The sequence below is a fragment of the Dromaius novaehollandiae genome, chromosome 4 (genome assembly GCF_036370855.1).
Source record: "Dromaius novaehollandiae isolate bDroNov1 chromosome 4, bDroNov1.hap1, whole genome shotgun sequence".
Taxonomy (NCBI): domain Eukaryota; kingdom Metazoa; phylum Chordata; class Aves; order Casuariiformes; family Dromaiidae; genus Dromaius; species Dromaius novaehollandiae.
The window spans coordinates 13,546,416-13,613,060 of record NC_088101.1 but is presented as its reverse complement, the minus strand read 5'-3'; the positions used below and the strand labels follow the sequence as shown (position 1 = coordinate 13,613,060).

Sequence of the window (66,645 nt, the reverse complement as noted above, 5' to 3'; positions counted from 1 at the left end):
GTTGTTCTAGTTTCTGGGTGGTTCTTGGAGCTGCTTTGTGCTGTTTTTCCTGCTCCTGTTCTTGGCTGCCTCTTTTATTTCTGTTTAAGTTTTGGGTTTTCCTCTGCTTTCCTCTTCCTCAATGTTAATTTATCTCTTTATGTAGACTTTCAGTTTGGATGTGCTACCCTATTTTTTTCAGGGTTTTGGTGGCTGTGTGTGTCACAGTATTTTTGTGGTGTGAAAGTTTTTTTTGAGGTGTTTGCTCCTTTTTCTGCAGCATCTAACCTATTTTTTTTACTTAGTCATGTAGACCTTTGATCAAGTGTGGTGAAATATAGAGTTGTTAACTGAGTTGTGAGGGCTTTTTCTCTTCACTCTTTCTGAGTAGCCTGAGGGAGGTTGGGAGTGTTCCTGTTCTCAGACTTTAGTTATCCGTTGCTGAATTCTTTCATGTCCCTGAAGCAGTTTGGAGGCCTTGGGGAAATGCCCCAGCTAAGAGCTTGGGTGCTCATATACTCTCTCCCAGGAATGGTTGGTAAGCTACTATTTACTTGTGTACCTGAAACAGTATGAAAGCCTTGGTTGAACTGAAATAAATGTTATGTAAAAACTGTGTGGGCTTAGCCATTGTAACAGGATCTGACCCTAGAGTCCTGCTGGGAAGTTCAAAGCCAAGTCAGAGGGAAAATGAACATATTGAATAACACATGTGCATCATTTCCAGCTGGAGCTGGGTGCTGCTGAAGAGGGACCCTGAACAAAGAAATCCCTGGGCAATTGTAACTCTTCAATCTAAGCTCTCCACCCCTTGTGTGGTAGTTGAGACCACAGCAACATTCAGGTGGGGGGTCTTCCTGTTCCTTGTGGGTCCCATTGGTGTCCCTAGGCAGGCTGTTTCTTTCCTTCTCTCTACTGCTGTGACCTCTGCTGAGGGATGTGCCTTTGTTCCTTGTGGGGTCCTGCCCTTGTCTCCCAAGGTCCTGAGGAGGAGGTGGTAATTCCAGACCACAGCAACTAACCCTGCCCCAGCAGAGAGAGGAGGCCTTGTTTCTCAAGGTCCTGGTGCCCTGCACTGGCCTTATTTCAAAGTCCTGACATCCTCCCTTTCAGAGTGTGAGGCACAGGAGTGCAGACTGCTTGTGACTTCCTTCTCTTTCCAGCTTGAACCAGCTCTGGGGCCCTCTTTCACCTAACATGATGAGTGACCTGAGTGTGGCTTAAGGCTTCAGCAAATCTAGCTGCTCATGCTAAGCAAGTCTCTTAAAAGTTGTGCTAAGCAGCTACCCCTAGACAGCCCCAGTCCAGTGCTCTTTAACAGGAAATACTTTAGGTGTTGAAGTGTCAGATAGTGGGTTGTACCACTTGACCACTGAGGACAAACCAAACAGTCTTTCCATGCTCTTCTGTTTATGCAACAGTTTGTCACTTTCCCTTGATGCATGTTCTTGAAAACTGAAGAGTGATACTTCTAAGCAGGCAACCTGGGCCTGTTGCAAACAGGGCATGTCAGAGCCTTCCAGCGCTGAGGCTTCTGACTCCCTTCAGGGCTTTTTGCATGTCTCAAGAAGAGCACTGGAAAGAAAAGAAATCTTTATTTCTTGCTTCTATGGAAGAAGAGCAAGCATCCAAGCAAAACTAAAAAGGTGTTGCATGTGTTTGCTGCTTAGACTAGCTTTATGGGTATGTAGAGTGAAGTACTGTTTTGAAACTCCAATGTATGGTTTCCCCAGAAAGAACAAATGGAGCTGCTTGTTGTGTCTGAGGTGTCCCTGGCAGAGCTGATAATTAATTGAACAGGATTATTTGGGAAGAGATGCTTGGTTTGTTTAAAACTCTCTTAAAGCAAGGTTTCATTTAATGCCCAGTGCTGCTGGTGCACACAACGCTGTTGTGTCCTTGTCAGGAATTGCTTCTGAGTCCCTTGGAGTGGGAGGGGAAATGGAGCAGGGACTGTGTCAGAGCAGCAAGTGGTAGCCAGAACTGGCACACGGCCTCTCTGCTCTGTAAGAGAAAACAATCCTCTGAAATTCATGTTGTTGTCAAAACTGGAATGCAGGCATTGAAGGAGAGGAGTAAACAGTGGCCTGGAAGAGAGCATCCAGGCTCTTACTGAATGAGCAGTAATTGGGGGTGGTTGTATTAGGATGTGCTATCTCTTTTAACTTTGTTAATTTTTAAAAAAGAAAGCAAGTCTAAGTAAAGGCTTCTCAGCCAACAAGTGTCAACTAACAACAAAGTAGTGAAAACCTCAGGCAGTGAAGAGCTCTTCTCCCATGCACAAGGTGTTTCTTGGGTTTTTGGTCAGCAAACTGAACTGATTCAGGCCCTGGAGTGGAAACCCAATGTGATGGGAAGCCAGGTCTTGGCTCCAAGTCAAGGCAAGTGGTGAGGAGGCCTTGGGAGTCAGGGTGCCCTGGGTCTGCTCCTGGGAGCTCCTCACAGCTGTAGCACAGCCAGATCCTGCCTCTAATTCTCCTGCCATGGAGGGGCTGGGGTGGGCAGGAAGGCAAGGAGGGGAGCCCCTGGCATGAGCCCCCAGGGTTGTCCCAGTGGGACCTGGTGCTTCTTGACTGCCCCAAAGCAGCAGGTCTGATCTGGTGAGTAACAAAACTGCCTGAATTTCACTAACCGAAGGGTGGAAGGAAATGAGTGTGACCTCCCCCCCGTCACCCCTTCCCATGATAATGGAGGAGGGACTGCTGTGTGTGCTCTGCCAGGGTGTGGATTTTCTCCCCTTCCTGGCTTTTGACAGGTGGTTTTGATGCTTTTTCTTCCCTGTTTTGGGGACAGTGCTGCTTGAGGCAGGTGGCTCCTTCCCAGAAGTTGCTTGTGGGGTTGCTTTTTTCCAGTGTCTCTAAGTGGGTGCTTGGAGCTTCTCAGCAGTGTCCCCTCCCTGGGCACCTCTTGGTGTTATTCCCTCTTTTGCCTTAGGGGCCCTTTGCCTCCAGGCTGCCTTTCTCCTTCCAGGAGCTTCTGGGGCTGCCTGTGGGGTGGCCTGTGGGACCCCTGCTCTGCTGGAGGCAGTGGGTGGCCGGGGAGGAGGCGCTGGGGCTGTGCAGCACCGGGGGCAGGAGCTGGGGACACCAACCCCTCTGCAGAGCTCTGCTGAGGTCAGTGCCTGAGCCCAGGGGCAGGGCAGGAGGGACGGCTGGGGAGAGGCTGGAGCTAGGAGGCTGTGAGCTCCCGGCAGCTGCAGCAGGGCTGCTTGTGCTGCTGACCCGGGGGTCTGGCAGGGCCCTGTGCCCAGTAGCCGAATGGGGCAGCAAGCCCTGGTAGGACAGTTGGGAAAGCAGCTGGCTCTGGAAGGAGCTCGTGCAGGTTATGTGTTTTGATGTGTGATGTGCTGAGGGGGAGCAGCAGGTGACAGTGCCTGGGGGCTCCTTTCAGCAGGCAGCGGTCCCCTGTCTTCCTGCCAGACATGCTGTCGTGGCACAGGCATTGCTTGTTGGGGGCTTTTTTCCTGGGCCCCGTGCTCTTTGGAGAGCCCTTTTTAGTCTTTCTCATGTCAAGTTGTGAAGCTCGATGGGCCTGAGATGTTCCTGGCTTGTCAGAGGAGCCATCCAGTGAGGTGATTTCCTGCATGTTTTGAGTTTCCAGTCTCTGCCTAGTCCATTGACATGGGTGTTGATCACCCCTAATGGGCTTAAATAAGCCTCTCTGAACAAGCTTTGCTTGGAGGTACAACAGTGTAGTGATTGCCCCTGTGTTCAAGTATGTGACATGCCAAGTCCTGTAGCTAATCATTGGTACAATTGGATTGACTCTACTTTTCCCCTGCAGGTCTTAGAAGAGCACTCGAGCTCATGAACATCAGAAGGTGAGGTCTGCTCGCAAGGCAGACAACTGGGATCCGAAGGCTGCCATCAGAAGCTGAAAAATGTAGCTGGTATGTTGTCTGCCTCGTGTTGCTTTGACTTTTTAGACATGACGGAAGTAAAATATGACTGCTTCAGGGACTACCTAAAGCTATTTTATCTGTCAAGGAGATGCCCCAGCTGCCTGTCTGCTATAGGGTGTGTGCAGAAACTGAGTGGTGTGTAAAACTAGCCCCTACCAGCCCCCCAGGAGACTCCTGAGCTTAGGGCAGTGTGTTTCAACATGACTGCTTTGTGAGCTCTTGTGGGCACAGTCCAAATCTCTCCTGAATGCAGTGGGGCCAGGAGGGACTTGGGGGAGGAGCAGGGGGTTCAGCATGTTGCCCTTCTGATGACGGCTGGAACACAGGCTCAAAAGGAGAGTGAGGGCAGTTTGGGTGGTTTGAGAAGGGATGAATTATTTCCACAGCCAATGAGAATGAGTTAGCCCCCTTGGGAGGCGGGGAAGAGTATTGGCAGACAAGGCCCTATTTAAATCATTAGTACTATTGAATTGTCTCAAAATCCTGTGCAAGGTAAAGCCCTCGGGTAATAAGCAGAAAACTTGTCAGGCACGACACTAAACCTTGAGCATGGGGCTTCCCAAAGAGGCTCAGACCAGCAGTTGGTATTGCTCCAACAGTGTTACGGAAGGTTAGGTTTGCTGCCCACCACAGCAGGGTCTGACCCTAGGTTCCTGCTGGGAAGTGTGGAGCCAAATCCAAGTGAATGAAATGAATTTTAATGGCCTGCGTGCAGGAATTACAGCTTGAGGTGGGTGCCTCTGAAAAGGGACCCTAAAGAAAGGAATCCCTGGGCAATTATAACCTTTCAATCCAAGGTCTCCACCCCTTGTGGGGTAGTTGGGACCAATAATAATATTCAGGTCTGGGGTCTCCTGTTCCTTATTGGGTCTCATTGTTGTCCCTGGGCAGGCTGTTTCTTTCCTTACCTTTACTGGTGTGGTTTCTGCTAAGGGATGTGCCTTTGTTCCTTGTTGGGTCCCTCTGTTGTGTCTCAAGGTCCTGAGGAGGAGGAGGTTGTTGCAGACTACAATTCTCCCTGCCCCAGCAGGGAGAGCAGGCTTTGTTTCTCAGGGTCCTGATGCACAGCACAGGCCTTATTTCCAAGCTGTGACATCCTCCCTTCTGGAGTGTGAGACACAGGGATACAGACTGCTTGTCATGTCCTTATCCTTCCAGCTGGAGCTGCCTCTGGGACAAGTCCCTCCTGTTCTCTGAGTGTGGCCTAAGGCTTCAGCAACTTGAGCTACTCATGCTAAGTTTTTATAAAAGTTGTGATGGGCACCTACCTCTAGACAGTTTCAGTTCAATAATCTTAAACAGTCCTCTCTGTTTTTATTAAGCATCCCTGCTAACACTTGAAACAGTCCTCAGTCTTTTGAGGCATACTATCACTTTCCATAATTTTATGTATAATATGGTTAAGTGATAGGCAGGACACAGCTGAACTTGACACAGCTGAACTTAACACAGCTACTACTGGGTGCAGCAGGTGATCATAAATCCCTGCTGTGGTTGGTGACCATCCTAAAAGAGTTTCCCACCCATGGTGGTCTCCATCCTTCCTTACCCTTTCTAAGACATGGTGTATCTCTTCTGTATCCTGATGAGTGGTGATTAGAGTTCTTGTCCATTGTTTTGGATGCCTTCTAGCAGTCGATACAGGTTGTCATGTTGTAGTAGCTTTTTCACCAGTGTAAGATGTATTCCGGTGGGGCTGGTAGTAAATTCTGAGTCAATGTATAATTAGATGGTAACAACTGATAAGATCTAACAGGAGCTGAGGAACTGAAGTCACATCCCACAATTTTGGTCAAGTTGTGAACACAAATATTTGAGTCATTACTTGTATTTGCAGCAATGGTATCTAATGAATATAAGACTACCAAGAGTTCTCATACATGCACGCCTTTCCAATGTATACAAGTACAGTTCAACTTGAACAGCAAAGTAAGAACAAAGCATGGCAGTATATGGCCTGTCCCACTTAGGTTCTGACTTGGATTTTTGTAGAAATACTTTAACTAAAACTTCATCCTCAGACTGTCTGTCATGTACCTGAATGTCTGATGGTGCTAGCTGAAACCATGGCGCCTGATTTTGTGGAGCCTTAAGCTGCTCCTGCAAAGCTAGTACATGTTGTGTCACTTGTTCATCTCTAACAGGCTGGTCTTAGCAGGGATATAAGGCCCTGGTATGGCTAAATGTCTCCCAAAGGGAGTTTTTGCTGGTGTTAGTCCTGTGGGTTGTCATGGAGCATTTCAAACCTCCCACAGAGCTAAGTTCAATGCCTCTGGCCCTTTTAGACTAGCATGTGTGCATATTCCTGCTATTTTTTCTTTTGATGTTCTGTTCATTCTTCCTACCTGTCCTGAAGACTGGGTGATAAAGGAGTATGCAGGTTTGTCTCTATTCCTAGTGATGTATATAGTTGCTTGATTATGTTTGCTGTGAAATGGGTACCCCTGTGTGACTCCATTGACTCTGGAACCCCATATCTGGAGCAGCCCATCCTTTGTGTGCCTGGTTAGCTACTGCCTCGGCTCCCCCATAAGCTTTATTGTTAAACCACCTAGCTACAGTGATTACTTTTTTGGGGATGGGTAGAATGTTTTCCCCAACTGTCCATATTCCATTGTCATTTTGTTTTGCTTCCTGCTTTTCCCATTGTTTCTTCTCTGCTACTGAGCAGTCCTTTTCACACATGGTTTTGGGGTGTATTAAATTCAGCCATTCACTCTGGTTCCTGATTGGAATTGCAACTGCACATTCTCTCAAAGGTTGTCGGGCTGCAGCCTTCGCAGCAGTGTTGGCTAAAGCATTTCCTTTCCTAGTTTCTGCAGTGTCCTTAGTGTGGGCTGGGCAGTACATCACAGCAATTTCTTCAGGCAGCTCGACTGACTCTAGCAAATTGCGTGTTTCTTCTCCATTAGCCACTTTCCTGATGATGTGAAAAGTCCTCATTCTTTCCATAACATCCCAGTTGCATGACATATCCCAAAGGCATACTGAGAGCTGGTGTAGATGTTGACTTGCTTTCCTTTTCCCAGGTGCGCTGCCTGTGTCAAGGCTACTAGTTCTGCTCCTTGCACACTCATTTGTGTGGGAAGCGGTTCAGCCTCTATGACTTGTTCCTGGCTGACTACAGCATACCCAGTTCATTGCTGTCCGTGCAGCTAGTAGGATGGGCTATCTACAAATAGAACTAGATCTGGGTTTTGCAAAGGAACATCAGTTAAATCAGTTCTCGGCTTGCTTGATGTGTGCATTACCTGCTCATGTTGGGGATGTCTCTCTCCATCACCAGACAGAGATATTAGGGTTGCTGCATTCAAGGCATTGCAGCTTTTTAAGACTACACGATCTGCCATGAGGAGGATCAGTGCATATCTCTGTGCCTGTTGTGGTGATAATGCTTGGGTTGCATATTTTAGCAGTATCTCCACTTTGTGTGGGACAAACTGTTTACGGGGTGTCCCAGAATGGGAGGGTGGTTTCTCTTCACTATTGCTGCTGCTGCCACAGATTTGGTACAGGCTGGCACCCCTGCTGCAACTGAATCTAGCTGAGCAGAATAACATGCTACTGGTCTCTGGTGGGATCCTAATTCTTGCATTGTTACTCTGCTGGCAATCCCCTTACCTTCGTGTATGTACAAATCAAAGGGCTTTGTCTAATCTGGGAGCCTGAGAGCAGGTGCAGATGCCAAAGCTCCTTTCATAGCTCTAAAAGCTTGCTGCCTTTTGGGGCTCCATGCAATGGGTTCTGCTTCTTCATTCTGGGTTGCCTCTGTCAGGGGTTTTGTGAATTCTCCCAACCCAGGAATCCATGGTCTGCAAAATCCCCCAGCTCCAAGGAATCCTTGTAACTGTTTCTTTGTTCTTGGATGGGGGAGTTTTCTTACAGCATCTCCTCTTTCTGGGTCTAGTAGTCGTTGCCCTTATTTCAGAATGAGCCCCAAGTAGTCTATTTGCTTTTGACACAGCTGGAGACTAGATGGAGATGCCTGGTGACAGTTTTCTCCTAAAGCCATACGTAGATGTATAGAGTCTATTGGACAAGTACCTTCATCTCTACTTGCTATCAGCAAGTCATCTACATACTGCACTAGGGCTGATTTCCCCCCCGCCCAGTAATTTGGTATCCTTTACATCATTCCCCAATATTCATGGAAAAAAGGGTGGGAGACCTTGTGAAATCCTGTGGGAGATGTGTCCATGTTTGTTGTTGCCCTTTGCCTGTAAAAGCAAATAAGGGTTGCCTACTTTCACCAAGTGGGATACTAAAGAAAGGGGCGCTTAAATCAATTACAGGAAAACATTTTGCCCATGTGGTATTTGTAGAAGTAGAGTAGAAGGATCAGGTACCCCTGGGTAAGGAGTCACCATGTGTTGATTGATAGCCTGCAAATCGTGTACAAAGCGGTTTTCAGGATCCCCATCTTCATCTGGTTTGCTCTCTTTTACAGGGAGGATGGGAGTATTCTATGGTGAAACACAGTTTCAGAACCCCCTCGGCTGAATATTGGCCTGTTTGCTTTTGTATGCTTTTCCTGGCTTCTTGGAGAATTGGATACTGTTTCACAGCTGGTGGGCTTCCTCCCTTGGTTTTTATAACTGTGGATTGTTAGTCTCAGCTCAACCCCATGTCAGTACCAGTTTTCCTCCATAGCTTTGCTGGTACAGGTTTTAGCAATTCTGGTATTTTTACTCTGGGGCTGGGGCTTTCAGTGATTACAGTCGTTCCCATAACTATTAGATCCCTTCCTTCAGGGGATAAGTGTAATTCCATGCCTAGGTTTTGCAGAAGATCTCTTCCTAGCAATCATGCTGGAGAGTCTGCTGCTAATAGGAATCTCCCCCATATGCTTTCCTTTCCTATTGTTTCCTATTTTGTTTCCTAAAAACAAGGGCTTGCTTAAATTCTTTCCCCCTCCTCCTGTGACTGTGTTAGAAACTCGTCTTCAGTTTTAGATCCTTTGGGGGTAAAACTTAAAGGAGATAACGTGGCTCCTGTATCTTCTAAAAATTCAGCTTCTTGACCTTCTACTTTACCAGCTCTATGTCCCTTCTTGTCTAAATGAATTCCCCACATAAGAAAAACTTGTGACCCTGCTGCCTCCTCATGGTCATCAGGGCTCCCTTCCTCTGGCCATTGTGAATGGTTATTTTCTTGAGCTAATTCTTGACATGGGTAGTTCTTGTCTCTAGTCAGACCTTGAGGCTGAAGGGGACATTCCAGCTGTAAACGTCCTAAATCCCCCCAAGAATAACACTCTCTCCCTTCACTTCCCCCTATCCTCCTTCCTTTGTTTCATGGCCTCGGCCGAACCCCGGGCTTGGTCTTCCTCTTCCTTGACCCCTTTCTTTCACTTGTAAATTCCTTGCTAGAGCCGTAGCCAGTGAATTTGCTTGCTTGCTTGCTTTTACTTGCTCAGCTTTGTTTTTCCTCTCAACCATCATAAATGAATACTGCTACACTTGAAATGTTTCATAAAGTCTCCCCTTGCCAGCCTGGCGCATGCTCTTTAAAATACTTTTGTGTATCAAGGGCTCCTTGATCTATGCTATGCTAGTTGAGTGCATTGTTGAAGTTTTGTGGGGGGTCATTTCCCCATATTTCAGCAGAGCTTGCTGCAGCTGCCCCCAGAAGTCACTGGGGTGCCCATCTAATCACTGTCTACCTTGCACTCTGGTCCCATTTGCTCCTAACTCTCTGCATGCTCTAACTGCTTCTACTAAATGTCCAAGTCCTCTTTGACACAGGGCTCTGTCTCCTGCTTTATTATAGTCCCACTTTGGATCATTTGCTGGCCAGAGGATTCTGTTTCCCCTGGCTTGCTGTGCTAATTCTGCATCTTGGTTTGTTACCTTCTCCTGTTCATCTGGTTGAAATAATTCCCTCAAAAGAATATGGGAGTCACTCCAGGTTGGGTTATGGTTTGGTTTACCTGGTGCATATAGTAGAAAATAACTAGGCACATGGCTTGGCACCTGCTCTTAATCTTGGCTTTTAACCCCACTTCCCCCCCCCACCCCCAAGGCGAGATGGCTGGGGCTCCAGGGCTGCTTAGTAAACAGCTGCAGCACAGGAGGAGGGGGGTTGGCCCCTTGCATTCCCCTTGGCTGCACAGTGGCAGGATCAGTCAGCACACGGGAGATCCTAGGACAGAGTCTGGCAGCTGGTAGAGGGAGGAGGAGCAGGGCAAGGGGAAGGACAGATAGGTTGTCGGGCATATAAGGTGGAGCAGGAGCTCTTGGAGCATGGTCTGGGGTACTAGGATCTGCTAGTGTGAGTGTTACCTGTGGCAGGGTTTCTTTGCTCCCTCCCTTCTGACTGGAATGCTCCTGTGCCCATGCCCAGTTATCCCAAATGTGCCAGTAATCTGTTTGAGCTGGAAACCTCTCTTCTAGATGATGTTGCAGGAAAGTTCATGTTTCCTCATCAGAAGTCCCTTGCTGTGGCCAGTGTTGTGCTGGATTACCATCTTCTGTTGCAAATGGCTCATCTTCCTGCCATAACATAACCATGTGCATTTTTGACAGGCTGACGTACCATCAATCTCTTCCCAGTTTTCCTGTACCCTGGCTAAGGGTGTCCCCTTCTCCATGCCAGGTGCATTCCCCATTGCCTACTGCACCTTAGGCTTATCAGGCTGCGCACCCGTAAGAAAGCTGCAGCAAGGGAGGGACTGGAACCCACCCTGACACTCCTTCCTAGGGGCCCTTGAACCCCCTCTAACTTTTCTGAATCTGCTCAGGGCATTTTAGCACTCACCCATTGGGTGCTGCCTGCTCCCGAGATCCCAGGTGACCTCACCTGCTGCTGGCAGTTGGATGTTTGGAGATGGGAAGGTCTGCTGGTGGTGACCCAGGGTCCCACCTGGGTGGCCAGTCTGTTCAAGAAGGTCCCTGACCCTGGGTTTCCTGAGGCAGAGTCTCAGACACGGAGGACCACAAACTGAGTTACTCTAAGTGGTACAGCAGCAAAGGACAGCTCAAGCTGGATGCCCCCAGAGAGGGACCTGAACAAAGGAAGCCGTAGGCAATTGTCACTTTATGGTCTAAGTTCTCCACCCTTCACACCCTAGTTTGCACCAAGAGTAATATTGAGGTCTGGGGTCCTCCTGTTCCTTGCTGGGTCCTGTTGTTGTGTCTCAGGATCTGGAGGAGGTAATTGCAGACCCCACAATTCTCCCTGCCCCAGCAGGGAGAGGAGGCTTTGTTTCTCAGGGTCCTGATGCCTTATTTCAGAGTTGCAACATCCTCCCTTCTGGAGTGTGAGACACAGGGATACAGGCTGCTTGTGATGTCCCTGTTTTTCCAGCTGGAGCTGCTTCTGGGGCCTCTTTTCCTGAGCTGGGTGCAAGTCCCTCATGTTCTGAGTGTGGCATAAGGCTTCACCCAACTGAGCTATTCATGCTAAGTAAGTTTAAGAGAAGTGGTGCTAAGTGGCTGCCTCTAGACAGCCCCAGGCCAACCTTCTTTAGCACGAAGCTGGGGGCTGGCCTGGGTGACCAGTGGGCAGCAGGCCCTGCAAGCAAAAATGGGTGCTGCTTTCTGGTGGTTGTCTTTTGTGATAGCTGCAAAGGTAAATGTGTCCTATACCATTAAGTGTGACAACAGCTGATAATAAAAAAGAATACATGCCAACTCAAACAATAAAGCTAACCAGATGTGCTCTTCAGTTTGCAGAGGACTGGTCACAAGACAGAACTCACACAGCTGTAGCAGGCAGCCTTGGCTACAGGGCAGCACTTGGCCTTTTTTTTTTTTTCCCCCCCCCCCAAGGTGAAGTGGCTGGTGAGGAGTAACCCTTTCTCACCAAAATCACTTCCTTGACAGTATTTCCCTGTCCAGGACAAGGCTAAATGCTCTGGAGGTAGACACCCCTTGTCCTCTGCAGAAAGATGGGAGCAGCTTGGCCATGCTTGGGGCTCTGCTGACAGAGGAAGGCAGCCCTCCAGACTGCTGAAATGCAACCAGTAAATGAAGACTAGGATGCTGTTGCAGAGCATCTGACACTAGCTTTTATTGCCCTCCATCAGAGTGACTCAGTGCTGCTGCATTGGGAGAGATGTTGATGTTCTTGGCTGTCTGTGGCAGTGGAGCTACACTTTGCAGTCAGTGTGGAGTAAGAGCTTAGGCCTGGATCCAGTCAGGCCACGCCAGCAGGGAGTTTATAGTCAACCAAGTAAGTTGACTGTTGGCGTGGGGGCCTATGTGCCCAGACCCCAAGTCCTCCTGATCTGCAGGGTCTGTCTTCTGCTGAAATTTTCTCCTGCCCAATAAAGGGGAGCTTAGGTTTTCCTGTACAATATGAGCTGATAGGAGCTTTCCTTTAGGATGTGCACTGCCTCTCTCCTTCCCCTGAGCCCTGTTCTTATGGCATGTTGGAGGCTGTCACAGGCCTGAGGCCTCCAATTCTGGGTCCAGGTTTGTGCTCCTTGGAGAGGGAGTGCAAACCTTGGTGGAGGGAGCAGAGGGAAGGACACAGACAGGCGTGTACCCAGGTGACAAGCCTGCAGCAGGCTCCTTTTTGGAGAAAGGCAGGCAAAGAGGCGGAGGAGAGAAAAGGGCGAAGCAGCCCCTGGAGAGCAGTCGCCCCTGGCTGTGGGGCTGGGAGGGGCTGCTGAGGCCAGGTCGGTGCCCAGCCCCCTTGGAGGAAACCCAGGGGGTGGCAGTGATGGAGGGAGATGGGGCAGGGTTGGGGGCCTGGTGGGGTCCTTTGCCTGCTGCCCTCTCTGGCCCCCTGCCCTGAGTGGGCGTGGCCCTGGGGCAGGGCCCTTATTGGCTGGCAGCCCTTTGTGATGGGCAGGGGTGGCTGCTGGGGCAAGCCTTGATTGGCCAGCAGCCCTTTGTGATGGGCGGGGGCGTGTCCCCAAGCAGGCCCCCATTGGTCTGGGCCCTCTGTGATGTAGGCGGGCGTGTCCGGGGCAGGCCCTCATTGGCCGCAGCGCTCTGGGGCGGTGAGGGTGGCGCGCAGGAGCGGGTCCCCGCGGTCCCGCTCTGTCCTCAGGCAGGGCTGGCGCAGCAGCGCTGTCCCTGGCCCGGCGCCATGCGGAGACTCCGGGCGCTCCGAGGTGAGGGGCTGGGGCGGGGCTGGGCCGGGGCTGCAGGAGATCCCCAGCGTGAACCCCTGGTGCTCGGCACCGCTGAGCAGGGCTGGCCGTTTCTGACGCTGCGAGAGCTGCCCTGACCCTGCAACTGCACCAGCTCCCCGGGAGAAAGCCGCCTCCTCGCTCCCATGCAGCTCCCTCCAGGCTCTGGTTTCACGGGCTTTCCACCCAAGGAGCTAATGGGCCCTGGCTGCGAGGCAGATCTCTGCGGATGGAGATCCCACAGCCTCCCTGGGTGCCTCTTCCGGGGTTTGACCCCCTTCACAGAGTCACAGACTGCTGGAGGTTGGAAGGGACCTCTGCAGATCACCTAGTCCAACCCCCTGCTCAAGCAGTGTCACCTGCAGCACCTGGCCCAGGATGGTGTCCAGACAGCTTTTGAGTATCTCCAAGGATGGAGACCCAAAACCTCTCTGGGCAGCCTGTTCCGGTGCTCGGTTACCCTCGCAGTAAAGAAGTTTTTTCCTTGTGTTCAGACTGAGCTTCCTGCGTTTCAGTTGGTGCCCGTTGCCTCTTGTCCTGTCCCCGGGTGCCACTGAGAAGAGTCTGGCCCCGTCTTCTTTGCACCCTCCCTTCGGATACTTATATGCATGGATAAGATCCCCTTCTCAGTCTTCTCTTCTCCAGGCTGGGCAGGCCCAGCTCTCTCAGCCTTTTCTCGTAGGAGAGATGCTCCGGTCCCTTCCTCACCTTAGTAGCCCTGTGCTGGGCTCTCTCCAGTAGCTCCATGTCTCTCTTGTCCTGGGGAGCCTGGAACTGGACCCAGTCCTCCAGATGTGGCCTCACCAGGACTGAGCAGGGGGAGGATGCCCTCCCTCGACCTCCTGGCAATGCTCTTCCTAGTGCAGCAAGGCACTGCTCTCCCTTCCCCTTCTCCAGGCCGCCCCAAGCCAGCTCTCTGAGCCTTCCCTCGCCTATCACGTGCTCCAGTCCCCAGCCATCCTGATGACTCTCTTCTGGACTCACTCCACTATATCACGGCGTTGTAGCGTGTCTGTCTTTTACTGAGGAGCCTGGGCTGGACCAGCGTCCGGGGTGGTCTCGCTAGTGCTGCACAGAGGGGAGGAGTCCCTGCCTTTGCCCTGCTGGCTGCCCGCCTGCTGACACAGCCCTGGCTGCGGTGTTAGTGCTGGGGGAAAGGATTTCTCTGCAGGCTGAGGAGACGTTTGCCCCGAAACAGCGCAGGCAGCTGAGGCCAGCAGAGCTGGTGATAATCCTCTGGGTCTCTCCTTGCAGGTCTCTTCACTTGTGGAGGCTGCTGGTCCCGGCCTCCCGTTCGGGAGGATGGAGGCAGGGCGGCAGAGTCCGTCCCTGCAGCCGTCCCCACCTTTGCTGGGCGAGTGGCTTCTCTGTCAAACCGCCTGCAAGAGGAGGAGGTGAGGCGGGGGCGTCGCGCTGTGCCGGGCCTGGGTTTGCGGGTGCCCGGCAGGGCCCCTGGTTTCCCGAGGGCGCCGCCGCCCTCCTGCCACCCGCGCGTGCTGCAAACGCTGCCGCTGGCGGGGCCCGTGTCCCTGGCTCTGGGGCTCCCTGGCACTGAGGAAAGGCAAGGCCAAGCTCTTCCCTTCTGGGCCGTGTCCCCAGGGCGACAGAGCGGAGGTCTACCGAGAGCTGGAGAGAGTCCTGCAGGGCGACGACGGCCGCGTGCAGAGCGCTGTCCTGGCCAGAGTGATCGCAGCGGCCTCGAGGGACATGAGAGCGGCGCAGGTGAGCTGCTCCTCTCTGAAGGCAGCCAGAGGCGCCTGGCTAGAGCCAGGTTTGGTAAAACATAGGAGGGCTCTGAGGACGCATGTCTAGCACTAAGCCCCGTCAGAGGCTCCCAGACCCCTGTGACAGCTCCTTCCCCGCGGATGCGGCTCCGCGATAGAAAAGGCCGTGTCCAGCCCCGCTGCAGAGGGAGCGCAGAGCAGAGCAGCTGCCTGTGCCAGCGGCGCCTGCGCCCAGGGCTGGTGGCGGAGCTGGGACGTGCAGGGCCGCGATTTCTGCACCAGCAAGTGTTTCCTGGAGGCAAAGGCCTTGGGGACTCGTCGCTGCAGTGGATTTGGGGGGCGATGCCCGGGGCTGAGCGGGGAGGTGGCCGAGGCAGGAACCGAGAGCTGGAGGCAGGCGGTCGCTGCCGGCGCCTTGGGCCTTTCTCCCGCTGAGGGAGGTTCGTGGCTCTCGCCAGGGCGTGACGGAGCAGGTGCGGACGGCCGCCAGCGACGTCCTGGTGGCTCTGGCCCGCTGCCACTTCGACAGCGTCATGTGCGAGCTGCAGTGCCGCCTGAGGGCCCTGGGAGAGATCTCCGAGGACCTCGTGTTCATCACCTTGGGCAAGCTGGCCAGCAGCTACGGTAGGGCCCCTCGGCCTCCGGCTCGGGGCTGTGGTCTGCGGTACCCGGGAGAAGGGATCCTCCCCGATCTCCCCAAAATGCTCCGTGCTGAACTGGAGGCTGCAAGGTTTCGGTGCCCCTCGCTGGCTGCTGGGGCCGGCTCTGCCCCCGCCGCCCTCCCAGGCCCCCGAAGGGCTGCCCCGCTCCCCACTCAGGGCAGGCACCAGCACCCCATCGAGTCCCGGCAAGCCGTCCCCACGCCGGGGCCTGCCCCAGCCCCTGCGGCAGCTCTGGCACCCCCCTGGGCCCCCGCTGCGCTCCCCTGGGGCTCCCCCGTGCACTGCCCCGGCTCCCCGTGACGGCGGCCGCTCTCTGCGCCTCTGCCCGGCCCTCTCCGCAGCCCTGCGGTGCGTCCCCTTCGTGGGCATGACGCTCTTCGCCCTGCGCACGATGCTGAGCCAGGTGGGGAGCAGCCGGACCCTGCGCGCCGTCTGCAGCGGTGAGTGTCGGCCCCGCGGGCAGGGGCAGGGGCAGGGGCAGGGCCGGGGCAGCCTCGGCGCCTCTGCTGCGGCGCTTTGCTCCCGGTGCGACCTGCCGGGCTCCGAGCTCTGCCCCGGCTCCCTCCCGCCTGCTGCGTGCAGGGCGGGCTGGTTTTGGGGGGTTTCGGGGGAGAGGGCGAGTGTTTGGGACGGCTGGGGCAGGGACGCAGGGGGAAGCGCAGGAGGGGAGCACGGCTGGGAGGAGGAGGAGGAGGAGGAGGAGGAGTGATGGGGAGGAGGAGAGCAACAGCGCAGCGTTTCCATCGGGGCACCTCCGAGCACCGCGCGGCTTGTGCCTGGGGCCGGAGCCGGTCTCGGATGGAGCCGCGGCGAGCGGGGGCTGCGGCCGAGGGCAGGCTGGGGCGGCAGAGCAAGGCCTCGTCCCCGCCACGGGCTCTCCCTGACCCTTGCGCCCTCTCTCGCCGCAGTCCTGGAGCAGTGGTCGAAGGCCGTGAACAGCTACCTGGGCGCCTGGGAGCAGTGCAGCTTCCCGCGCGTGGGGCAGGCCCAGCTCTGCAGCAGCGTTTCCCCGCTCTTCGGCCACGTGGTGGGGAGCTGGCTGGGCTGCGAGGAGGAGGAGGTGAGAGCGGCTGCCGCGCCGGCCCCGCGACGCCGGGGGCCTTTGGGCAGGGCCGGATCCGGGGGGGCCGGGGTGGGGACGTGCCCTCTCCTCCGGAGCAAGGCCTTCTCCTCCAGGGGAGCAGGGCGCTGCCTCTCCGTGGGGAGGGCAGACCGTGTCGGGGGGGAAGGACCTGGGGCTCCGCTGAAGAGCGTCTCGCTGCCCTCCCTGCAGGCCAAGCAGGCCGTCCTGGGGGCGATGGCTGCCATGATGGGCCTCCTCGTGCGCGAGGAAGAGCACCGCGAGCGCGTGTGGGAGCAGCTCCCCTGGCTCCTGGGCCAGTACCAGCAGGTCCAGGACTCTTTCCGGGTGACCAAGGTGAGGCGTTGTGTGGGGCACGGTGAGGCTGTGGGGTCTGTGCATGTGCCGCGAGGTGTTGGGGGGTCTGTGGGATGCCTGGAGGAGCCGGGACCCCTTGAGAAGAAAGGGGGGGAGCAGGGGAGGCTTGAGGCCTGCTGGGCTTCTCGGGCAGCGCCAGAGCAGCGCAGGTGGGGCCGAGAGGGAGCTGAGCATCCCCGGGGCCGACCTCCTCGGGAAGGGAGGCCTCGACCCCCGTCCCTGGGGCGTTGTGCGCGCGAGGGACTCTGCTCTGATGCCCGGGCACCGTCGAGAGTTTGGGTTATTTTCCTGGGGCCTGGAGTGGAGGAGTTCATCACAGAAACGCCAGGTTTCCTTTCTTAAGACGTTGCTTTAGGTGACAGCCCCGCTCTTCTTCCCACCCCCGTTCCCTTGCAGGCTCTGAGTTATTTCCTGGCGGTTTTGGGGGAAGTGCAGATCCCCATCCCCCAGGACAAGGTTGAGGCCATCGGCACCGCTGTGCACCGCCAGGTAAGGGCAGCCCGACCCCGTACCGCTTGCGCTGGGTGCCGCAGACCTGACCCACGGGGACAGGAAGGTCCTGCTGGGCGGCCGGGCAGAGCGTCCTTGCAGCGGGACCTACCTTAAGGCCAGGTCTGTGCAGATATTTGGGAGTCACCTCCCATTGCGGTGTCCAGAGGCTGTTGTAGCCAAAGCCCCCGGGGAGGCCAGAGCGGAGGGAGCAGTTTCTTTCCAGCCCCCTCGGAGCTGGGGCTCTTCTCTCTAAAGCGCCCCTTGTTCCCACAGCTCAGTGACGGGAGCAAGCAGCACAGCGGGGAGCACCGGTCGGAGCTGTCCTCCTGCGTCCTGCTGCTGGGTGAGGGGAGGAGACGCCGCGGGACACCGCTGTGCCCTCGCTGCTCTCTCCCGAACCTCTGGCTAACGCAGAGCACGACTCTTCCCTCGCAGCCCGAGTTTGCCCTGAGGACACGGTGGCCTTTCTGCGCTCGCAGCTGGGGAGTCGGAGCGAGGCCGCACGCGTGGTGTCCTTGGATCTGCTCGGAGCCCTGGTGCGCCCCACAGGTCAGTGCCGCGGGGCGCAGCGAGGCCGGCCAGGGGTTTGGGCTGCCGGGCTGGGGGCAGACACGACTGCCAGTGATGCACAAACGCCCGAAACGAGCTGCAAAGCACGTGTTCCCCAGCCGAGCTGCCACGCAGCTGCAGGGACAGGGATGTGATGGGGCGGCTGTAAATGGCAACGCACCAGTGACGGCGCTCGACGCTTGGTGACGGGGCAAGGACATGAGCTACTTGTACCCATCGCATTTCTGCAGCGCTCTGTGGTGTTAAAACAGTCGGTCCCGTCACCCAGTCGTGTCTGTAAACGGAGTCGCTGGGGGACTCTGCTGCTTCCTCGGCCGTCACCGTCTTGTCCTGGGTTTTCGGTGCCGCTCGTGTGTGAGCGAGCTGGGAGCTTTGGCAGCTCCCTGCTGACCCGAGGGCTCTGCCTGAGCGCCCGCCTCTCCCCGTCTTTCCCAGCAGCAGAGAGAGGCCAGAGCCTGCCCCTGCTCGTGCAGGCGGTGCGCTGCGCGCTGGGAGACCCCAGCAGGAAGGTGAGCTGGTTGGCGCGGGGCGGCACCGCGGTGGGCGGCAGAGAAAGCTTTTGCTGGGGGCAGAGCCTGGCCAGCCCCCGGCAGGGCTGCTGCTGGGGGTCGAGCCTAGGGGAGCGTTTCCCCGTGGAAATGCTCCTGCGTGGCCGTGGCTGTGGGAGCAGAGGGGCCTCCCGCACCCCCACGGTCTCCGCGCGGGGCTCAGGGGCTGGGTGGGTGCGAAGGCGTCTGCCCCCGGGCTTTTGAGCAGAGGGGGTAACTGCAACGTGCTCCGTGGCAGGTGGCGAGGGCAGCGCTGCGCTTCACCAAGGAGCTGCTGGGCTGCAGCGTCCAGAGCTGCTCGGCCTGGGACCTGGTGGCCCACGTCTTCGCCACGTTCAGCCAGGCCTCCGGCAGACTGGTGAGGGCAGAGCGCGGCGCTTCGGCTTTGCTGTGTGCCCGGGGTGTCCGGGGAGCCCCTGCGGGCGCCCTGGGAATGGGGAGCCCCCCCAGCAGGGCTGCAGCCCCCGGTGCAGAGGGCCGAGCGGCGTCCCCACCGCCGTTCCCGGGGGGATCTCGGAGGAGGCCGGGGGGTGCTTTGGCCTCCCACCAGCACGTAACAAACCCGACTGCGGCGCTGCCTGGGCCGTGACTCCGCTGGGCCGTGCGTGCTGCCGTTTCAGCGCTGTCACCGAGCGCAGCCCCGCCGCAGGGCAACCTCCTTGCACCGGCTCGGTGCCGCTGCGGCATCGCTTGGGCCCCGGAGGAGCTCGTAATCCCGACACCCCGACTGACGACGCTGGCGACCGCCCCGAGGAGCAGCGGGTCTCCCTGGTCGCAGCCTGTTTAGTGCTTCCTTCCCCTGGGATCTGGCCCCTCCCGTGGGACTTTCTGCTCTCTCCTGCCTCCGGAGATGGGGGCTCCCGGGGGAGCATCCCGGCAGCGCTGGGTGGTTCAGGCTTCACCTCCCGTCTCGGGGACAGGGGCTGATGCTGGTGCTGTCCCAACCGTGTCTTGCAGGCGCAGGGAAAGCTGTCTGAGGCAGAAGCGCAGGAAGCAGCAGATCTTCAAGCCCTGTGCTTGGACATCCTGCGCTCCCTGGACGTCTCCGTCCGGGGGATGACCAAAGTAAGTCGTCCTGCGCCCTGCTGCTGCCTCCCTGCCCCGCTCTCCCCAAAGTGCTCCCCGAGCAGCCCCTCAGGCGCACAAGGCGAGTGGAAGTGCAGAGCGTCGTTTCCATCTCGGAGCCGAAACGAGCTGGAGCTGGCACGGAGGTGGGAACCACGACGTGCTGAGTGGCCTCGTCCTTCCCTGCAGCTCCTGTGGCCGCGGCTGCTGCAGTACGTGGTGCCAGCCCAGTACACCGGCACGTTGGTGCCGCTCTGCCGGTGCCTGCGAGAGCTGGCCGAGAGCCGGGGGAGAGCAGGGGGCGAGGACGGAGAGGAGGAGCCCAACGTCGCGGCCTCCCGGCAGCGAGGTAGGAAGCCGAAACTCTCGCCGTGAGCCGTGCCGGGCTGTGCCGGGGCCGGGGCACCAGCCCGTGGGCCGCGTGGGGGCTGCCCAGCCCGGGCAGGGGCAGGGTACGGTGGGTCGCGCCGCTCTCACCGGCCTTTCTGTCTCCTCGCAGCCAAGCTGCCGAGGCCGCAGGCCCTGCTGGCTCGCCTGCTGGTGAGTAGGGGCCCCGGGGAAAGCGCTTCGGGGCCTGGAGGCGGCGGGAGAGGTCGGGGCAGAGCCGCGTCGCAGGCCGGGGCCGGCAGCCCGCGGGGAGGAAGCGGCGTGCGGGAGCGAGTCGGAGCCTCCCCGGCCCCGCGGGACCCTGCTGCTGCGCGGGGGAGAAGCCGGCGGCGCCGGGGAGAAGCTCCCGGCTGGGCCGGGGCCGGGCGACCGCCCTCCGTGCGGGGAGAAGCTGCGGCTCCTCCGGCTGCCCCGAGCCCAGGTCTCGCCTGCCCTCTCCCAGGTGGTGGCGGCGGCTCCTCACGCCGGCGGCGGCTGCGGCGTCGCTGCCCTGCGGCTGCTGCGGGCCCTGTCCGCAGAGATCCACGGCGCCCTGGGGATGGTGTGGGCCGTGAAGATCCCCTTCCTGCTGCAGTGCCTGGAAGGTAACGTGCCGTCGGGGAGGAGGAGGCTGGAGAGGCCGAAGGGGAGGCAGGAGAAGGCGGCGTCCAGGCGTGAGGGAGGGGAATTGGCCCTGGGTTTCTCAGCGCCGGCTCTGCAGCCGTTGCCCTTCCAGGGAGCAGCGCTGACGCCCAGGAGCAGTTCATCTGGGGGACGGGGCCTTTCTTGCCCGTCACTGCCACGAGCAGGTGTGGCAGCACCCCGGCGTCCTCGCTGCGTGGGTGTTTGGGAGGGCTGGACGGGGAGGGAGGGATGCAAATGTGTGTGCGTGGTCCGAGCCCTCGTGCGAGGGCCTGGTTTGCTCTGGAGCTGCAGTCGAGCGATGGGGACTGGGACCGGCGGGCGTGTGGCTGAGCTGAGTCCGTGCCCCTGTCCCCCGTCCCCAGGGTCCGTCAGGTGTCCTGAGCCCGGCCAAGAGTTCGGCATCAGGGCTTGAGCCTTCCTCGCGGCTTGGGCCCCTTCTGGCGTGGGAGCCGGAGGGTGTTTGAGTGCCAAGGAGCCCCCGGGCTCTTCTCTGGCGCTAAGTAACACGGAGGGTTTTCCTGCTCCGGCTTTGTAGGGCAAAGCGAGAGCTGCCTGGACTCTGCCGAGTGGGAGCAGCTCCTGCTCAAGGTACAGCGCTGCCGCGAGGGCAGCAACTACCGGTGGGGAAGGGGGAAGGTGTGGGTGGAAAGGTAACCAGGAGCAGGGGAGCCCTGAGCAGGGAAATGCCGGTTTTGTTCAGAAAACAGGAAACACGGGAAAGACCCCCTGCAAAGGCCCTGGGGATTTTGTTTTGCAAACAGCTGTGGATCACAGAGGGTCGTGTGGTGTTGTGCCGTGTCCCGTCGTCGCACGTCGTGACCCGCTCTGCGGGGGCTTCGCTTCAACTTGTGTTTCCCCTAGTTCCTGAGGACGTCGCTGGAGACGATCGAGAGCCAGGCCTGGACCGTGGGCCTGAGCTTGGAGCTGAGCCAGCAGACGGGCAGCTACCCCCGGCCGTCCCGGGAGCGGGTGGGTCCCTGCCGAGGCCTCGTTTCTGCGGGAGCCGAGCGGAACGGCCGGGCGCCGCGGCCAGCTCAGCCGGGCCTGGTGCGGGCTGGTGCGTCGCGGCCGGCTCTGTGCCGCCAGACCGTGCGTGACCACGTCTGGGGTGGCCGCTTGTCTTTCAGGCCTTCCTGTATAAAGCTGTCGGGGTGTCCCTGGCAGCGTGTCGGCACGTCCCCTACGTCCGCGGGGAAATGAAGAAGTATCTGTTAAGGATGAATTACTTGGAGGTGTCTGAGAGAGAGGTGAGTTTCCTCTTCTCCCCCTGCTTTCCCCGGAGCCCCTCGGTATTCCCAGGGGAGCGGCGATCTCTCCGAGCAGAGCGCTCCAGGCTCTCCTCCTTTCCTTGCCGCTGCTGTTCCCGTCGGAGGATATCGCGAGTGTCGCTCGGAGCTTGCCGTGGTGAGTGTCGGCCAGAGGCCGCCTCACCCTTTCCCTTGTGTTGCAGGCGATGATTTCGGTTGTGGCCGGCTCTGCCGAGAGCCACTTCCACCTTGCCTTGGAGGTGCTGCAGGAGTTTGGGGCGTCCATGGAGGAAAGACCAGTGTCCGGGGCTTTCAAACGCCTGAAGGTAAAGGATGCCGGGCGTCCTGGCTCCTTTGTCCTCTGCTTTGTTTCCACTTCCGAACCAGCGGCAGCCCAGGGGTGGCTGCTGCGTGGAAAGCGGGGCGGCTCCTTCGCCGGGAGGCAGCGGGAGCCGGGGCCCGACGGAGGCGCCGGGCTGACGTCTCGCGGCTTCTCCCGCGGCGCAGGAATACCACCAGGGGAAGAGAGCGGGGAGGCACGCGGCCCTCGTGCTGGCCTACGGCCGGATCGCGCTCCGCGCCCCGCCGGAGCAGCTCCTGGCCCGCGTGGAGAGCGACGTCGTGGGGCGCATCCTGCGGCACTACCGCGCCAGCTGCCAGGTGGGTGCGCGGGCGCAGGGCGGCCACGCAGACGTGGGTCTTCCCCGAAGCTCCCGCGAGCGCCGACTGCCCCCAGCGCCCCGGGGGCGGTTGTGCCCTGCCCGTGCTGGCGGAGGGGGACGCGGCAGCCCTGGTTCGTCCCTGCTGCCCCGCGGGGTCTGTGCGCTCCGGGGCCGCTGCTGCGTGTCCCGCGTCTGTGCGCCTTGGTTCTCTGCCTCTCACCCCACCGCCTTTCCCCTTCCAGGTGCTGGGCTTCTCCTTCTCCACCAAGGTAAGTCCTGCCCCCCGGGGCCTTGCTCGCGGCCCTTCCCGCACCCCTTTCCCCTCGCAGGCGTGCCGGACTCGCCCTCCCGCTCCCCGGGCCGGGGGCCGGGGGTCTCCTTGCGGTGGGTAGCCGGGAAAGCTCGTGCCTCCGCGGGGGGAGCTTCTTCCCGGGAGGGGAGAGGAGGTTTCCTTCCTGCGACCCGCGTGCCGAGCCGAGGTGCCCGAGGCGCTGGGCAGACGCAGTGGCCCTTGCGCGCCGTGCTCTGGGGCTGGGCTGCCCGCCGTGCTCCTCGCTGAGCCCTCGGCGCTCTGAGGAGTTCCTCACCGGCGCCGCCGTGTTTCCCTGTGCCGGGACGCAGGACGTGCAGCTCAAGCTGGCGCTGATCCGGAGCGTCGCCGAGGTCAGCCGGGCCGTGCGGGTGGCGGGGGGCTCCCGCGGCGTGGAGCTCTGCCGCAAACGGGAGCTGCTGGGCACCTTGCTGGTGAGTGCCGGGGCCGGGCCGGTGCCGCGGGGAGGTCGGGGCCGAGCCCCGAGGCCGGTCGCCCCGAGGCGCGATGCTCCGCCTTGGCCGCGCGCGACCTCTGGAGCGCCCGGAGCCTGGTGCCGGCGGGAGGGCTCTCGGCGGCCGCCCGCTGCCCACTGTGCGCGTGTCTCCGTGACCTGCAGGGCTTCGTGCAGGGGGAGCCCCGGGATCGCCTGGCGTCCCCCGTGCGCCGGGAGGCGTTTGTGGCCGTGGGGCACTTGAGGTAGGGTCTGTGCGCCGGGGCTGCGGGGGGTGTCGTCTGAGCCGCCGCTCTGGGGAGCGGGAGTGAGACGCGTGTGTGTTTCCCTCTTTCTCTGCCAGCAAACTGAAGCCATCGCTGAGCCGGGAGGAAAACCGCGACCTCCTGGATCAGTGTGTGCAGAGCGTGATGCCCCTGCCTGCCCTGGAGCCGGCGGAAGAGGAGGGGGCGACGGCGGCGGACGCCGGGCACGTGCAGGTACCTGCCGGCCCTTCTCTGCCGGCCTCTCCGGGGATCCCCCGCAGCACGCGCCGCGCTCTGCCCCTGCGGCCGAGCTGGGCGTCTCCGAGCGCGGCCCAACGCCCGTCCTTCTCCCCGCGCTCAGGGTCTGCACGCGCGGACCATGGGGGCTCTCGGCGAGCTGCTGACGGCCCTGCTGGAGGAAGACCTCAGCTCGGACTGGCTCGCGGAGATGCTGCACGTGAGTGTCCATGGGGGGACGGGGAAGGCGTCACCAGTGCCGGCTGCGTGGGGAGAGCTGGGCTGTGGAGGCGGCGGGGTCAGCGCGAGGTGGCCGTGGGGCAGGTCTGCGCCGGTGCCCTCCGTGAGGGGCTGCTGGGGACGCAAGGGGCCGCGCCACCGGCTGCCGAGGCGGCAGCTCCTGGGCGGGACTCTGGGCGGGAGGGAGGCGTCTGGGGTGGCGGTGGGCAGGCCGGGACGGCCGGGGGGACTGGTGTGAGCCGGGTGTGCTCTTCCGCAGGTGCTGGAGTACTGGCTCACCTCGGCCAAGGAGTGGGAGCGGGAGAGGGCCCTGCAGGCCTGCGCCCAGCTGCTGGGCGCTTTCGAGGAGCGATTCGAGCTCACGGTGAGAAGGGACCCCCCACCCCCGCACGCCGTGTCCCCCCTCCCCGCTGGCTGCGGCCCCAGCAGGGAGCTCTGCCCCACGCCGGGCGCTGGGTTTTGGGTCTCCCGGGCTGTGGGGCTGCACCGCTGCCTGCCCCGATGCCCTGCCACGGCTCGGGCGCCAGCACAGCCGGGAGAGGGAGATCGGCCGCCAGGGCTGCCCGCGACCTCCTCGTCGTCCTTGTGTTTCCCCAGGGAGAAACCTCTTTCGGGCCCTTTGGCTCCATGGTGGGACTGCTGGCGCCTTTCACCTGCGACTCGCTGGCCACGTCCTGCCAGCGGGCAGGGGCCTGCCTCGGCCACCTCCTCCGCATACAAGGTGAGGGCAGCCCCCTCCCGGCCTCGGCCAGCCCCCCGCTGCCCCCCGCGCCCCACGACTGCGCGGGGCCGGGCTCCGTTCTTCCTTCCTCTCGGCCCCTGGGCCAGAGGTGGGTCTCCGTCGCCATCGCCGCCCTTCTCTCCTGGTGCTCCCTGCAGGCAGGACGCTGGAGACGGGGGCCGAGGAGGACGAGGTGCAGCCCTTGTGCCAGCGGCTGAGCGCCCCAGACGCCGAGGCTCTGCGCCAGGCTTCCTCCAGACTCAGAAAGGTGCCTGGCCCCACGGCGCGGGGGGAGCCGGTGCCCGGGCTCCCGCGCGGCTCCCTGCTTCGCTGCCGGGGCCCCGCTGCGTTTTGGGAGAGCCAAAGGAGCAGCAAGCGGCTGTCGAGCGGCACAGAGCACGGCAGGCCCTGCCTGCACAGCTGCCCCGTAAAGCCCTGGCACCCTGCGGGCCCAGCGAACTGCCCCGCTGGCCGCGCGCTCGAGTCTCCTCTCCTTTCCGAAGGGCCGGAGCAGACCTGCGACGTGGCCTCTCCCGTTTCTGATGTCTCCCCAGATCGTCTGCAAACACATCCCGCCAGCGCAGGCCACGGACTTCCTCTCCGCCGCCCTGGACGGGATGCTGTCGGCCCAGTCCACGTGTGCTCAGGCAGCGGGCGAGTGGCTGCTCACCTTCCTGGAGACGTGCGGGGGGCAGCTGCTCACGGAGGTGAGAGACGCACCCAAAGTGCCCAGTTGCTCCCCGGTTCTCGGGCACGATGCTCAGCCGTCCCGGCCCGGGCCCGAAGGGGGATGGACGGCACCCATCTGCCTCCGGAAGAAGGGGGTTGCGGCAAGTTGCTGGCGTCCCAGGTCCTGCCCCGGGAGGAACTTGACGTTGGTGCTGGGGGTTTCTTCCTCCTGACTGCTGGTGCTGCTTGGGGGTTTTTACACGCTCGCCAGTACGGTGCCCTTCTTTGCTCGTTCTTCCTTGGTCCCCAGCTCCACACGCTGCCCGCCTTTTCCTCTCTGCGTGGTGCATTTTACGATGCTGGACGGCTGTGGTGGGTCCTCGTTGTTCTCCCTGAGCCTGGCTGTGCCAGCCCGCAGGGTGGTGTTCCTCTAGGGACCCGTCGTGGCCCCTTTTTTGGTGATTCCTGCCTGTGGCCCCGGGCCCCCAGTCTCATCCGGTCACGGCCTCTGCTGCGCTCAGGTCTGGCTCTGGGGCCACACGCCCAGGGTGGCTCCTCGGTGTCGCCCTCGGTGGGCAGCAGAGATGTGTCCCCGTGGCGGTCCAGCGTCCCCCCGCCGCTGCGCAGAGCCTTGGGGCTTTAGGGCTGGGTCCCGAGAACTGGTCGGGGAGCCGGAATTGCTCATGGGCCGAGTGGCGGTGCCTGGGCCGTGCGGGAGGAGCAAGAGAGGATGGAGACGACGGCTCTTGTGGTCTGCGATCAGGTGCCAGAAATCCTGAGCATCATCTACGTCCGGATGCCGACCATGCAGCAGGACACGCTCCGGCACTTCCTCCTGGAGGCCGTGTCCCTGCTCGCCCTCTACCACCCCGGGGCCGTCATCGACAGCCTGCTGCAGAAGCAGCTGCCCATGGACAGGTACGTGCACTGCCCCGGCCCCACGGACGGGCAGGAGCCGCCACCAGCCCCGTGGAGGCCAGGAGAGCGTTTGGCGCTGCCGAGGGCGTCGCAGGTGCCAGAGCCCGGGGGCTCACGGGGGAACTTCTGCTCCCTTGCAGTGACACCGAGGAGCTGTGGAGGGTCCTGGGGGGGAAGTTCTTTGTGGACCACTTCCTGCGGGTCTTGATGGAAAAACTGAAGAACTCGGGAAGCGACCAGCCCAGGACCAGCTCTGCCAAGCCCGAGGCAGAGGAGGAGGAGGCTGCGCTGGAGCCTCTCAAGGTACGTGCACCGGCTTCGTACCTGACTGCCCAAATCACCCTTCAGCCTGAGGGAGCTCCGCGCACGCCGCGAACACCCCTGAGCCCCCCGGGCCGGTGCCGTGCCGGGCCCTGGGCAGCGCTGGCAGCCGAGAGCGTTTGCTGCTGCCGGGCTGCAGGGGAGTGAACTGCAGGCAGTGAAGGTCCCCGAGGCGGGCAGGGCACAGGTGGGAAAAGGCCTCGTTTTCACAGGCGGCTTTGGGTTGCATTTCTCTGCAGATGACCCGGGCCATCTCTGTGGTGGTGTCAGCGCTGCAGAGCCCGGAGGCTGTGCTGCGCCTGCTCCCGGAGCTGCTGCCGGTGCTGCTGAAGCAGATCAGCGCCACAGTGGGCAAGGAGATGCCGTCTTCCGCACTCATCACCCGGGGAAAGCTGTTCCTGAAGGGCCACGCGAGCGACGACAATCCTTGCAGGTAGGAGCCGGGGGACAGAGACGCAGGGAAAGCTGCAAACTTTGATTCCCGGGTAGGAAGGTGCCCCAGGCAGACTTGTTTTTTCCCCTGGGCTCTATTTATTTTGGTTTGGGTTTGTCTGTTTGGTTGTAGTTCTTGTTTTATGAGGGTTGGCGTGCTGGTTGGTTTGGTCTCTGTTGGCGTGTTTGTGAGCCGACGGTCCCTGGGGTCCCTAGGCCGGGTTTCTTAGAGCTTGTCAGGCTTCAGGGTTGTGAGAGGTCGTTCCAGGGGTGTTTGCAGCTCCCTCGGTGAGGTTGAGCACGAGCGAGCGAAGGCCTCGCGGGCGGCAGCGTTTCCTTCGCCTGTCGCCGTGACTGAGGCCTCGCTGCTCTCTCCTCGCCCAGGCTTTCCCTGGAGACCCTGGAGGCGGTGCTGCGCACGTGCCTCGATGGGAAGTGGCTGCGGCTGCTGCGGCAGCAGGGCGCCTGGGCTGCCCTGGAAGACCCCCGGGCTCACCACGACGGCGTCTGCCTGCTGACCGGGTGAGAGCCCGAGGAGGCGCCTCGCTGCTCCGGGGTGGCCGCGACCCGGGAGGGGCTGGCGGGACCCTTCCCCCGGGCCCGGGCGTCTCGGAGGGGCCGAGCGGAGCCCGCGTGGGAGCGGGGGGATCGCGGGGGCCCGAGGCCGGGTGCCGCCCTGCGTGACCGCGCGTCGCCTGCCTGTGCTCTGCGCGCAGGGTGCTGCTCCGCGCCGGGACCGTCTCGCTGCCCCTGGTGCTGGTGCTGACCCGGTGGCTGGACGCCCCCTCGGCCAACCTGCGGGTCACGGCCGCGGCTTTCTGTGCGGAGGTGAGGGAGAGGCGCGAGAGGGAGGTTTAGGAGGGCTTTTCTCAGGGTGCCAGCAAGCAGGTGCCGGCAGAAGGTGTCCCGTTCCCGGCGGGAGCAGATCCCCCCTCGTAGCAGCTCTCTCAGGAGCTGCCCTTCCCCGGCCCCTGCCCACCCCCACCCACCCACGAGCCCCCCGGGCACAGGGCAGCGCTGCCCTCGGCCTGGCCGAAGCCGCAGCCTGGGCCGGGCCCCAAGGGAAGCTGCCGGGCGCCGGGGCGGTCGGCCGGGGCTGGCGGGGCTTCCTCGTGCGGAGCCCGGGGCGGCTGCTGCTCCCGGGCCTGGTCCGCATCCGTCTGCGGGTGCCGACGGCCGGGTTGCTGTGCTGCAGCTGATGAAGGAGCCGGCGCTGCAGGAGTGGAGGTGCCTCCAGCCCATCGCGAGGGCCTTGCTGGAGAAGCTGCGGGACTCGAGCAGCACCGTGCGGCAGATGGCAGCGCGCGGCCTGGGCAACCTGGTCAGCGGGGCGCCGGAGAAGGTGAGAGGGGCTTTGCTCCGCGCGAAACGCAGCCCTGCGCGACCGGAGAGATGCCGGCGCGGAGCTGCGGGGGATGAGAGAGAGCGGGCAGCGCAGCAGAGGCAGCTGCGAGTCTCTGCCCCGAGGGCGCTCTGTTCTGGGGCACCGGCCGGGCTGCGGAGGGGACGGAGGTGCCGACGGGCCCCTCGGGCTGCGAAGTGCTCGGGGGCTGCTTCTGAGAGCTTCAGCCCCTGGAGGCGACGGGGAAGAGGGGCGGTTGGAGGCAGGGCTAGCGGGAGGCTCACGTGTGCGTCACGCTCGGCAGCTGCGAAAGCACAAGGGAGCGGTGCTGGAGGCGCTGCGGAGGGGCCTGGAGGACGCGGCCGCGGCGGAGGTGGTGGCAGAGAGCCTGCTGGCGCTGGCGAAGGTGGTGACGGAGCTGAAGGGGAAGGCTGTGGGCTCCGCCTTCAGGGACATCGCCAGGGCCACCAAGGGGTTCTTCGATGCTGTGAGCGAGCGGCGGTGTCTGGCGCCTGCGCGAAGGGTCCCTCGCGGGCGCGTCCGAGGGGGCGGCGGGGGCAGGGGCCGCTGCGGATCGGGAGGGTTCGGGGAAGACGCTTCTCCCTGGGGCGGGCGGAGGAGCTGCTGTCTGTGACCCCCGTGGGGGTCCTTTCTCCGGGCGTCGTGCTCGACCGGCAGCGGCCGGGTGTTGCAGAAACAGCCGTACGCGGCGTCCCAGTCGCCCGCCTGAGGGCCGGGGTTTCTGGTTGCAGGAGCAGGCGTCGCTGCGCTCGGCGGCCTTCACCCTGTACGGGGTGCTGGCCGCCTCTGCCACGAGCAGGTGGAGGTCTTTCTTCACGGCGGAGCTGGGCAGCACGTGGGCCACCCTCGTCCTGCACCTCCGGGACCCCGACCCGGGCGCCTCCATGGTAAGAGCCCCGGGGGAGCAAGAAGCGAAGCCGGGCAGCAGCCGCAGGGACGTTGCTGCCGTTGCCGCCTGCTCGGCAGCCGCAGGGTCTCTGCAGAGCCTCCCCGAACGCGTCCCCGCGCGGTGGCCCCTGCGCCGCCCAGGGTAGCGACTCCAGCGCCCCGGCTCACCTCTCTTTGGCAGGCGTGCCAGGGCGCCCTGCGGCTGTGCGCCCCGTTTCTGGGGCTGCGGAGGGTGCGGCAGGGCCTCGCCGTCAACACCCGGCTGAGCGCGGCCGAGCTGCTGGGCGACGTCTGCAGCCAGCTGGTGAGGAGCCGCGCGCCCGGGTGCGATGGGGCCGCGGGGCCCTCGCCGGCCCCGGGAGAGGGAGGGAGGGAGCGGGCGACGCGCCGAGGGCGGCGGGGTCGTCTTGCGGCCGAGAAGGACGGCGCGTCCCGCGTCCCCCAGGCCCAGGAGAGCCCCGAGCACCAGGAGATGCTGTACGTCGCCGCCCGGCGCCGCTTCCTGGGGAGCTGCGGGGAGCTGCAGGCTGCGGCCCTCGACGTCGCCGGTGAGTCGGGGCGGGCGCTCTCTGCGGCCGCTGCCCCCGCGCCGCCGCTGTCCCCGTCTGCCCGGGCCGGGGGTCCCGGGGGCGCTCTGATGTCGGTGCGTCGCCCTGACGTCGGTGCGTTGCTCTGTGCGCGCAGGGGTCCTCGTGGAGCACGCGGGCCTCGAGTGGCTGACGCGGGAGGAAGCGATGCCGCTCTCAGCAAGTAGGTGACGGGGCCCTGGCGCCCCGGGCCCGGGGGTTGGGGGGGGGTTGGGCCCCGGCATGGCGGCGGCCGCGGGGCAGCACGGCCCTGCCGGGGAGGCCGGGCCGGTGCCGGGTGCGGCCCTGACGCCGGTGCCGGTGCCGTTGCAGCTCTGCGGGTGCTGCGGAGCGACGGGGACCCGCGGGTGCAGCAGGCGGCCGCTCGGCTCCTCCGGGACACCGGCCTCGAGCAGCCCCCGCGGCGGCGCTGAAATAAACCTCGCCGGGAACCTGCCGCAGCAGCGGGGCGTTTCTGCGCCGGGGCCCGGGAGCCGCTTCGCCCCCCGCCGCCCCCGTTGGCCGCCGGGTCCCCGGGGCTCCGGCCGGGGCCGCTGTCCCGGGGCTGAAGGGGGCGGGGCCAGAGCTGCGGTGGGGGCGGGGCTGAAGGGCGGGGCGGGGCCGGGACCAGGGGCGGGGCAAGGCGGCGGGTGGGGCGGGGCAAAGGGGCGGGGCCAGACAAGGGGCGAAGTGGGCGGAGCCAATGCCGGGGGGGCGGGGTGGAGCCACGGGAGGGGCGGGGCCAGAGCAGTGGGCGGGGCCAGGGACGGGGCGGAGCCGGGCGGCCCCTTCCCGGCGCATGCGCGGCCGCTCCGGCCCCCAGGGCCGCGGGCGGGCGTTGGCGCTGGGTGTCCGGGGCCCCCGGGCCGCCCCCTCCCCGGCGCGGGGCTCCCGCTTGCCGCAGCCCGGAGGCGGCGGGGCGGCAGCAGCGAGCGCTGCCCCGGCCGGGCCGCCCGGCCCCAGGTAAGCGGTGCGGGCCCGGCTGGGGCTGCCTCGGCCGGGGCGGGGGGCTCTGCCCGGCCGGGCGAGGCGGCTCCGGGGCGGGAGGCAGCTGCGGGCCCGGTGCCCGCCCGTCGGTGCTGCTGCCGGGTGCTGCCCGCTGCCAGCTCGGCCCGGGCCCCGCGGTGGGGGGGGAGCAGCCGCGCTCGGCCAGGTTCGGGCTGCGGGGCCGGTGGGGGCCGGCGCGGGGCAGTGAAGCCCGAGGGGCCGGAGCCCAGCGCCCGCCCGGCCCGGGCTGCCCAGCGCCGTGGGGCTGGGCCCTGCCTGCGGGGAGCGGAGGGTCCCCCCGGCCCGGGTGCCCGGCACGGCCCGACCCGCGCGGGGCCGGGGGGCTCATCTCCACCCCCCCCCCCAACACCCCCGTGGTGCCTGGGGGCTGCGAAAGGGGCTCGGGGCGCTGCTGCGGGGCTGGAAACGGGGGTGGTGCAGGGCTGGGAGCTGGGCGGGGGCGAAGGGGGGTTTGGGGGGCTCAGCCTCCACTTCAGAGCCCCCAAACGAGCCCCCGGGGCCTGTCTGGGAGCACCAGAACCGCAGCGCTGGGGGGTGGAGGCTGAGTCCTGCGTGTCTGGTGCTCCCAGACAGGCCCCGGGGGCTCCTCTGGGGGCTCCGAAATGGAGGCTGGTCCTGCGGGTCTGGGGCTCAACCCAGGCTGCTGGGACTGGTCTCAGAGCTCAGAAAGGGGGCTTAGTCCTGGGCTTTGGTGCTGGAGAACAGGTTCAGGGGCTCTTTGGGGCTGGAGAAGCAGGATGGGGGTCAGGTGTGGGGCTTGGAAAAGGAAGCCAAGTCCTGTGGTTTTGGGGCTCAAAGGTGGGTCCAGGGGGCTGCTGTTGGGGCTCAGAGTCCACTTCTGAGCCCCTAAACAGCCCCCAGACCTGTGTTTGAGCTGCAAGAAGGCAGGGTTTAGCTTCCCTTTCTCAGTCCTGCGTTTCTGGGCCTCAGGAAGCAGGTGCTGGGGCTGGGAGACAGAGGCCTGGTCTTGGGTTTTTGAGCTCAAAAATGGAGACTAAGTCCTGCATTTTAGGGGCTTGAAAATGGAGGCCTGGTCTGGGGTTTTTGAGCTCAAAAACAGAGACTAAGTCCTGTGTTTCTGGGGCTTGAAAACTGCTCCAGGGGGCTGTTTCTGGGCCTGGAAACCAGAGGCTAAGTCCTGCGTTTTTGGGACTTGAAAGCAGAGATTCAGCCATCTGTTTTCAGCCCCAGAACCAGAGGCCAAGGGGGCCTGTTTGTGGGTGGTGGGAGGGTGGTTGGGCTGGGTGGTGGGAGGGGGGTGGGCAGGGCCTGTGGACCCTCACCGGAGGTGGGGGTCCACGCGCGGGTGCCCCAGCAGCAGGGAGGCTGGCATGCACCAGGCCGAACCTCGCGTCTGAGATAGTCTCTGGAGCGAAAGCGCTTTTGGGGAGGAAACACGAGCAGACACCATCTTCCAGTTCCCCTGTTTATTCCCCATTTGTACAAGACTTGGACTCTTTATTCAATGTGTGTATGGAGTATGTACACTGTTAATAAACTAACTGTGCAGTATGTATGGAATACTGAACTATGATATTAATACGCAAGCTGTGACAGTGATTGATTTACGACCTTGTCAGTCACCACCACTGCTGTAATGAGGCCGAGCCCTAAGGAGCCGGAGCTGAGCTGCGAGGAGCCCCCGCTGTGCTCCCAGCAGGCTCCCAAGGAGGCCCAGAGCCAGGCGGGCGCAGGCAGGTCGTCCCCAGCCAGGAGCGGGGCCCCGCGCAGGGCGGGAGGGAGGCGAGCGGAGGCATCGTCCTGCTGCGAGTAGGGAGCCGGGCGGCTTCTGTCCGGGAGGAAACAAACCTCGCGCTGCCTCTCTGCGCCGCGGTGCTCCCGGCTTCGCTGCGGAGCGCAGAAAGGAGGCGCAAGGCCGTTGCGCGGTGTCGGCAGCCCCTGGCCAGGACACAGAGACAGGCAGCGAGGCTGGAGCTGTTACTCACCAGGGACACAACCCCCCAGGCTCCTCAGGGAGAAGGCACCGGGGGAAACGTCCCCCGGCTCACCAGGAAGCGCCTCCGAGGTGCCTGCGGGGGTGAGAGGGGCCGGGACGCAGCCCCTGCTGCCGGACACGCTGTCCCAGGCTCTGCGCGCAGGCGGCAGCGTCCCAGAGCCGGCGCTGGGACGATGCTGGGGCGTTGGCACTGGCCGTCCCCGACAGCCCTGCTGGGGCTCCTCTGTCCCTGGAAATGTCAAAAGAAAATAAAAAGAGAACAAAACTAAACAAAAAAAAACCCAAAGAAATGAAGGGTGTTTCAGGAGAGGCCCAGCACCACCACAAGCCACCGCAGGCCCCACAACGGGGCCATTCCCCAGCGCAGCCTCACCCGGGCGCAGGTCGGGGCACCGCTGGAGCTGAGCTGTTGGGAGCCAGCGCTGCAAGGAGCCCGCGCGGTGCTCCCAGCAGGGTATCCCGGAGCCAGGCGGGCGCAGGCAGGTCGTCCCCAGCCAGGAGTGGGGCCACGCGCGGGGCAGGAGGGAGGCGAGTGGAGTACTGGGGTGAAGCTGCGGCATTTGCACTGCCCGTCCCAGACAGCACTGCTGGGGCTCCTCTGTCCCTGGAAAAGCACAACAAAAAAGGGGAAAGGAGAAACAACAAAAAAAGGGAAAGGAAAACAACAAAAAAAGGGAAAAGAAAAAAAAAGGGAAAGGAAAACCAACAAAAAAGGGAAAGGAAAAAGAACAAAGAAAGGGAAAGGAGAAACAAAAAAAGGGAAAGGAGAAACAACAAAAAAAGGGAAAGGAGAAACACCAAAAAAAGGGGAAAGGAGAAACACCAAAAAAAGGGGAAAGGAGAAACAACAAAAAAAGGGAAAGGAGAAACAACAAAAAAAGGGAAAGGAGAAACACCAAAAAAAAAGGGAAAGGAGAAACACCAAAAAAAAGGGAAAGGAGAAACACCAAAAGGGAAAGGAGAAACAGCAAAAAAAGGGGAATGGAGAAACAGCAAAAAAAGGGAAAGGAGAAACAACAAATAAAAGGGAAAGGAAAAAGAACAAAAAAAGGGAAAGGAGAAACAACAAAAAAAGGGAAAGGAGAAAAAACAAAAAAAAAGGGAAAGGAGAAACAACAAAAAAGGGAAAGGAGAAACAACAAAAAAAAAGGGAAAGGAGAAACAACAAAAAAAAGGGAAAGGAGAAACAACAAAAAAAAGGGAAAGGAGAAACAACAAAAAGGGAAAGGAGAAACAACAAAAAAAAAGGGAAAGGAGAAACAACAAAAAAAGGGGAAAGGAGAAACAACAAAAAAAGGGAAAGGAGAAACAACAAAGGGAGAGGAGAAACAACAAAAAAAGGGAGAGGAGAAACAACAAAAAAAGGGAGAGGAGAAACAACAAAAAAAGGGAAAGGAGAAACAACAAAAAAAGGGAAAGGAGAAACAACAAAAAAAGGGAAAGGAGAAACAACAAAAAAAAGGGAAAGGAGAAACAACAAAAAAGGGAAAGGAGAAACAACAAAAAAAGGGAAAGGAGAAACAAAGGGAAAGGAGAAACAACAAAAAAAGGGAAAGGAAAAAGAACAAAAAGAGGGAAAGGAGAAAACAAAAAAAAAAGGGAAAGGAGAAACAACAAAAAAAGGGAAAGGAGAAACAACAAAAAACGGGAAAGGAGAAAGAAAAAAGGGAGAGGAGAAACAACAAAAAAGGGAAAGGAGAAACAACAAAAAAAAGGGAAAGGAGAAACAACAAAAAAAAGGAAAGGAGAAACAACAAAAAAAGGGAAAGGAGAAACAACAAAAAAAGGGAAAGGAGAAAAAACAAAAAAAAGGGAAAGGAGAAACAACAAAAAAGGGAAAGGAGAAACAACAAAAAAAAAGGGAAAGGAGAAACAACAAAAAAAGGGAAAGGAGAAACAACAAAAAAAAAGGGAAAGGAGAAACAACAAAAAAAGGGGAAAGGAGAAACAACAAAAAAAAGGGAAAGGAGAAACAACAAAAAAAGGGGAAAGGAGAAACAACAAAAAAAGGGAAAGGAGAAACAACAAAGGGAGAGGAGAAACAACAAAAAAAGGGAGAGGAGAAACAACAAAAAAAGGGAGAGGAGAAACAACAAAAAAAGGGAGAGGAGAAACAACAAAAAAAGGGAAAGGAGAAACAACAAAAAAAGGGAAAGGAGAAACAACAAAAAAAAGGGAAAGGAGAAACAACAAAAAAGGGAAAGGAGAAACAACAAAAAAAGGGAAAGGAGAAACAAAGGGAAAGGAGAAACAACAAAAAAAGGGAAAGGAAAAAGAACAAAAAGAGGGAAAGGAGAAAACAAAAAAAAAGGGAAAGGAGAAACAACAAAAAAAGGGAAAGGAGAAACAACAAAAAAAGGGGAAAGGAGAAACAACAAAAAAAGGGAAAGGAGAAACAACAAAAAACGGGAAAGGAGAAAGAAAAAAGGGAGAGGAGAAACAACAAAAAAAGGGAAAGGAGAAACAACAAAAAAAAGGGAAAGGAGAAACAACAAAAAAAAGGAAAGGAGAAACAACAAAAAAAGGGAAAGGAGAAACAACAAAAAAAGGGAAAGGAGAAAAAACAAAAAAAAGGGAAAGGAGAAACAACAAAAAAGGGAAAGGAGAAACAACAAAAAAAAGGGAAAGGAGAAACAACAAAAAAAGGGAAAGGAGAAACAACAAAAAAAAAGGGAAAGGAGAAACAACAAAAAAAGGGGAAAGGAGAAACAACAAAAAAAAAGGGAAAGGAGAAACAACAAAAAAAGGGGAAAGGAGAAACAACAAAAAAAGGGAAAGGAGAAACAACAAAGGGAGAGGAGAAACAACAAAAAAAGGGAGAGGAGAAACAACAAAAAAAGGGAAAGGAGAAACAACAAAAAAAGGGAAAGGAGAAACAACAAAAAAAGGGAAAGGAGAAACAACCAAAAAAAGGGAAAGGAGAAACAACAAAAAAGGGGAAAGGAGAAACAACAAAAAAAGGGAAAGGAGAAACAAAGGGAAAGGAGAAACAACAAAAAAAGGGAAAGGAAAAAGAACAAAAAGAGGGAAAGGAGAAAACAAAAAAAAAAGGGAAAGGAGAAACAACAAAAAAAGGGAAAGGAGAAACAACAAAAAAAGGGGAAAGGAGAAACAACAAAAAAAGGGAAAGGAGAAACAACAAAAAACGGGAAAGGAGAAAGAAAAAAGGGAGAGGAGAAACAACAAAAAAAGGGAAAGGAGAAACAACAAAAAAAAGGGAAAGGAGAAACAACAAAAAAAAGGAAAGGAGAAACAACAAAAAAAGGGAAAGGAGAAACAACAAAAAAAGGGAAAGGAGAAACAACAAAAAAAGGGAAAGGAGAAACAACAAAAAAAGGGAAAGGAGAAAACAAAAAAAAGGGAAAGGAGAAACAACAAAAAAGGGAAAGGAGAAACAACAAAAAAAAGGGAAAGGAGAAACAACAAAAAAAGGGGAAAGGAGAAACAACAAAAAAAGGGGAAAGGAGAAACAACAAAAAAAGGGGAAAGGAGAAACAACAAAAAAAGGGGAAAGGAGAAACAACAAAAAAAGGAAAGGAAAAACAACAAAAAAGGGAAAGGAAAATAGAAAAAAAGGGAAAGGAGAAACAACCAAAAAAAGGGAAAGGAGAAACAACAAAAAAAGGGAAAGGAGAAACAACCAAAAAAAGGGAAAGGAGAAACAACCAAAAAAAGGGAAAGGAGAAACAACAAAAAAAGGGAAAGGAGAAACAACAAAAAAAGGGAAAGGAGAAAGAAAAAAGGGAGAGGAGGAACAACAAAAAAGGGAAAGGAGAAACAACCAAAAAAAGGGAAAGGAGAAACAACCAAAAAAAGGGAAAGGAGAAACAACAAAAAAAGGGAAAGGAGAAACAAAAAAGGGAGAGGAGAAACAACAAAAAAAGGGAGAGGAGAAACAACAAAAAAAAGGGAAAGGAGAAACAACAAAAAAAAGGGAAAGGAGAAACAACAAAAAAAAGGGAAAGGAGAAACAACCAAAAAAAGGGAAAGGAGAAACAACAAAAAAAAGGGAAAGGAGAAACAACAAAAAAAAGGGAAAGGGGAAAGGAAAAACAACAAAAAAGGGAAAGGAAAAAAGAAAAAAGGGAAAGGAGAAACAACAAAAAAAGGGAAAGGAGAAACAACCAAAAAAAGGGAAAGGAGAAACAACCAAAAAAAGGGAAAGGAGAAACAACCAAAAAAAGGGAAAGGAGAAACAACCAAAAAAAGGGAAAGGAGAAACAACCAAAAAAAGGGAAAGGAGAAACAACAAAAAAAAGGGAAAGGAGAAACAACCAAAAAAAGGGAAAGGAGAAACAACCAAAAAAAGGGAAAGGAGAAACAACCAAAAAAAGGGAAAGGAGAAACAACCAAAAAAAGGGGAAAGGAGAAAACAAAAAAAAAGGGAAAGGAGAAACAACCAAAAAAAGGGAAAGGAGAAACAACCAAAAAAGGGGAAAGGAGAAACAACAAAAAAAGGGGAAAGGAGAAACAACAAAAAAAGGGAAAGGAGAAAGAAAAAAGGGAGAGGAGAAACAACAAAAAAAGGGAAAGGAGAAAACAAAAAAAAGGAAAGGAGAAACAACAAAAAAAAGGGAAAGGAGAAACAACAAAAAAAGGGAAAGGAGAAACAACAAAAAAAGGGAGAGGAGAAACAACAAAAAAGGGAGAGGAGAAACAACAAAAAAAGGGAGAGGAGAAACAACAAAAAAAAGGGAAAGGAGAAACAACAAAAAAAGGGAAAGGAGTAACAACAAAAAAAGGAAAGGAAAAACAACAAAAAAAGGGGAAAGGAGAAACAAAAAAAAAAAGGGAAAGGAGAAACAACAAAAAAAGGGATAAGGAGAAACAACAAAAAAAAGGGAAAGGAAAAACAACAAAAAAAGGGGAAAGGAGAAAAAACAAAAAAAGGGAAAGGAGAAATAACCAAAAAAAGGGAAAGGAGAAACAACAAAAAAAGGGAAAGGAGAAACAACAAAAAAAGAAAGGAAAAACAACGAAGAAGGGAAAGGAAAAAGAAAAAAGGGAAAGGAGAAACAACCAAAAAAAGGGAAAGGAGAAATAACCAAAAAAAGGGAAAGGAGAAACAACAAAAAAAGGGAAAGGAGAAACAACAAAAAAAGAAAGGAAAAACAACGAAGAAGGGAAAGGAAAAAAGAAAAAAGGGAAAGGAGAAAAAACCAAAAAAAGGGAAAGGAGAAATAACCAAAAAAAGGGAGAGGAGAAACAACAAAAAAAGGGAAAGGAGAAACAACAAAAAAAGGGAAAGGAGAAACAACAAAAAAAGGGATAAGGAGAAACAACAAAAAAAAAGGGAAAGGAGAAACAACAAAAAAAGGGAAAGGAGAAACAACAAAAAAAGGGAAAGGAGAAACAACCAAAAAAAGGGAAAGGAGAAACAACAAAAAAAGGAAAGGAAAAACAACAAAAAAGGGAAAGGAAAAAAGAAAAAAGGGAAAGGAGAAACAACCAAAAAAAGGGAAAGGAGAAACAACCAAAAAAAGGGAAAGGAGAAACAACCAAAAAAAGGGAAAGGAGAAACAACAAAAAAAAGGGAAAGGAGAAACAACAAAAAAAGGAAAGGAAAAACAACAAAAAAGGGAAAGGAAAAAAGAAAAAAAGGGAAAGGAGAAACAACAAAAAAAAGGGAAAGGAGAAACAACCAAAAAAAGGGAAAGGAGAAACAACCAAAAAAAGGGAAAGGAGAAACAACAAAAAAAGGGGAAAGGAGAAACAACAAAAAAAGGGAAAGGAGAAACAACAAAAAAAAGGGAAAGGAGAAACAACAAAAAAGGAAAGAAAAAAGAACAAAAAAAGGGAAAGGAGAAACAACAAAAAAGGGAAAGGAGAAACAACAAAAGAAAGGGAAAGGAGAAACAATAAAAAAGGGAAAGGAGAAACAACAAAAAAAAGGGAAAGGAGAAACAACAAAAAAAGGGGAAAGGAGAAACAACAAAAAAAAGGGAAAGGAGAAACAACCAAAAAAAGGGAAAGGAGAACCAACCAAAAAAAGGGAAAGGAGAAACAACCAAAAAAAGGGAAAGGAGAAACAACCAAAAAAAGGGAAAGGAGAAACAACAAAAAAAGGGAGAGGAGAAAAAAAAAAAAGGGAAAGGAGAAACAACAAAAAAAAGGGAAAGGAGAAACAACCAAAAAAAGGGAAAGGAGAAACAACAAAAAAAGGGAGAGGAGAAACAACAAAAAAAGGGAAAGGAGAAAGAAAAAAGGGAGAGGAGAAACAACAAAAAGGGAAAGGAGAAACAACAAAAAAAGGGAAAGGAGAAACAACAAAAAAAAGGGAAAGGAGAAACAACCAAAAAAAGGGAAAGGAGAAACAACAAAAAAAGGGGAAAGGAGAAACAACAAAAAAAAGGGATAAGGAGAAACAACAAAAAAAAGGGATAAGGAGAAACAACAAAAAAAAAGGGAAAGGAGAAAGAACAAAAAAAGGGAAAGGAGAAACAACAAAAAAAAGGGAAAGGAGAAACAACAAAAAAGGAAAGGAAAAAGAACAAAAAAAAGGAAGGAAAAAGAACAAAAAAAGGGAAGGAGAAACAACCAAAAAAAGGGAAAGGAGAAACAACAAAAGGGAAGGAGAAACAACAAAAAAAAGGGAAAGGAGAAACAACCAAAAAAAGGGAAAGGAGAAACAACCAAAAAAGGGAAAGGAAAAAGAAGGAAAAAGGGAAAGGAAAAAGAACAAAAAAAGGGAAGGAAAAAAAAGGAAGGAAAAAGAACAAAAGGGAAAGGAAGGAAAAACAACACAAAAAAAAGGGAAAAGAAAAAGAAAAAAAGGGAAAGGAAAAAGAAAATAGGGAAAGGAAAAAGAACAAAAAAGGGAAAGGAAAAAGAACAAAAAAAGGGAAAGGAGAAACAACAAAAAAAGGGAAAGGAGAAACAACCAAAAAAAGGGAAAGGAGAAACAACCAAAAAAAGGGAAAGGAGAAACAACCAAAAAAAGGGAAAGGAGAAACAACAAAAAAAGGGGAAAGGAGAAACAACAAAAAAAGGGGAAAGGAGAAACAACAAAAAAAGGGAAAGGAGAAACAACAAAAAAAGGGAAAGGAGAAACAACAAAAAAAAGGGAAAGGAGAAACAACAAAAAAGGAAAGGAAAAAGAACAAAAAAAAGGAAGGAAAAAAAACAAAAAAAGGGAAGGAGAAACAACCAAAAAAAGGGAAAGGAGAAACAACAAAAGGGAAGGAGAAACAACAAAAAAAAGGGAAAGGAGAAACAACCAAAAAAAGGGAAAGGAGAAACAACCAAAAAAGGGAAAGGAAAAAGAAGGAAAAAGGGAAAGGAAAAAGAACAAAAAAAGGGAAGGAAAAAAAAGGAAGGAAAAAGAACAAAAGGGAAAGGAAGGAAAAACAACACAAAAAAAAGGGAAAAGAAAAAGAAAAAAAGGGAAAGGAAAAAGAAAATAGGGAAAGGAAAAAGAACAAAAAAGGGAAAGGAAAAAGAACAAAAAAAGGGAAAGGAGAAACAACAAAAAAAGGGAAAGGAGAAACAACAAAAAAAGGGAAAGGAGAAACAGCAAAAAAAAGGGGAAAGGAGAAACAACAAAAAAAGGGAAAGGAGAAACAACAAAAAAAAGGGAAAGGAGAAACAACAAAAAAAAGGGAAAGGAGAAACAACAAAAAAAAAGGGAAAGGAGAAACAACAAAAAAAGGGAAAGGAGAAACAACAAAAAAAAGGGAAAGGAGAAACAACCAAAAAAAGGAAGTGCAGGGCGTTTCAGGAGAGGCCCAGCACCACCACGAGCCCCCCCAGGCACCGGCTCGGCCGTGCCCACCCCGCCGGGCGCCCCGCGGCCCCCCACGCTCAGCGCTGGGGCTGCGGCACAGACACCGCGGCCCTGCCGCAGCCTCCCCGGGCAGAGCTGCCCCGCGGGGCTCGGCCTGAGCCCGGCAGCAGCCTCGGGGAAGGCAGACGCTGCCCCGGGCGGGCGGGCGGGCGCCCCGGCCGCGTTTGGCACCGCCGAGCCCAGCGGGACCCGCGCGCCGACCCCCCTCAGACCACCCCATGCACGCGACAGCGGCCAGGAGCCACGAGGCAAAAGGGGTTTTTCCCGGCCAGCAGCCGGGCACGGGCACTCGCCGGACACCGCCTCCCTCCCGCGCCGGCGTCCCCCCATCGGGGCTGCGCTCCTCGCCGCGGCTCGGGCTGAGCCTTCCCTGCTCGGCTGCTCCCACGTGGCATCACCTGCGCTGGCAAAGGCCCTCACGAGGGACCGGCCACAGCGAGCAGGACCCGGCTCTTGCCCGAGCAGCAGCTCCCGGCCCCGGCGCCCGGCCCGCACGTGCGGAGAGCGGGCAGGAGGAGTGTCCAATTTAGGGCCATCGTACCTGCGGCAGGGACTCTTCTCTGCGCCTCTCCACAGCGGACGAACCGGCATCCACTTGTCGTCTGACCCGTCGTTCCTGGACTGCCTGGATTAGTGTCTGCTGCTCGTTTTGGCTGCGGTCTGTTGGGAGAAAAAGTTATTCGGGGTGGGAAAACTAGAAGCAACAAAAGCCACGACTCTGTCCTTGACAAGCTGCTCCGCTACTGTTTTCTCTCTCTTTCTTTCGTCCTCTGGCTGTGGAAGGCAGCCCCTTCCCTTTGGAGCGCGGCTCTGGCTCGTGGCTGACACCCGTCCTCACCTCAGTCTCCGGGATTCGGGGCTGCTGCTGGAAAAGATTTTGTCCTTTGGCGGATGCTGCGAGTACGCGCTTGCAGCGTACCTTGTATTTCCTTGCAGGAGCATAAAACTGAAGAGGAAGACCACCCATCACATCATCTCAGCAGCTCCACTTTCTCTGCCGCAGCATGAAGAGGAACACTCGTATTTTATTTCCCCCCTCCAAATGACAGCACAGCTTTAAGCCGTGTTCCTCCATGTTTGCCAAAGCGTTTCCAAGTCTTAGGCGTCTGGTTTTTCAAAGAGCAGGTGAAAAGCTTAGCTCCCAGTGAAAGGCATGAAGTCTGAAAAAGAGAAACCTTTTATCTAACACATCTTTAAAGAAGCTATTTCTCTCCATGTCCGGCAGCACCCGTTGCCAGTCGAGACAAGAAAAGAGCACTTGTGGGAAGGGGATGCGCTGGTTCTGCTCAGCGGAGCATCCGGAGAGGAGGACAGAGTCTCTCAGGAAGAGCCTGAAGCCTTGCCGTAAGGACACGGGACACATCAAATGGTGCACAACATACAGACAGAGCCATGAATCCACCTGGTCTTCACTTTCTGACTTCTGATCTAATGAAAATGCTAAACAAGGCAGGATTTGCTAGGTACAGTAAGTTCCCATTATAATAACTATAATAATAATTTAAATATAGTAATAATTTCTGTGGCTCTTTGATCCCCATATATATATACACACACTTGTCCACACCTAAACTGTATTTCTTCCTTAATGAAAACCTGGTAATTTTGCCCATCAGCCTGGGTGGCTTGCTCTTTACAACTCTGTAGTCCAAGCGTCTAATCCTGCAAGACAGCCTTTACAGTAAGTGCTTCAATTAAAAACTAGTTGCCTCTCTCCTACTTTCAACATCAGTTATTTTGAAATACAAAGACTACTTTTAATTCTCTCTCCTCCTTCAAGGGTATTTTCCTAAAACACAGATTTGCATGAAGAAATGTCGATAAAAATAGGCACCGCCTGACCCTGACCCCTCTCCACAGCACAGCAGCATTGCACAGAGCAGAGGGTCACTGCCAGGGGGTCTGAGTCTCTCCGCTTTGCAGCCTAACACCAAAACCTTTCTCTCTTGTTTCGTGGGAACCTCGGGAAGCCACAGTCAGGACTGGCACCTCGCTGGGCCAGAGGGTGGATAAGCAGCTGTGAGGACGGGGGGAAGTTTGCAGTCCTCCCTGCTTTTTTCAGTGCACATCTGTTTCCTTATGAAAAGTGCTAACAGCTGCTCCAGATGAGTCCTGATAGCTCTGGAGACAAGCACTTCGAGGTGCTTTGGGCAAATATACCTGATCTTGCTCTGCAAAGACTTGTCACGTTAGGTTAATCCACTCTTCACGTCAACTGAACAAACCAGCAAGGCTGGCAGTCCTTTGACACGGGCACCTGCCTATTGCAATAGGGATTAAAGTCACAAAACTCATTTCTCACACGCCACAGGACCTTCCTGAGAGCATCACAGACCCGAGGCGGACACCTTGGCTGGGCTGGGCCGGAGCCGACGAGCAGGGGGCGAAAACTCCCCATTTCATGACAAACCTCTGCAGCCGCCCCATCCATCCTGTCAGCACAACGTTGGACTCTGCTTCGGGGAGCCCCTTCTCCATCCTTCTTCAAAGGAAGGTGCGTTTCCTCCTTACCGGGGTTCTGCGAGAAAGAAGAGCTACACTGTAAAAAACCACTGCTATCACTGCTAGATAAAAACAACCGTGTTGTTTTAAAGGAAATAAAGCACAGAACTCAACTGCCAAGTGAACTCCTTGGCGGTCAGCTGGATCGGGCAAAGCCCCTTATCCTTCAGGTAGTCCAAAAAATTACATACTCTGATGCTTGACAAGGAGGTGGCATGCTGAGCATAAACGCCCTGGATGCTGAGACAGGTAAAGCAGTGTTTCCATTTCCAGCAACTTTTTGGGTGAACTCTTTTACACCTGAAATAAACAAACACAGACAAGTTCATTAAATACAACCCCTGGTACATCTGATCACCTCACGATAGGATGCCACCTGCCTACTGCTAATACCTGGGAAAGGCAGAAAACCCATTATCACCTGCTGAACCTAAGGACTTCTGCTCCCAAAATGCTCTTTCCTATAAACTTCTATGGACTGATGAAGAAACAGCAGCAACAGAAACAAGACCTATGTGTCACCTACCCCAATCAAGTAAGCACACCATGCCTTTTTCCCAGGTCTTACACTTACCAGTCATCATGATGAGTGCAACTATGAAACCCAGCCAGGACGCACCTGCCTAGGCCTCCTGCCCACTCACATCCATCCCTCGCACTGCCAGTGCCATGAATCAGTTTTAGACTGCCAGCAGGGACTAAGAGGGCACGTCCAGTTCACAGAAAATCCCAGGCCCACAGTCTTTTCTGCAGCCTTCTTGAAAGCCGGGACCCCAGAGCAGACCTTAGCTTCCTTTTGGTTCACTTTTCCTGCCCCCCCAACCCCCCGTATGCTCATGCTGGAAGCTGAGGGGGAAGGGGAGGACTGCAGGGCTCAGGCCCACGGGCTCATTTCTAGAAACCCCGCTCACACCCACGGGAAGCTGCAGGCAGTTCCCACGCTCAGCAGGGACAGAGTCTTTTACATGGGGCTTCGTGGTGGCAGTGGGCAACAGAGGAGGAACAGCGAGGAGGAAGACTGCTGGCGATCAGGGCAGAGCTCTCCAGGGAACAGGAGGATCCCTCCTGGGCCTCGTGTGCAGGACACAACTGGATTTAGGTCTCTCTGGGCACACAGGGAGAGCAAAAGCTGGGGGAACCTGGCTGCCAGCTTGAGCTTTGTGCAGTGGGTCAGGACACAGGGGCAGGCAGCAGAGATCTTGATTGCACCCTCTACCCCACCCAGGGGTCCAGCCTCAGGGGGGAACCCAGCATGCTCCCCATGCAGCCTCCCCCTCAGCCCCCCACACCACAGCAGCTGGGGGCTTCCCCACTGTGCCCAGGCTCCAGGAACCTCAGGGCTCCCACACTGGCAGACCTCATTGCTCAGGCACCCTTTCCACTCAGGTTTCATTTTATGCTTGGTGGTTTTTAATGAAACATGATCCATCATCAGTGAACACTTATCACAAGGCCTTAAGGCAGTAAACACAGCTCCATGAAGTCCAGTTGCATCAGAAAGTGGAATGACTTATGGTTTGAAGGCTAGAGAAACAATCCCCATGTGTAGCTTTCTCTGCTAAAGACATGCTCTTTCCATAAACCCTCTTTGGAAGAGGTAGATAATGCCATAAGGTTTCCTGGGAGAACATCCATCAGACTGTCTCAGCCAAAGCCCAGTTCAATTACTAGTCTTGGTTTGATGCGTATCAGAAAAACCAAGAGCAACTCATGCACCTGGCCTGAAAGGATATTTTCCTGTTTCCACAGGCTCCAGAACAACCCCCAGTGTTTTGCATGCTCGTCACCAAATGCCAGAAGCACTGCGTTGGCATTTCCAGGAGCTAACAGGCAGCACAGTTGTTTGGGGGCCCAAGAATGAGACACCCAGTCCCTGTCCACAGCAGGCTTTTCAGACCACACTGTGGACACAGCTGCATGGAGGAGGCAGAACATGCCCAGGCCAAGCAGTGCTGCAGGAGCTTTGGGTGCCAGTGGCTGCCTCAGTCATACCCAGGCTTGAGAAGCACAAGGCTTGGCTGCGCAGGCTGACTGGAACACACCGAGGAAACATTTCTTCTTCAGCTCCAGGGCTTGGCTGAAGAGCTCTGCCCTTTTCTTAGTAGGCCCCATATGAAGGACAGGCCAAGGGCAAGATATGGCCACAGCCGTAAGGAATTCCAGCACATCTGCTAAGGAAAAAGACATCTTGGTGAAGAGTTTCATAGGTACTTACTTCTCCCACACCACATGTCAAGGGACACAGTGACATTCAGTGGGCTGCCTCTTAAAATACCCTCAGAAATGCAAAACTTGGGAAGCTGATTCCATACAGACTGACACGGCTAAAATCACTTTCTTGAAAGCTGGACCTGCTCCTGCAATAGCCCCTCTCAAACCCATCTGGAACACTTCAAGGTCCCTCTCCTTCAGCTCTCTCCATGACCTTGGCCCAGCCAGGGACCCCACCTGAAGGGCTGCTCTGCTCCTTCCACAGGCTTTTGTAGGCTCTTGGCCTTGCCAGTCTCTGCAGGCATGTGCATGGAGGGGGACAGGGCCCTGCCTGAAATGCCCAGCATTACCTTTACTTACTATCATGCTTTGCAGACTCTCTCCTTGGCCTCTCTGCTTGTACAGACCAAGGATGGTTAAAAACCTCAGTTTTCTGACAAGTGTTTCTGCACTGCTGAAGATGACAGCAGCACACTAGTGGCTTTGTTAGCTCATGCAGTGTCTTCCAGACTTGGCTTTTATTTTTGTCACCACTTACTGCAGGTTTCTTCCCCTGTCTTTTGCCTAGGACACAGAGCACGACTTCACCTGTATTTGTGCAGGGCCATGACCTGTTCCCACCACGGGTGCTGCCACAAAAGGGGGGGGGGGGCCAGAGAGCAGGTCTACCCCGCGGCCCCGGGAGAGCAGGTCTACCCCGCGGCCCCGGGAGAGCAGGTCTACCCCGCGGCCCCGGGAGAGCAGGTCTACCCCGCGGCCCCGGGAGAGCAGGTCTACCCCGCGGCCCCGGGAGAGCAGGTCTACCCCGCGGCCCCGGGAGAGCAGGTCTACCCCGCGGCCCCGGGAGAGCAGGTCTACCCCGCGGCCCCGGGAGAGCAGGTCTACCCCGCGGCCCCGGGAGAGCAGGTCTACCCCGCGGCCCCGGGAGAGCAGGTCTACCCCGCGGCCCCGGGAGAGCAGGTCTACCCCGCGGCCCCGGGAGAGCAGGTCTACCCCCCAAAAAATTCGAAGTGATCCACTAGATTCACTTTGTATTCATCTCTCACACAAGCTTTCTCCAGCATGCCCAGACAGACTGCAGCTATGCTAGTAACTGCAGCAGCAAGTACTGTCCAGCCAGTATTTCATTTTCCTTCAGTTTTTGCCCCTCTTGTCTCCAGTATATACTGCCTTGGTATAATTGTCATCAGCCTCTCCTCTCCACCCCCCCCCCCCCCCCCCCAACTCCACTGCAGCTTTTTGGAAGTTATGCTGATGCATAAAACATGTATACCTTTCACAGCCTCATAAAACACTGCAAGGCAGCTGGTCTTATCCTTAGCATTTCATGTTTCTTCACTTGCTGGGAAGAAGGTTTCTCTGACTGACTTGTCTTGATGCTATTTATCCAGAACTGATGCCTGCAGCTGCCACCAACACAGCCTTGCTTCAGTCCTTGGGAAGTCGAGGCACACCACATTCTGACAGGGAGGTGACACAAGCTGACAACCTGAGGACAAGACACAGGGAACAGCAGGTTCTGCAGCAACTGCTCTCTCATTTAGCCAGTGCAGAGCCTGCAGAGACACCACCACCCCCCCCCTTGTCAAGGGCCCATCTCCTTGTCAAAGACTGCTCCATGACCCCCCAGCTAGGCACAGACTTGCCAGGCTGATGCTCTGGCAGCTGTCAGGGTCCCCAGCAGGCCAACCAACCCTCTCTGCTGCTCCTGCTAGTGGGAGGCCTGCACAAGGAGAAACACCCTCTCTCCTGGTGAGGTGATCCTCACCCATGTGTGACTTAGGGCCTCAGGCCCTTGGAGCCAGCTCTGACTCCAGGCACTCTCTTCCCACTTCTCCTTGAAAAAGCAACATGCAATACACTCATTCCCTCCCCTCTCCCCCCACCTTCTCTTTTCTTCTACCTGGGCACTTCAAGCTGATTGCTTGGCCTCAAGCCAGGGCAAGTCTTCCACCAGTTCAACAAGGCCCAAACATCACCCTTGATTTTTGGCCAAGTTTTTCAGGATGGAATAGCAATAACTCAATCCTGCTAATAGCACCTCTACTACAGAGTTACTATAACACCTTCATTTTTTGATAAAACAATGCAGACTGCTTCAGGGGAAAGAGTCCTTGTCCTCAGGAAGAGGAAGTCCTTCCCAGGAAGGGTTTCTCACACAGGAACTCCAAAGCAGCCCAGCAAGTCCAGTTCCAACAGAGAGCTGCTTCCCCTGGACAACAGCATGAAGTCACCAAGGCTTCCAGTTGTTTTTAAAGCAGTTACACACCTAAAGGTACTACAGAAAGAGACAGGATAATCCTTGACAGAATAAGACTAGCCTAACAGGACTTTCCCAAGCCAGAGCCCTCTAGGAAGGGAGCATTTCAACACCAGAAAGAGGAGCAGAATGGGAGCAGTCCCTCTGCCTCATCTTAGGAAGCCAGGGAGCAGTAAAAGCAAGAACTCAGTTCTGTCCTCCAGAGCAAGGCCAGAGCTGGAGACAAGACAGAGCGGGTGGGAGCATCAAGTCTCATGCTTGTGTTAGGCCTGTCCCTGCTCCAGGCAGGACTCGTGGATGGTTAACTTCACTAGGCCTGTGCTTAACACCAGCCCTGCTCCGAGCTGCAGCCCTTGGCTTCCCTGCTGCAGCAACCCCAGTGCTCCCCTGCATGTCCACACAGGTGACTGGTTTGTCACCCTCCCCACCCCCTTTGTGGCTGGATAACTCCATACATCCACATGTCACATCACATGGAAGGGGAGGGCAGGGGCCAGGATTCCCTCATCAGCAAGGACACAGCCTGCACACACCCACCCACCAACCCACAGCTCCAGTGCTGCCCTGCTGCAAGATTAGAGCAGGCCTCCCTTTGTGAGGGCAGGAGAGAGACAGGAAACCATGTCTTCCACACCAGTAGCCCTCAAGCACACTTCCCTCTAACCAGGCTCCAGACTGCCAAGCCTCTGCAACCTGCAACAGCTTGGTTTCACTTATTTCAGCTTAACACTGGATACACTGAACTATTTAGCAGCTTAACACCCTTGTCACATTTAACTTGCATTCACACCCAGACATCAGCCTGAGAGTGCAGCCACTTTGTAGGTCAAACCCTCCCACAGTGGAGTCTAGCTTTTCCTTAAAAAGAAAACTTCCACCCACCTGAGACACTTTCAAAGCCTTTTGTCTTTTTTTATATTGGTCTCTTCTTCAGTTCAAGCATCTGAAGAGCAGCAGTGCCTGAAGACCCTGTCACACAACACCAAGACCTCCCAGTCACTGCCAGAACTCCTCCCCAGCACCTCACTGGATCCCCCAGCTCTTGCAGGTGCACCTCACTGGGACATGCCAGGTGTTGTCAACCACCTCACCCCCCCAGACCCTCACAGCTGGGACACTGAGTAGGTGGCATGCCCACTGCTAGTTACTGCTTGTAAAGCATTTCCATGTGACTGCACTAATCCCAACCCAAGCTTTGAGCTCACCACAAGAAAACCCTCTGTGTCATCAGACAGAATCCACAAGGAAACCCTGACTATCACTTAGTCCAGCATCTCCATTTAGTCCAGCAAGACAGGAACTCACCGTGATGCAGGAGTTGAGCAGTGCTGACCCCTCCAAAAGGCAAGCCTGCCCAGAGCCATGCTTCGCACTTTCAGCTGCTTCCAGAGAAGCAAAGCCCTGCACACTGGGCAGCACAGGGTGTCCTATCATCTTACCCTTGATGTGGCAGCTGGCCCCCTTTGTGTCCTGGGGGGATAGGCCATGTCTTTAGCAGAAGCTCAGGCTTTTGAAGCCCAGGGATTGCAGCAGAGCTGTCCCACAGCTGCTTCTCTCTTCTCAGCTGCAGCACTGCACATGCCTTTGGAGAGCTCCAGGGAGAAACAAGAGCATCCAAAGGGAGCTGAAAAGAGAAGAGACACTCATTTCTCCTCAAAGCATAGTACTGCCAAGCATCTGCCAAACATGGCTGTGAAGCTATCTGGCCAGACTTGGGAGGTCTTTAAACACTTTGCGTTTTGTCTTTCTGCCTTTCATTCTTCTCTGCTAGGCTTGATTACAGCACCACTGCTTAATTTAAGCTTGAAGCATAAAGATTTCTTGAGAAGACCTGACTTAAGTGCTGGGACATTTGGAAAAAACACTCTCACCTCCATCTCAGAAGGCACAGGCATAGTCAAGGAATGACTCTGACCCAATTCCCATCACAGGAACTGGTTTTTGTGGTCAGAAAACAATGTTTTGGAGAACTCCCTCCTGACCTGATGATTTAAGCATCTTTTACAACCTCCCCACCTTCTCCTCCCCAACCATCCCCCAGACACATAAAACAGCCTTTCCTGCAAGGTAAGTAGATGCAGTGAACAAGCTACATGAAAGATGAGTTCAAGCCCTTCAAGCTGCAGAGACTGTACATCTGACCAGCTTTTATGGCTTAGCACTCTTTGCTTTCCAAGAAAGGACACTGGGAGTTTTTAAGCTTTTCCTGGGGGGACACTCTTCCCTTTTGAAAAGAGCAGCCCAAGAAGCATCCCACCAGAAGCTGAAGGACACAGCTTTTGAACAGGGACTGCTCAGGAGATCAGGAGCATTGGCCCCTCCAATAATAAAACAACTCCCAGCAAGGAGCCCTCAGCCCTGGTTACATACTTACCTGCTAGGGAACAGGAAACACAGAAGGACTCCAGAAGGGAAGAGGAGCTCAGAAGTTGGGGTGATCTGAACACACACAGAAACAGAGGCAGCCTTTGCACAGCTACAAGCCTGCAATAACAGGGCACCACAACAACAAATTTATTAGTCACCTCACTGAGAGCTTCACACAGCATTAAACAGACAAAGCACAAGCACCACCCTAGAGACCCAGCCCCCAAAACACACCCACCCACCCAGCACAACACAAACACATGATAAACAAAACACCCCACTCTCCCTCCAGGACACCCAAGCAGAACAAGCTCCCCCTGACCGAGCTTAAATGCAGCCCTCTGGCCAACGGGTGGAGGACGGGTGGGTGGAAGCCCCAGGTGAGTCTGGTCAGCGAAGCCGCAGCTGAGCCTGGTCAGGGCAATTAAGGCCTCCTGCTGCACCAAGGAGCCTAGTGCCAAGGCAAGAAAGCTCTTCTGTGTGACCAGTGACAGTCCCTTGGAGCACCTCACACTGAAACAAAGCTTAACCAGGACAATTTTGTTAGGTGGGTAGATCTTCTAAGGAGCTGGTGTCACCGGCCCCCAAAGGCCTTTGGTACGATGGTCGTGAAAGCCTCCTTTGATACCTGCTGGTGTTGGGTGTCGAGAGCCTTCCCAGCACTTCCAAGAAGCTGTACCTGCCCGGATGTGCAGCGTGGTGTTTCCTCAGCAAACTCTAAACCTCTCTAGCTGTTTTTGTTGACCTTTAAAGGCTTCACCTTGCCATTCTTGCCTGTGCTGTCAAGACCCTGACCACACACCCAGGTCCACATTGCCTTGACCAGCCTCACCTGGAAGCCCCAGCCACGGCCCCTCTGCCCCTTGGCCTGAGGGCTGTATTTAAGCTGAGCCTTGGGGGTGGGGGCTTTGTTTGGTTGGTGTTGGGGGTGTGTGTGTGTCTCCTGAGTGTTGTTTGTGAGGTGTTGTTTGTGTGGTGAGTTGTGTGTCTTGTTTTTGGTGCTGTTTTTTCAGGTAAGTCTTAAAGCTGTCTAGTTGTAGTTTCTGAGTGGTGCTTGGAGCTGCCTTGTGGTGTCTTTCCTGTTCTTGGCTGCCTCTTCTATTTCTGTTTTAATTTAAGTTTTGCTTCTTTCTCCACTCTCCCCCAATGTTAATTTGTCTCTTTATGTAGGCTTTCAGTTTAGATGTGCTATGCTTTTTTTTTCATGAATTTGGTGGCTGTGTGTGGTACAGTGTTTTTGTGGTATGAAAGCTTTTTTTGAGGTGTTTGCTATTTTTCTTCCAGCATCTGATGTGTTTTGTAGCTTAGTCATGCAGGTCTTTGGTCAGGTGTGGTGGAAGATGGAGCTGCTAACTGAGTTGTGAGGGCTTCTTCTCCTCACTTCTTGGGAGTAGCCTAAGGGAGGTTGGGAGTGTTCCTGTTTTCAGACTTGACTTATGCATTACTGTGTTACTTCATTTCCCTGCAGGAGTTTGAAGGCCTTGGGGAAATGTCCTAGCTAAGAGCTTGGGTGCTGATATACCTTCTCCCAGGAGTGTTGGGTAAGCTACTATTCACTTCTCTATGTGAAACAGCATGAAAACCTTGGTTGAACTGAAATAAATGTTACCTTAAAAGCTGTGTGTGCTTAGCCCCCAGAACAGGGCCTGGCCCTAGGGTCCTGCTGAGAAGTTCAAAGCCAAGTCAGAGTGAAAATGAACATATTTAATATCACATGTGCAGTGTTTCTAGCTGGAGCTGGGTGCTGCTGAAGAGGGACCCTGAACAAGGACATCCCTGGGCAATTGTAACTCTTCAGTCTCAGTTCTCCACCCCTCATGTGGTAGCTGGGACCACCAGCAATACTCAGGGGTGGGGTCTTCCTGTTCCTTGTGGGTCCCATTGCTGTCCCTAGGCAGGCGGTTTCTTTCCTCTCCCCTGCTGCTGTGACTTGTGCTGAGGGATGTGCCTTTGTTCCTTGTGGGGTCCTGCCCTTGTCTCCCGAGGTCCTGAGGAGGAGGTGGTGATTCCAGGCCACCCCAATGGACCTGCCCCAGCAGGGAGGGGAGGCTTTGTTTCTCAAGGTCCTGATGGCCAGTACAGGCCTTATGTCCAAGTCCTGACATCCTCCCTTTCAGAGTGTGAGGCACAGGAGTGCAGACTGCTTGTGGCTTCCTCCTCTTTCCAGCCTGAACCAGCTCTGGGGCTGTTTTTCACTTAACAGGATGAGTGACCTGAGTGTGGCTTAAGGCTTCAGCAAATGTAGCTGCTCCTGCTTCCTCATCAGAAGTCCCTTGCTGTGGCCACTGTTGTGCTGGATTACCATCTTCTGTTGTGAAGGGCCCATCTTCCTGACATAATGCAACTGTGTGCCTTTTTGACAGGCTGACTGTACCATCAATCTCTTCCCAGTTGTCCTGTACCCTGGCTAAGGGCATCCCCTTCTCCTGCCAGCTACACTTCCCATTGCCTAGTGCACCTTCTGCTCATCAGGCTGGGCACCCTTAAGAGAAGCTGCAGCAAGGGAGGGACTTGAAACCCACCCTGACACTCCTTCCTAGGGGCCCTTGAAGCCCCCTAATAACTTTTCTGAACCTGCTCGGGGCATTTTAGCACTCATCCTCAAGCTGGATGGAGAGGGAGCCAAACAAAGGAAGCCCTGGGCAATTGTCGCTTTGTGGTCTAAGTTCTCCCCTCATGCTGTAGTTGGGACCAAGACTAATATTCAGGTCTGGGGTCCTCCTGTTCCTCACTGGGTCTTGTTGTCTCAGGATCTGGAGGAGGTAATTGCAGACCCCACAATTCTCCCTGCCCCAGCAGGGAGAGCAGGCTGTTTCTCAGGGTCCTGATGCCTTATTTCAGAGTTGCAACATCCTCCCTTCTGGAGTGTGAGACACAGGGATACAGACTGCTTGTGATGTCCCTGTTTTTCCAGCTGGAGCTGGCCCTGGGGCCTCTTTTCCTGAGCTGGGTGCAAGTCCCTCATGTTCTGAGTGTGGCCGAAGGCTTCGCCCAACTGAGCTATTCATGCTAAGTAAGTTTAAGAGAAGTGGTGCTAAGTGGCTGCCTCTGGACAGCCCCAGGCCAACCTTCTTTAGCACGAAGCTGGGGGCTGGCCTGGGTGACCAGTGGGCAGCAGGCCCTGCAAGCAAAAATGGGTGCTGTTTTCTGGTGGTTGTCTTCTGTGATAGCTGCAAAGGTAAATGTGTCCTATACCATTAAGTGTGACAACAGCTGCTAATAAAAAAACACACATGCCAACTCAAACAATAAAGCTGACCAGATCTGCTCTTCAGTTTGCAGAGGACTGGTCACAAGACAGAACTCACACAGCTTTAGCAGGCAGCCTTGGCTACAGGGCAGCACTTGGCCTTTTTTTTTTCCCCCAAGGTGAAGTGGCTGGTGAGGAGTAACCCTTTCTCACCAAAATCACTTCCTTGACAGTACTTTCCCTGTCCAGGACAAGGCTAAATGCTCTGGAGGTAGACACCCCTTGTCCTCTGCAGAAAGATGGGAGCAGCTTGGCCATACTTGGGGCTCTGCTGACAGAGGAAGGCAGCCCTCCAGACTGCTGAAATGCAACCAGTAAATGAAGACTAGGATGCTGTTGCAGAGCATCTGACACTAGCTTTTATTGCCCTCCATCAGAGTGACTCAGTGCTGCTGCATTGGGAGAGATGTTCATGTTCTTGGCTGGCTGTGGCAGTGGAGCTACACTTTGCAGTTAGTGTGGAGTAAGAGCTTAGGCCTGGATCCAGTCAGGCCATGCCAGCAGGGAGTTTATAGTCAACCAAGTAAGTTGACTGTTGGCGTGGGGGGGCCTATGTGCCCAGACCCCAAGTCCTCCTGATCTGCAGGGTCTGTCTTCTGCTGAAATTTTCTCCTGCCCAATAAAGGGGAGCTTAGGTTTTCCTGTACAATATGAGCTGATAGGAGCTTTCCTTTAGGATGTGCACTGCCTCTCTCCTTCCCCTGAGCCCTGTTCTTATGGCATGTTGGAGGCTGTCACAGGCCTGAGGTCTCCAATTCTGGGTCCAGCTTTGTGCTCCTTGGAGAGGGAGTGCAAACCTTGGTGGAGGGAGCAGAGGGCAGGACACAGACAGGCGTGTACCCAGGTGACAAGCCTGCAGCAGGCTCCTTTTTGGAGAAAGGCAGGCAAAGAGGCGGAGGAGAGAAAAGGGCGAAGCAGCCCCTGGAGAGCAGTCGCCCCTGGCTGTGGGGCTGGGAGGGGCTGCTGAGGCCAGGTCGGTGCCCAGCCCCCTTGGAGGAAACCCAGGGGGTGGCAGTGATGGAGGGAGATGGGGCAGGGTTGGGGGCCTGGTGGGGTCCTTTGCCTGCTGCCCTCTCTGGCCCCCTGCCCTGAGTGGGCGTGGCCCTGGGGCAGGGCCCTTATTGGCTGGCAGCCCTTTGTGATGGGCAGGGGTGGCTGCTGGGGCAAGCCTTGATTGGCCAGCAGCCCTTTGTGATGGGCGGGGGCGTGTCCCCAAGCAGGCCCCCATTGGTCTGGGCCCTCTGTGATGTAGGCGGGCGTGTCCGGGGCAGGCCCTCATTGGCCGCAGCGCTCTGGGGCGGGGAGGGTGGCGCGCAGGAGCGGGTCCCCGCGGTCCCGCTCTGTCCTCAGGCAGGGCTGGCGCAGCAGCGCTGTCCCTGGCCCGGCGCCATGCGGAGACTCCGGGCGCTCCGAGGTGAGGGGCTGGGCCGGGGCTGGGCCGGGGCTGCAGGAGATCCCCAGCGCGAACCCCTGGTGCTCGGCACCGCTGAGCAGGGCTGGCCGTTTCTGACGCTGCGAGAGCTGCCCTGACCCTGCAACCGCACCAGCTCCCCGGGAGAAAGCCGCCTCCTCGCTCCCATGCAGCTCCCTCCAGGCTCTGGTTTCACGGGCTTTCCACCCAAGGAGCTAATGGGCCCCGACCGTGATGCAGATGGGAAATGGAGAAAACTGTGCAGAGCTGTTGGTCTGCTTTGCCCTCACACACAGCAGTGCAGGGGACTTGGATGCTGCCTCATGAGGAGTCAGGCCTGACGGGCCTGGTGGCTCTGAGGGCGTCCACCTTGTTTTGGTAGCAGAGGCCCCCTGGTTCCAAGCCCAGACCTAGGGACCTCTGCAGATCACCTAGTCCAACCCCCTGCTCAAGCAGTGTCACCTGCAGCACCTGGCCCAGGATGGTGTCCAGACAGCTTTTGAGTATCTTCAAGGATGGAGACCCATAACCTCTCTGGGCAGCCTGTTCCGGTGCTCGGTTACCCTCGCAGTAAAGAAGTTTTTTCCTCCTGTTTCTCTCCATGTCTCTCTTGTACTGGGGAGCCTGGAACTGGACCCAGTCCTCCAGTGGCCTCACCAGGGCTGAGCAGGGGGAGGATGCCCTCCCTCGACCTCCTGGCAATGCTCTTCCTAGTGCAGCAAGGCACTGCTCTCCCTTCCCCTTCTCCAGGCCGCCCCAAGCCAGCTCTCTGAGCCTTCCCTCGCCTATCACGTGCTCCAGTCCCCAGCCATCCTGATGACTCTCTTCTGGACTCACTCCACTATATCACGGCGTTGTAGCGTGTCTGTCTTTTACTGAGGAGCCTGGGCTGGACCAGCGTCCGGGGTGGTCTCGCTAGTGCTGCACAGAGGGGAGGAGTCCCTGCCTTTGCCCTGCTGGCTGCCCGCCTGCTGACACAGCCCTGGCTGCGGTGTTAGTGCTGGGGGAAAGGATTTCTCTGCAGGCTGAGGAGACGTTTGCCCCGAAGCAGCGCAGGCAGCTGAGGCCAGCAGAGCTGGTGCTAATCCTCTGGGTCTCTCCTTGCAGGTCTCTTCGCTTGTGGAGGCTGCTGGTCCCGGCCTCCCGTTCGGGAGGATGGAGGCAGGGCGGCAGAGTCCGTCCCTGCAGCCGTCCCCACCTCTGCTGGGCGAGTGGCTTCTCTGTCAAACCGCCTGCAAGAGGAGGAGGTGAGGCGGGGGCGTCGCGCTGTGCCGGGCCTGGGTTTGCGGGTGCCCGGCAGGGCCCCTGGTTTCCCGAGGGCGCCGCCGCCCTCCTGCCACCCGCGCGTGCTGCAAACGCTGCCAACGCTGGCGGGGCCCGTGTCCCCGGCTCTGGGGCTCCCTGGCACTGAGGAAAGGCAAGGGCAAGCTCTTCCCTTCTGGGCCGTGTCCCCAGGGCGACAGAGCGGAGGTCTACCGAGAGCTGGAGAGAGTCCTGCAGGGCGACGACGGCCGCGTGCAGAGCGCTGTCCTGGCCAGAGTGATCGCAGCGGCCTCGAGGGACATGAGAGCGGCGCAGGTGAGCTGCTCCTCTCTGAAGGCAGCCAGAGGCGCCTGGCTAGAGCCCGGTTTGGTAAAACGTAGGAGGGCTCTGAGGACCCGTGTCTAGCACTAAGCCCCGTCAGAGGCTCCCAGACCCCTGTGACAGCTCCTTCCCCGCGGATGCGGCTCCGCGATAGAAAAGGCCGTGTCCAGCCCCGCTGCAGAGGGAGCGCAGAGCAGAGCAGCTGCCTGTGCCGGCGGCGCCTGCGCCCAGGGCTGGTGGCGGAGCTGGGACGTGCAGGGCCGCGATTTCTGCACCAGCAAGTGTTTCCTGGAGGCAAAGGCCTTGGGGACTCGTCGCTGCAGTGGATTTGGGGGGCGATGCCCGGGGCTGAGCGGGGAGGTGGCCGAGGCAGGAACCGAGAGCTGGAGGCAGGCGGTCGCTGCCGGCGCCTTGGGCCTTTCTCCCGCTGAGGGAGGTTCGTGGCTCTCGCCAGGGCGTGACGGAGCAGGTGCGGACGGCCGCCAGCGACGTCCTGGTGGCTCTGGCCCGCTGCCACTTCGACAGCGTCATGTGCGAGCTGCAGTGCCGCCTGAGGGCCCTGGGAGAGATCTCCGAGGACCTCGTGTTCGTCACCTTGGGCAAGCTGGCCAGCAGCTACGGTAGGGCCCCTCGGCCTCCGGCTCGGGGCTGTGGTCTGCAGTACCCGGGAGAAGGGATCCTCCCCGATCTCCCCAAAATGCTCCGTGCTGAACTGGAGGCTGCAAGGTTTCGGTGCCCCTCGCTGGCTGCTGGGGCCGGCTCTGCCCCCGCCGCCCTCCCAGGCCCCCGAAGGGCTGCCCCGCTCCCCACTCAGGGCAGGCACCAGCACCCCATCGAGTCCCGGCAAGCCGTCCCCACGCCGGGGCCTGCCCCAGCCCCTGGGGCAGCTCTGGCACCCCCCTGGGCCCCCGCCGCGCTCCCCTGGGGCTCCCCCGTGCACTGCCCCGGCTCCCCGTGACGGCGGCCGCTCTCTGCGCCTCTGCCCGGCCCTCTCCGCAGCCCTGCGGTGCGTCCCCTTCGTGGGCATGACGCTCTTCGCCCTGCGCACGATGCTGAGCCAGGTGGGGAGCAGCCGGACCCTGCGCGCCGTCTGCAGCGGTGAGTGTCGGCCCCGCGGGCAGGGGCAGGGGCAGGGCAGGGGCAGGGGCAGGGGCAGGGGCAGGGGCAGGGGCAGGGGCAGGGGCAGGGGCAGGGCCGGGGCAGCCTCGGCGCCTCTGCTGCGGCGCTTTGCTCCCGGTGCGACCTGCCGGGCTCCGAGCTCTGCCCCGGCTCCCTCCCGCCTGCTGCGTGCAGGGCGGGCTGGTTTTGGGGGGTTTCGGGGGAGAGGGCGAGTGTTTGGGACGGCTGGGGCAGGGACGCAGGGGGAAGCGCAGGAGGGGAGCACGGCTGGGAGGAGGAGGAGGAGGAGGAGGAGGCGTGATGGGGAGGAGGAGAGCAACAGCGCAGCGTTTCCATCGGGGCACCTCCGAGCACCGCGCGGCTTGTGCCTGGGGCCGGAGCCGGTCTCGGATGGAGCCGCGGCGAGCGGGGGGCTGCGGCCGAGGGCAGGCTGGGGCGGCAGAGCAAGGCCTCGTCCCCGCCACGGGCTCGCCCTGACCCTTGCGCCCTCTCTCGCCGCAGTCCTGGAGCAGTGGTCGAAGGCCGTGAACAGCTACCTGGGCGCCTGGCAGCAGTGCAGCTTCCCGCGCGTGGGGCAGGCCCAGCTCTGCAGCAGCGTTTCCCCGCTCTTCGGCCACGCGGTGGGGAGCTGGCTGGGCTGCGAGGAGGAGGAGGTGAGAGCGGCTGCCGCGCCGGCCCCGCGACGCCGGGGGCCTTTGGGCAGGGCCGGATCCGGGGGGGCCGGGGTGGGGACGTGCCCTCTCCTCCGGAGCAAGGCCTTCTCCTCCAGGGGAGCAGGGCGCTGCCTCTCCGTGGGGAGGGCAGACCGTGTCGGGGGGGAAGGACCTGGGGCCCCGCTGAAGAGCGTCTCGCTGCCCTCCCTGCAGGCCAAGCAGGCCGTCCTGGGGGCGATGGCTGCCATGATGGGCCTCCTCGTGCGCGAGGAAGAGCACCGCGAGCGCGTGTGGGAGCAGCTCCCCTGGCTCCTGGGCCAGTACCAGCAGGTCCAGGACACTTTCCGGGTGACCAAGGTGAGGCGTTGTGTGGGGCACGGTGAGGCTGTGGGGTCTGTGCGTGTGCCGCGAGGTGTTGGGGGGTCTGTGGGGTGCCTGGAGGAGCCGGGACCCCTTGAGAAGAAAGGGGGCGAGCAGGGGAGGCTTGAGGCCTGCTGGGCTTCTCGGGCAGCGCCAGAGCAGCGCAGGTGGGGCCGAGAGGGAGCTGAGCATCCCCGGGGCCGACCTCCTCGGGAAGGGAGGCCTCGACCCCCGTCCCTGGGGCGTCGTGCGCGCGAGGGGCTCTGCTCTAACGCCCGGGCACTGTCCAGCCCCGTCTGGCGGGGAGGGGAGGTGTGAGGGGTGCGAAGTGTGGGGAAGCGTCGTCAGAGGGGCTGTGTGCAGAGGAGAGGCCCTCTAAGGCTGCTGCTGGGAGGGAAGGACACATGAGAAGCCCCGTGCAGGAGGGTCTGGGGGTTTTTTTTCCGGGGGGCTGGAATTTCATCACAGAAACGCTGGGTTTCCTTTCTTAAGACGTTGCTTTAGGTGACAGCCCCGCTCTTCTTCCCACCCCCGTTCCCTTGCAGGCGCTGAGTTATTTCCTGGCGGTTTTGGGGGAAGTGCAGATCCCCATCCCCCAGGACGAGGTTGAGGCCATCGGCACCGCTGTGCACCGCCAGGTAAGGGCAGCCCGACCCCGTACCGCTTGCGCTGGGTGCCGCAGACCTGACCCACGGGGACAGGAAGGTCCTGCTGGGCGGCCGGGCAGAGCATCCTTGCAGCGGGACCTACCTTAAGGCCAGGTCTGTGCAGATATTTGGGAGTCACCTCCCATTGCGGTGTCCAGAGGCTGTTGTAGCCAAAGCCCCCGGGGAGGCCAGAGCGGAGGGAGCAGTTTCTTTCCAGCCCCCTCGGAGCTGGTGCTCTTCTCTCTAAAGCGCCCCTTGTTCCCACAGCTCAGTGACGGGAGCAAGCAGCACAGCGGGGAGCACCGGTCGGAGCTGTCCTCCTGCGTCCTGCTGCTGGGTGAGGGGAGGAGGCTCCGCGGGACACCGCTGTGCCCTCGCTGCTCTCTCCCGACCCTCTGGCTAACGCAGAGCACGACTCTTCCCTCGCAGCCCGAGTTTGCCCTGAGGACACGGTGGCCTTTCTGCGCTCGCAGCTGGGGAGTCGGAGCGAGGCCGCTCGCGTGGTGTCCTTGGATCTGCTCGGAGCCCTGGTGCGCCCCACAGGTCAGTGCCGCGGGGCGCAGCGAGGCCGGCCAGGGGTTTGGGCTGCCGGGCTGGGGGCAGACACGACTGCAAGTGATGCACAAACGCCCGAGACGAGCTGCAAAGCGCGTGTTCCCCAGCTGAGCTGCTGTGCGGCTGCAGGGACAGGGATGTGATGGGGCGGCTGTAAATGGCGACGCACCAGTGACGGTGCTTGACGCTCAGTGACGGGGCAGGGACATGAGCTACTTGTACCCCTCGCATTTCTGCAGCGCTCTGTGGTGTTAAAACAGTCGGTCCCGTCACCCGCTTGTGTCTGTAAACGGAGTCGCTGGGGGACTCTGCTGCTTCCTCGGCCGTCACCGTCTTGTCCTGGGTTTTCGGTGCCGCTCGTGTGTGAGCGAGCTGGGAGCTTTGGCAGCTCCCTGGGGAGGTCTCTGCCTGAGCGCCCGCCTCTCCCCGTCTTTCCCAGCAGCAGAGAGAGGCCAGAGCCTGCCCCTGCTCGTGCAGGCGGTGCGCTGCGCGCTGGGAGACCCCAGCAGGAAGGTGAGCTGGTTGGCGCGGGGCGGCACCGCGGTGGGCGGCAGAGAAAGCTTTTGCTGGGGGCAGAGCCTGGCCAGCCCCCGGCAGGGCTGCTGCTGGGGGTCGAGCCTAGGGGAGCGTTTCCCCGTGGAAATGCTCCTGCGTGGCCGTGGCTGTGGGAGCAGCGGGGCCTCCCGCACCCCCACGGTCTCCGCGCGGGGCTCAGGGGCTGGGTGGGTGCGAAGGCGTCTGCCCCCGGGCTTTTGAGCAGAGGGGGTAACTGCAACGTGCTCCGTGGCAGGTGGCGAGGGCAGCGCTGCGCTTCACCAAGGAGCTGCTGGGCTGCAGCGTCCAGAGCTGCTCGGCCTGGGACCTGGTGGCCCACGTCTTCGCCACGTTCAGCCAGGCCTCCGGCAGACTGGTGAGGGCAGAGCGCGGCGCTTCGGCTTTGCTGTGTGCCCGGGGTGTCCGGGGAGCCCCTGCGGGCGCCCTGGCAATGGGGAGCCCCCCCAGCAGGGCTGCAGTCCCCGGTGCAGAGGGCCGAGCGGCGTCCCCACCGCCATTCCCGGGGGGATCTCGGAGGAGGCCGGGGGGTGCTTTGGCCTCCCACCAGCACGTAACAAACCCGACTGCGGCGCTGCCTGGGCCGTGACTCCGCTGGGCCGTGCGTGCTGCCGTTTCAGCGCTGTCCCTGAGCGCAGCCCCGCCGCGGGGCAACCTCCTTGCACCGGCTCGGTGCCGCTGCGGCATCGCTTGGGCCCCGGAGGAGCTCGTAATCCCGACACCCCGACTGACGACGCTGGCGACCGCCCCGAGGAGCAGCGGGTCTCCCTGGTCGCAGCCTGTTTAGTGCTTCCTTCCCCTGGGATCTGGCCCCTCCCGTGGGACTTTCTGCTCTCTCCTGCCTCCGGAGATGGGGGCTCCCGGGGGAGCATCCCGGCAGCGCTGGGTGGTTCAGGCTTCACCTGCCATCTCGGGGACAGGGGCTGATGCTGGTGCTGTCCCAACCGTGTCTTGCAGGCGCAGGGAAAGCTGTCTGAGGCAGAAGCGCAGGAAGCAGCAGATCTTCAAGCCCTGTGCTTGGACATCCTGCGCTCCCTGGACGTCTCCGTCCGGGGGATGACCAAAGTAAGTCGTCCTGCGCCCTGCTGCTGCCTCCCTGCCCCGCTCTCCCCAAAGTGCTCCCCGAGCAGCCCCTCAGGCGCACAAGGCGAGTGGAAATGCAGAGTGTCGTTTCCATCTCGGAGCTGAAACGAGCTGGAGCTGGCACGGAGGTGGGAACCGCGACGTGCTGAGTGGCCTCGTCCTTCCCTGCAGCTCCTGTGGCCGCGGCTGCTGCAGTACGTGGTGCCAGCCCAGTACACCGGCACGTTGGTGCCGCTCTGCCGGTGCCTGCGAGAGCTGGCCGAGAGCCGGGGGAGAGCAGGGGGCGAGGACGGAGAGGAGGAGCCCAACGTCGCGGCCTCCCGGCAGCGAGGTAGGAAGCCGAAGCTCTCGCCGTGAGCCGTGCCGGGCTGTGCCGGGGCCGGGGCACCAGCCCGTGGGCTGCGTGGGGGCTGCCCAGCCCGGGCAGGGGCAGGGTACGGCGGGTCGCGCCGCTCTCACCGGCCTCTCTGTCTCCTCGCAGCCAAGCTGCCGAGGCCGCAGGCCCTGCTGGCTCGCCTGCTGGTGAGTAGGGGCCCCGGGGAAAGCGCTTCGGGGCCTGGAGGCGGCGGGAGAGGTCGGGGCAGAGCCGCGTCGCAGGCCGGGGCCGGCAGCCCGCGGGGAGGAAGCGGCGTGCGGGAGCGAGTCGGAGCCTCCCCGGCCCCGCGGGACCCTGCTGCTGCGCGGGGGAGAAGCCGGCGGCGCCGGGGAGAAGCTCCCGGCTGGGCCGGGGCCGGGGCCGGGCGACCGCCCTCCGTGCGGGGAGAAGCTGCGGCTCCTCCGGCCGCCCCGAGCCCAGGTCTCGCCTGCCCTCTCCCAGGTGGTGGCGGCGGCTCCTCACGCCGGCGGCGGCTGCGGCGTCGCTGCCCTGCGGCTGCTGCGGGCCCTGTCCGCAGAGATCCACGGCGCCCTGGGGATGGTGTGGGCCGTGAAGATCCCCTTCCTGCTGCAGTGCCTGGAAGGTAACGTGCCGTCGGGGAGGAGGAGGCTGGAGAGGCCGAAGGGGAGGCAGGAGAAGGCGGCGTCCAGGCGTGAGGGAGGGGAATTGGCCCTGGGTTTCTCAGCGCCGGCTCTGCAGCCGTTGCCCTTCCAGGGAGCAGCGCTGACGCCCAGGAGCAGTTCATCTGGGGGACGGGGCCTTTCTTGCCCGTCACTGCCACGAGCAGGTGTGGCAGCACCCCGGCGTCCTCGCTGCGTGGGTGTTTGGGAGGGCTGGACGGGGAGGGAGGGATGCAAATGTGTGTGCGTGGTCCGAGCCCTCGTGCGAGGGCCTGGTTTGCTCTGGGAGCTGCAGTCGAGCGATGGGGACTGGGACCGGCGGGCGTGTGGCTGAGCTGAGTCCGTGCCCCTGTCCCCCGTCCCCAGGGTCCGTCAGGTGTCCTGGGCCCGGCCAAGAGTTCGGCATCAGGGCTTGAGCCTCGCGGCTTGGGCCCCTTCTGGCGTGGGAGCCGGAGGGTGTTTGAGTGCCAAGGAGCCCCCGGGCTCTTCTCTGGCGCTAAGTAACACGGAGGGTTTTCCTGCTCTGGCTTTGTAGGGCAAAGCGAGAGCTGCCTGGACTCTGCCGAGTGGGAGCAGCTCCTGCTCAAGGTACAGCGCTGCCGCGAGGGCAGCAACTACCGGTGGGGAAGGGGGAAGGTGTGGGTGGAAAGGTAACCAGGAGCAGGGGAGCCCTGAGCAGGGAAATGCCGGTTTTGTTCAGAAAACAGGAAACACGGGAAAGACCCCCTGCGAAGGCCCTGGGGATTTTGTTTTGCAAACAGCTGTGGATCCCAGAGGGTCGTGTCGTGTTGTGCCGTGTCCCGTCGTCGCACGTCGTGACCCGCTCTGCGGGGGCTTCGCTTCAACTTGTGTTTCCCCTAGTTCCTGAGGACGTCGCTGGAGACGATCGAGAGCCAGGCCTGGACCGTGGGCCTGAGCGTGGAGCTGAGCCAGCAGACGGGCAGCTACCCCCGGCCGTCCCGGGAGCAGGTGGGTCCCTGCCGAGGCCTCGTTTCTGCGGGAGCCGAGCGGAACGGCCGGGCGCCGCGGCCAGCTCAGCCGGGCCTGGTGCGGGCTGGTGCGTCGCGGCCGGCTCTGTGCCGCCAGACCGTGCGTGACCACGTCTGGGGTGGCCGCTTGTCTTTCAGGCCTTCCTGTATAAAGCTGTCGGGGTGTCCCTGGCAGCGTGTCGGCACGTCCCCTACGTCCGCCGGGAAATGAAGAAGTATCTGTTAAGGATGAATTACTTGGAGGTGTCTGAGAGAGAGGTGAGTTTCCTCTTCTCCCCCTGCTTTCCCCGGAGCCCCTCGGTATTCCCAGGGGAGCGGCGATCTCTCCGAGCAGAGCGCTCCAGGCTCTCCTCCTTTCCTTGCCGCTGCTGTTCCCGTCGGAGGATATCGCGAGTGTCGCTCGGAGCTTGCCGTGGTGAGTGTCGGCCAGAGGCCGCCTCACCCTTTCCCTTGTGTTGCAGGCGATGATTTCGGTTGTGGCCGGCTCTGCCGAGAGCCACTTCCACCTTGCCTTGGAGGTGCTGCAGGAGTTTGGGGCGTCCATGGAGGAAAGACCAGTGTCCGGGGCTTTCAAACGCCTGAAGGTAAAGGATGCCGGGCGTCCTGGCTCCTTTGTCCTCTGCTTTGTTTCCACTTGCAAACCAGCGGCAGCCCAGGGGTGGCTGCTGCGTGGAAAGCGGGGCGGCTCCTTCGCCGGGAGGCAGCGGGAGCCGGGGCCCGACGGAGGCGCCGGGCTGACGTCTCGCGGCTTCTCCCGCGGCGCAGGAATACCACCAGGGGAAGAGAGCGGGGAGGCACGCGGCCCTCGTGCTGGCCTACGGCCGGATCGCGCTCCGCGCCCCGCCGGAGCAGCTCCTGGCCCGCGTGGAGAGCGACGTCGTGGGGCGCATCCTGCGGCACTACCGCGCCAGCTGCCAGGTGGGTGCGCGGGCGCAGGGCGGCCACGCAGACGTGGGTCTTCCCCGAAGCTCCCGCGAGCGCCGACTGCCCCCAGCGCCCCGGGGGCGGTTGTGCCCTGCCCGTGCTGGCGGAGGGGGACGCGGCAGCCCTGGTTCGTCCCTGCTGCCCCGCGGGGTCTGTGCGCTCCGGGGCCGCTGCTGCGTGTCCCGCGTCTGTGCGCCTTGGTTCTCTGCCTCTCACCCCACCGCCTTTCCCCTTCCAGGTGCTGGGCTTCTCCTTCTCCACCAAGGTAAGTCCTGCCCCCCGGGGCCTTGCTCGCGGCCCTTCCCGCACCCCTTTCCCCTCGCAGGCGTGCCGGACTCGCCCTCCCGCTCCCCGGGCCGGGGGCCGGGGGTCTCCTTGCGGTGGGTAGCCGGGAAAGCTCGTGCCTCCGCGGGGGGAGCTTCTTCCCGGGAGGGGAGAGGAGGTTTCCTTCCTGCGACCCGCGTGCCGAGCCGAGGTGCCCGAGGCGCTGGGCAGACGCAGTGGCCCTTGCGCGCCGTGCTCTGGGGCTGGGCTGCCCGCCGTGCTCCTCGCTGAGCCCTCGGCGCTCTGAGGAGTTCCTCACCGGCGCCGCCGTGTTTCCCTGTGCCGGGACGCAGGACGTGCAGCTCAAGCTGGCGCTGATCCGGAGCGTCGCCGAGGTCAGCCGGGCCGTGCGGGTGGCGGGGGGCTCCCGCGGCGTGGAGCTCTGCCGCAAACGGGAGCTGCTGGGCACCTTGCTGGTGAGTGCCGGGGCCGGGCCGGTGCCGCGGGGAGGTCGGGGCCGAGCCCCGAGGCCGGTCGCCCCGAGGCGCGATGCTCCGCCTTGGCCGCGCGCGACCTCTGGAGCGCCCGGAGCCTGGTGCCGGCGGGAGGGCTCTCGGCGGCCGCCCGCTGCCCACTGTGCGCGTGTCTCCGTGACCTGCAGGGCTTCGTGCAGGGGGAGCCCCGGGATCGCCTGGCGTCCCCCGTGCGCCGGGAGGCGTTTGTGGCCGTGGGGCACTTGAGGTAGGGTCTGTGCGCCGGGGCTGCGGGGGGTGTCGTCTGAGCCGCCGCTCTGGGGAGCGGGAGTGAGACGCGTGTGTGTTTCCCTCTTTCTCTGCCAGCAAACTGAAGCCATCGCTGAGCCGGGAGGAAAACCGCGACCTCCTGGATCAGTGTGTGGGGAGCGTGATGCCCCTGCCTGCCCTGGAGCCGGCGGAAGAGGAGGGGGCGACGGCGGCGGACGCCGGGCACGTGCAGGTACCTGCCGGCCCTTCTCTGCCGGCCTCTCCGGGGATCCCCCGCAGCACGCGCCGCGCTCTGCCCCTGCGGCCGAGCTGGGCGTCTCCGAGCGCGGCCCAACGCCCGTCCTTCTCCCCGCGCTCAGGGTCTGCACGCGCGGACCATGGGGGCTCTCGGCGAGCTGCTGACGGCCCTGCTGGAGGAAGACCTCAGCTCGGACTGGCTCGCGGAGATGCTGCACGTGAGTGTCCGTGGGGGGACGGGGAAGGCGTCACCAGTGCCGGCTGCGTGGGGAGAGCTGGGCTGTGGAGGCGGCGGGGTCAGCGCGAGGTGGCCGTGGGGCAGGTCTGCGCCGGTGCCCTCCGTGAGGGGCTGCTGGGGACGCAAGGGGCCGCGCCACCGGCTGCCGAGGCGGCAGCTCCTGGGCGGGACTCTGGGCGGGAGGGAGGCGTCTGGGGTGGCGGTGGGCAGGCCGGGACGGCCGGGGGGACTGGTGTGAGCCGGGTGTGCTCTTCCGCAGGTGCTGGAGTACTGGCTCACCTCGGCCAAGGAGTGGGAGCGGGAGAGGGCCCTGCAGGCCTGCGCCCAGCTGCTGGGCGCTTTCGAGGAGCGATTCGAGCTCACGGTGAGAAGGGACCCCCCACCCCCGCACGCCGTGTCCCCCCTCCCCGCTGGCTGCGGCCCAGCAGGGAGCTCTGCCCCACGCCGGGCGCTGGGTTTTGGGTCTCCCGGGCTGTGGGGCTGCACCGCTGCCTGCCCCGATGCCCTGCCACGGCTCGGGCGCCAGCACAGCCGGGAGAGGGAGATCGGCCCCCAGGGCTGCCCGCGACCTCCTCGTCGTCCTTGTGTTTCCCCAGGGAGAAACCTCTTTCGGGCCCTTTGGCTCCATGGTGGGACTGCTGGCGCCTTTCACCTGCGACTCGCTGGCCACGTCCCGCCAGCGGGCAGGGGCCTGCCTCGGCCACCTCCTCCGCATACAAGGTGAGGGCAGCCCCCTCCCGGCCTCGGCCAGCCCCCCGCTGCCCCCCGCGCCCCACGACTGCGCGGGGCCGGGCTCCGTTCTTCCTTCCTCTCGGCCCCTGGGCCAGAGGTGGGTCTCCGTCGCCATCGCCGCCCTTCTCTCCTGGTGCTCCCTGCAGGCAGGACGCTGGAGACGGGGGCCGAGGAGGACGAGGTGCAGCCCTTGTGCCAGCGGCTGAGCGCCCCAGACGCCGAGGCTCTGCGCCAGGCTTCCTCCAGACTCAGAAAGGTGCCTGGCCCCACGGCGCGGGGGGAGCCGGTGCCCGGGCTCCCGCGCGGCTCCCTGCTTCGCTGCCGGGGCCCCGCTGCGTTTTGGGAGAGCCAAAGGAGCAGCAAGCGGCTGTCGAGCGGCACAGAGCACGGCAGGCCCTGCCTGCACAGCTGCCCCGTAAAGCCCTGGCACCCTGCGGGCCCAGCGAACTGCCCCGCCGGCCGCGCGCTCGAGTCTCCT

General features: G+C 58.6%; 2 protein-coding genes and 1 long non-coding RNA gene across 3 annotated transcripts in view; all 3 read left to right on the top strand.

The window, feature by feature from the left end:
• The first annotated feature begins 12,916 nt into the window (after positions 1-12,916).
• On the top strand, positions 12,917-30,199 carry LOC135328307 (maestro heat-like repeat-containing protein family member 2B). Its single transcript, XM_064511422.1, is given in 42 exon segments — positions 12,917-12,941; positions 14,214-14,353; positions 14,559-14,681; positions 15,142-15,307; positions 15,687-15,785; positions 16,254-16,405; positions 16,619-16,762; positions 17,180-17,272; positions 17,711-17,774; positions 17,777-17,824; positions 18,284-18,354; positions 18,632-18,751; positions 19,351-19,458; positions 19,648-19,807; positions 19,958-19,998; positions 20,288-20,429; positions 21,005-21,057; positions 21,331-21,438; positions 21,597-21,716; positions 21,920-22,042; positions 22,224-22,376; positions 22,621-22,647; positions 23,000-23,122; positions 23,308-23,387; positions 23,486-23,621; positions 23,749-23,844; positions 24,124-24,228; positions 24,462-24,585; positions 24,744-24,853; positions 25,140-25,292; positions 26,018-26,172; positions 26,313-26,475; positions 26,733-26,926; positions 27,310-27,447; positions 27,642-27,753; positions 28,121-28,267; positions 28,572-28,754; positions 29,020-29,175; positions 29,358-29,480; positions 29,622-29,724; positions 29,861-29,926; positions 30,076-30,199. Coding segments are annotated over 42 exon segments (4,848 nt in total). The 3' UTR covers positions 30,177-30,199.
• Positions 30,200-30,492: 293 nt separating this feature from the next.
• LOC135328138 (uncharacterized) lies at positions 30,493-43,137 on the top strand. Its single transcript, XR_010388877.1, has 2 exons — positions 30,493-30,705; positions 41,716-43,137. It is a non-coding gene; the product is annotated as an uncharacterized LOC135328138 (long non-coding RNA).
• An 11,332-nt stretch (positions 43,138-54,469) lies between these two features.
• Positions 54,470-66,645, top strand: part of LOC135328306 (maestro heat-like repeat-containing protein family member 2B) — a 17,244-nt gene continuing 5,068 nt past the window's right edge. The window contains exons 1-29 of the mRNA XM_064511419.1: positions 54,470-54,494; positions 55,599-55,738; positions 55,947-56,069; positions 56,530-56,695; positions 57,075-57,173; positions 57,696-57,847; positions 58,061-58,204; positions 58,753-58,845; positions 59,122-59,191; positions 59,284-59,397; positions 59,852-59,922; positions 60,200-60,319; positions 60,919-61,026; positions 61,216-61,375; positions 61,526-61,566; positions 61,862-62,003; positions 62,576-62,628; positions 62,902-63,009; positions 63,168-63,287; positions 63,491-63,613; positions 63,795-63,947; positions 64,192-64,218; positions 64,571-64,693; positions 64,879-64,958; positions 65,057-65,192; positions 65,320-65,415; positions 65,695-65,799; positions 66,032-66,155; positions 66,314-66,423. Coding sequence (XP_064367489.1) covers positions 54,470-54,494; positions 55,599-55,738; positions 55,947-56,069; positions 56,530-56,695; positions 57,075-57,173; positions 57,696-57,847; positions 58,061-58,204; positions 58,753-58,845; positions 59,122-59,191; positions 59,284-59,397; positions 59,852-59,922; positions 60,200-60,319; positions 60,919-61,026; positions 61,216-61,375; positions 61,526-61,566; positions 61,862-62,003; positions 62,576-62,628; positions 62,902-63,009; positions 63,168-63,287; positions 63,491-63,613; positions 63,795-63,947; positions 64,192-64,218; positions 64,571-64,693; positions 64,879-64,958; positions 65,057-65,192; positions 65,320-65,415; positions 65,695-65,799; positions 66,032-66,155; positions 66,314-66,423 — 3,126 coding nt within the window. The remainder of the gene's footprint in view (positions 54,495-55,598; positions 55,739-55,946; positions 56,070-56,529; positions 56,696-57,074; positions 57,174-57,695; positions 57,848-58,060; positions 58,205-58,752; positions 58,846-59,121; positions 59,192-59,283; positions 59,398-59,851; positions 59,923-60,199; positions 60,320-60,918; positions 61,027-61,215; positions 61,376-61,525; positions 61,567-61,861; positions 62,004-62,575; positions 62,629-62,901; positions 63,010-63,167; positions 63,288-63,490; positions 63,614-63,794; positions 63,948-64,191; positions 64,219-64,570; positions 64,694-64,878; positions 64,959-65,056; positions 65,193-65,319; positions 65,416-65,694; positions 65,800-66,031; positions 66,156-66,313; positions 66,424-66,645) is intronic.